This window comes from Lycorma delicatula, chromosome 9 (assembly GCF_047948215.1).
Source record: "Lycorma delicatula isolate Av1 chromosome 9, ASM4794821v1, whole genome shotgun sequence".
NCBI lineage: Eukaryota > Metazoa > Arthropoda > Insecta > Hemiptera > Fulgoridae > Lycorma > Lycorma delicatula.
In genome coordinates this window covers 68,999,150-69,071,238 of record NC_134463.1, presented here as the reverse complement: position 1 = coordinate 69,071,238, position 72,089 = coordinate 68,999,150, and positions in this window count along the sequence as shown.

Below are 72,089 nucleotides of genomic sequence, written 5' to 3'. Positions count from 1 at the left end.
TTTTAAACGATGTAATTATTTTCTGTCAACAGTTACGTACTTAGTTCTGTTTTATCGGGTTTTTTAACAAAATAATAAGGCCTCTCTTCTAATGATAAATAAAAGTTACGATCAGTTATAAATGTAATTTAAATCTACATTTGATTTTTTTTACTACATTTATTAATTTTTATTTGAGCTTTTATCCCTATTTATTAAATCTTTAAGTCTCGGTGGGAGGAGGAGTTTTTATACGATTGAATACTTCTCCTGGCGCCAACATGATAGAAGAGTGTTATTTAACGTCTTTTTGTATTTGAATTGAAATCTTCCTTAATTGCCAGTCTCTGGCGAATAGAATAATTATCCAGTAGATTTCAGCAGGGAGCTTAAGACTTCAAAATATCTTCTTCAATCAAGTGTACTTTACCGTATGTATATATATATATATATATAAAATATTTAAAATTTTGTTATACAAAATTACTTTTAGCCAACTATTATTATTAATTTAATTTATAAATAATATTAAATACGCAATAATTCCCCAAAAAAGAAAGTAAAAAATTATTATAAAAATTGGCCAAATTTTAAACCAAAAGTTTCTTATACGTACTTTTAAAAAACTGACCATAATCTCTATAAACTTTATCAGCATTTAAAGACGTTTCAAAGTTTAAATCTTATTCAGTAATTAATTTGGAAGTTAACTCTTTTTACAATAATAAAAGGCTAACGTTATATTGCCTCCAGCTTCTGGGGTTGGAGCTAGTAGTGAACTCACCGGATTGATCTAGTGGTGAATTCGTGATCGCAAATAATCAGCTGATTTCGAAGTAAGATTCAAATCCCAGTATCTGCAATTACTAATTTTTGTACGGATTTGAATGCTAGATCATGGATGCCGGTGTTATTTGAAATATTGACAAATTCTTAAAAACATTCTTACAAAATATGTAAATCAGATACAGTGTGTTCAAAAAGTGACTTAACCGTATGGAAAGAATGATTCCTTCTTTTGTTGCCGGTTTAATTGAAGAACATTGAGGAAAAAAGGATTACAGAATGCAGCAGAGAATATTCAATGCCTCCCAATACATTAGATGTGGTAGTTATGTCCAGATTCATACTACCATCACAGAAAAGTATGGTGCGGGTACCCCAAACAAGTCCTCCATCAGGCGGGTGTACGACAAGTTCCAACAAACAGGAAATGTGGTAGATGCAACCAGAAGTGGTCGACCGAAATTGCTAACACCAGAAAAGTTAATCGACATGAAAACCGCATACTCTATTAGTTCCAAGAAGTCTGTGCGACGCCTATCTAGCCAATTTTGTCTCCTCGTTGGTAGTGTTCACACGGTATTGTGAAGTGTGTAAAGATGCACCCGTACAGAATACGTGTTGTTCATCAGTTGTAAACTGCAGACACTGGAAAACGGTGTAGCTTTCTGTAAGCGGTCCATGTCACCTGTAACACGAGAGGCGAAGACCTCGATGATTGGTTTTGGTCTGACGAGGCATGGTTCCACCTTGATGGATACGTGAATGCACAGAATTTACGCGTTTGGTTTACGGAGTATCACGTCAGCTGCACGAGTCTCCTCTACACCGACAAAAATTAGGTGTTTCGTGTGCAATTTCACTTAGGCGAATCTTCATGACATTCTTTCATGTCACAGTGAACAGTGAGCGCTACATACAAATGGTGCAACGTTTCTAAATACTGTACCTCCAGACCGGCTAAAGCACATGTGATTTCAACAGGACAGTGCTACAGCCAACAACATTATGACTTTCTTGGATCAGTGTTTTCGTGGGCAACATTTCGAAGGGGTTGTGTCCCCCCTTTCTGATTTATCTTCTCCTGACTTTTTCTTGTGGGGATACCTTAAGGATATTGCTTACAAAATTCATACACCGTTCCCGAATTGTTGAGCGAAATTGAACGATATGTGTATCGCTCCAATTTCTCAACAAATGTTATAACATATGTTTAAGAGCAGTGATCGCGTAATGGAAGCCACTTTCAACAACTATTGTAACTTGCTCATTTTCGCATAAGGTTGCGTCACATTTTAAACATTCTGTATTTGCAGCAGTTTTTAGAATAAGAGTAAAAAAAAAATTAAATTTTTTGGCAATATTAAAAACATTAAAACCATCAAAACTTAATGTGCTTTATTTTATTTTGTTATTATTAGCGTAAGAATATTATTCTTTACCTATTAATAATAAATCCACGCAATTTTTTCTGACTGTCAGAAAAATAATATCATTATTGAAAGTAATATTTAAAATTTTTCCTTCTTATTAACTTCATCTAAAATTTCTGTTTCAATCGCATTATTTCTTAAACTAGACAAATATTGAAAAGCAATACCTCAGATTAAAATTCTTCTTTCTCTACTTTTCGAATTAAAATTTGTCTTTCTTCACCTTTGTACTTCTGTTACTATTATCTAGTAAAATTTTATCTGTTCTGATAAAAATAGAATTTTTATAAATGGAGGATGCCTTTTTCTGGCTTTTTTATAATTATTCAATATCTCTTCTAATGTAATTTATTGTGATATGTTATTTGTGTTAGCTATAAAATTATGTCCAGTATCCTTCTGTGTAGTGTCTTTTAACATCATAATATCTTCTTACCACAAAAACTGATTTAAAAAAAGAACGGAAACGATTTTTACAATACCGTGTTTATACAGATAAGCAAGTAGACAAAATTGCATCATTGGACGTGGATATTCTATTTTATTTGTAGGTTGCAGATTTCCATATATAAATATATATATAACCTTTGTATATGTTTACAAATATTACCTTCATTAATCACCTGGGTTAACCAATAAACTATACAAACTTATAAATTAAAATCACTACGTTTCACTTAGAATTCTCTAAGCTTCTTCAGGTGACAATACACATTCACACACACACACACACACACACACACACACACACACACACACACACACACACACACACACACACACACAATATATATGTGTATATTGTGTGTGTGCGTTTTCGTGTGCGCGTGTGTATATTCAGTTACCGTTATTAACATACGTTTTCTTATGTGCGAAAATAATTTTTAACCTTTTGTGGAAATTAAGACTTGTTTCGTGATTATTTTATTTTTATTTATCTTTTTCATACAAATCTGGTAATATACTGTTAGTAAGTTCATAGATCGTGGATACCGGTGTTCTTTGGTGGTTGGGTTTCAATTAACCACTTCATTTACACTCATTACATATCATCCTCATTCATCCTCTGAAGTATTATCTAAACGGTAGTTACCGGAGGCTAAACAGGAAAAAGAAAGTTCATAGATTTCAATGATATTTTCTAATATACTGGGTATCAGGGAATTATCTGAACAACTTTGTCTTATTAGAAAAAGGAATAATAGTCCAATTAATGAATGATTGGAATCTGTGTAACAGGTAACTCATAAAGTTTCCCTCGGCAAGTACTAGATAGTGTTCTAATTGCATACGTTACCGCGTATGTCTCATTCACCATGAATCCACAGATGAAAGAACAATGCGTAGAGCGGTTTAAGACACATAAGTACGACGCAATATTTAAAAATCTGTATAATTTAGAGCCATCCTTTACAACAAGCATTCATTCACGTTATAAATTTAAAGAAACTGACAGTGTTGAATGAAGGAATTGAAAACGATGATTGTTACCTTAAAAAAGTTACGTTCTCAGATGTGGCTACATTTTATTTATCTGGAAAAGTGCTCAGAACGTTCGAATATGGCGATCAGAAAACCCACATGTTACACTTGACCGTATTATAGAGATAGCCCAAAAATTAATGTTTGGTGCGTAGTACTTCATGATTTTAGGAAACGACAGTTACCGCGAAAATCTATCTAGATTTGTTAGAAGGGTTTGTTTATTCTTAACTTGAAAGTTAAGCCTGAAATCATATTCCAACACAATGGAGCGCCACCTCACTGAGTTTATTAACACGTGAATCCCTCAACACAGTCCCAAATCGGTGGATTAGACGTGATGGATTGATCGCTTAGCCACCTCGATCACGTAATAACTCCATATGATTTTTTTGTATGGATTTTATCAAAATAATGTATACAATATTAGTTTAGTAAATATTGTGATGACCTTAAGGACAGGAGATTAACACATTCAATGAACATGGCGTGAAATTGATTACCGGTTGGATATTTTGCGAATTACTAATGGTGCCTACATTTAATGTCTTTGATTACAGTTAAAAAAAAATCTGATGTGGACACAACATAACTTCCTTGTACGTCTATTAAATTACATATACACATTTCTTTTTTTAAATGAAAAATACATAAAATTCTATTTCATTAATAACTTCTGATTTTTTTTTATTGTTGTTATTGAATTATTATTTATTGTAATTTTTTTACAATCAGAGGTTAATAATTATTAATAAATCAATATATTTATTTTTTAAAAAATATGTAAAGTCGGATTCGAACCGATTTTTCTTCCCCTTGTAAGATTTCATTACTTAAAATTTTATTTGGTTATAATAAATTTATAAGTAACCATGAAAATAATGGAACCAATGAAAATAATTACCTCTATAACTTATCGTTGAAAAGCTCTCAATTAGTGCTTATTACTGCAGTTAAGAAAAAGTCCAATATCCAAATTTGTTTTTTGATTTTGGGCTTTTTTGGATACTTTTGGTCCAGGTGATTGCAATAGAAGGAGAAGTTACTAATTGTTACAACAGTCCTAAATCCAAAATTTCAATTTTCTACTGCTAATTGTTTTTGAGTTATACGAGATACGTACGTACAGACGTTACGCCGATAGTCAAAATAGATTCAGGGATGGTCAAAACGGATATTTCCATTGAACTCTGAAAACAGAAGTTTTTCGCAATCACAATACTTCGTACAAGGAAGTCGAAATTTCAGTTTTAATGTTTCTAAATTGATAAAACCCGTTTATCTTGCTTAATAAATAAACTATTACTCAAAATTAAAATTTTTCAGATAATTCTTGGACACGTGGTACATTAAACATATGAACTCCATATGCATAAGATTTTATTACATAAGATTTTTTCTTTTATTTATTTGCTATTGTAATGGGTGTGAATTGTTTTGCTATACAAAAAATAGATTATGGTTCAGTTTAATTTAAACAAATCCACTTTATTATTATTATAATTTATAGTCTACTACCCCAGCCGGAAAAGTAAATGTTGGAAAAAGGAATTAATTTTTTGGCAAGAAAAACAAAATTTTCTTCATTGTGTTAGAGATCGGCTAGTTGTTAGCCAATTGGATAGGACTGTAAAAACATTAGTTGATTTAAAAGGATGACACCCACCCTATTACAAATCATATTCTCAGCGTTAATAAATTTTTGTTAAAAACGTGTTTTTTTTTTTGGTTTTTTTTATATAATTCTTTTTTTTTTAAATATAAAATTAATTATTTTTTAAAATAATGTAATTATTATTTAGATCATACTTTTTTAAATGACACTTTAAAATCAGATTTTTTTTTTAAATAGAAAAAAATTCACCTTTCAACATAAGTTCATTAAATTTTTTGATAATTAAAACAATTCAATTATCTAATAATAAAGTTACAACCTTCTGCATCGCGTTATTGTTTGATAGATGCTTAATTATTTTTGACGTCCAACGTTGGTGAGACAATCTATTAAAGAAGAACAACGAAGTTACAAGACTGGTAAATTAATACAAGAATATTTTATTAATATTAATAAGTAAAATTAATATCACAAATTACTATTATTTTTTTTTAAAAGCTAATCCTTTTAATTCTAATAAAAATTTTATTATCCAATATAATTGAATGACAAAAACAGAATTTCGTTATTTAACAACAGTTTCTTTGAGAAGAAATTACGTTTATATTCAATTATATATTAAGTAACAAAGTAAATAACTTCAGGTGTTGTGTATTAAATTAAATATTAGCTACGTAACAATGAAACAAAGCAGTTTGTGTCAGCGAGATTTGTCACATTATTCCTGAGCGATACAAATCCCCTGGGGAAAGTTGTCTCCAAGAAATTGTTAAATCTCTCGGGGATTTCAACCATATTTATGTATGAAAACACACACTCTATCGCTCTCTCACACACACGCACACACACACACACACACACACACACACACACACACACATTCGCTCACATAGCATGTGTATATAGTGTTGGATGTGTTTGTGTATTGGTATGGAATGAGTTTGTATGTTATGTGTCTTAACTCCCTTTCTCGGCCAAATAAGCACACAGTTGCATAAGAACACAAAAGCAAGGTAAACTGGCAAGAAGCTACCTAACTAAATTGGCTCTTGTTACAAAACTTCCCATTCCATGTTATAAAAAGTTCATTACACTTCACCACTTCATATCACTTGGTATCATTAAATATCATGTATTTAACTTTACCTCAGTCGTATATTTCAATATTCTACTAATTTTTTTTTTTTCAGTTTTAATCAAAGTTTATAACAAGTATATAATTTTAAAAGCCCTTTTGTTATTATTTTATTTAGGTAAATATAAATTTAAAAAATGTTAAACTCTGCTTTAATTGGAATAAATATATATTATAATTTTATGTTCCTAATGCCTCAGTCTGTTGAACTAGTGAACAAGAAGCAACCCTTCCCCCTCGGATCAATGAGATGAGTATTATATGTATGAAATGTAAACGATATGTAGTTCACTACACTTCTGTATCATGAACAGACTCAGACTGACCATTCCTACAGTATTACCAAAATATACCGGTATCCACTGCCTAGTATTTTTATATTTTATGAAACTTTTATAAGTATGTAAATCTGAAGAGATCTTTACGTTGTCAGTTTTGGATTTATGCACATTGTGTCACTTTTTTTTTATATAAAAGATTAGCATAATGTGCTTAATAAATCCATTATGTGATTGAGATTGGTTAGGCTTATTCTCCCTTCCTTGTTTCCTTGGTTCCTAGTTACACAATTTCTGATGGGTTCTAAGAATCAAAAAAATAAGATTTTTATTATTATAAGAAAACAAATTATCATAAATTTTGTAATTTTGTCTAGCCAGTAGTATAATTTTTATTTTTACGTAGTTATTTTACTACTATTTAAAGAGACGTCTTTGTCGTTTGTTCCTGATAACTGCGATAACTATTGACCAGTCATTATGAAATTCTAATTATAGCTTTCTTATAACACAGTTCAAACTACACCAATTTTCTTATATAAACTTCTTTTTTTATTTATAATGTCACTGTTATATCGATTATTTTTTATGTCAGTATCGATTTCTTCAGACAGTTATTATGTGCTGTTCTAAATGTAATATAATTTTTTATAAAATATCAATTTGTATTACTGTCGTACATCCAAATACATCCCTTATTCATCCAAATTAATCAGATAAGTTGTGAATAACGAAAACTTTTTAAGAGTAACACACCACAAATAATTACTAAAAAAAATTCTTTCCAATGTTTGAAGTTCTCTATTTACTTCGCGCGGGCGAAGCCTCGACAGGGGATGCTATTCGTAAATGTAATTAATACCAAAATATTTTAGGTTAATATAAACCTAAAATATTTGATCGTGGTTAAGGAAGCACGACAAATGAAATATACTAGAATGTATTTAAACATTTCTTACAATGAATATAAAGCCTTTTTATTTTAACTACCACAGTTTTACTTAATCCGCACCAAAACATATTAACAGATTTTATGTATTCCCTTATAAGGTTATCACAGAAATTGTAAAAAAATTATTTTAGAATTATTTTATTATCTTTTTATAAAATATAAAAAGGAAACAAATTGTTTCCCTTTGCCCCCCAAACATAACCACACAGTCATAATGATCCTCAAAGAAGGTTGCTACCTTAACAAGCCGAGCAATATTATTAACAATAGATAACGCAGTTAAAGAAATGTCAACGTTCCAATTTCAGCATCTAAACGAGCCACGCCTTGCCCTGCTGAAAGTTTTTTGACATTAAATTATGTATAACTCAAGAACGACTCGACCAATCTTCATAAAAATTTCACATGCACAACCTCAAATACACTACTACAGCATATCTAGATTTTAATGAAATTGATCTTGTAGTTTTGGAGATTTTCGAGCCTCAAGGTGTTATACATAGGTCTATATATGTATGAATGGAAATCCGATTTTAAGTAAATGGTATTTTTGTTCTCCTCATACCTCAAAAAGTAAAGAAAATTTATTTTAACCCCCCCCCTCCATCATACCACGCGATCGACAGTAATATCGTACTTTCTTCGAAAAGTAGATGAGCTAAGTTAGATTCAAGGACAAAGTGAAATGTAAATTAAGTAAATTGTACTTTCACTTGTACAACTGTCTCAACCGTTTACGTTTATGTTAATAATTAACTGAATTAGTTTAGATTAATGCACGGGTAAGCAAAAATGTAGTTTTTATCTAGTTCAGATTAAAAAAAGAGAGTATTAGGAAGTTGAAGTGGGAATAGTTGATAGAGTGGGGGAAAACTACAATCGATATCTTTAACTGAATCTGGATTACATTATTCGTAATAAATTTGAACGATAAGTTTGGAATCGAATGAAGTGTTGATCTTATATCACTTTGCTACTAATATAATTTTATAATAAAAAGTTTACCACTAAATTATTGTTGAACGAAAATAAATACTGAAGTTTTCCTTTCTTAAATGATTTTTTATAAAAACAACACGATTTTACACTTTAGAAATAGAAAAAAAAAATTCTAAAAAATGTAATATATATGTTTACTTTTCCGGCTACAGCAAATTGTACTGTTATAGCAGTGGTTGTAACGGGTAAATAAATAAATCGCAAAGTACATAAATCAGTCGGAAGAAATTTAAAAAAAAAAGATTAAATCTAAGAAAAAATAGATTAAATAAATTATAAATAATATGAAAAAACATTATTTATTCCAATGCTCCCAAGTACAAAAAATCTAATTTTGTCAGGCAGACGTATATGTGTATGTTGGCCTGAATTTGGTCTTACAACTTTGGATCCTTGACCGATTTTCATTCCACTTTGTATAAAGATACTGTCTTCGGGAATAAACAGTGTAATAAATATTTTTATAAAAAAAAAAAAAAAACGGGGGTAGAAGATTGTTTTGGCCAAAATAAAATTAAAATTTTTATTGGGATACTTTAGCAAAACGTTTTTCTTACAAAAACTGAAGTTTCTTTATAAAGATATAATAGCCCACCGAGCTGATCTAATGGTTACACTCGTTGTCATAAATGGGTTGTTTAATAGCTGATTTTCGAAGTCTGCAATTCTGAGGTTCAAATCCTAGTAGAAGTCGTTTGCTCATATACGGATTTTAATGGTAGACAGTCGGTGTACTTTGGTGGTTGGGATTTAATTAACCAAACTTCTCGTTATATATATCATTCTCACCTCATTAGGGGGAGGTTGCTTATTGTTCACTAAGTAAACAAATTGCAAAATACAAACTAGAAATAAAAAAAAGATCACAAATTACTAAAACTTTTTATTTAGTATTCATCCCTTCGCCAAAATATGACTATATATATTGTCGCGTCTTAGCGGCTCGTTCAGGATATTGAGAGATTAACAATTTAGAATGTTTAGATAATTACAGTTTATTGGTTTAAAGTTTTCATAATTACAACAAGACATAATGACAATCGTGATAAATGCAATGATGATAATAAGTGACAATAATAAGTACACAAATATTAATCATAGTAATTACAACCACAATAATAATCAGGATAGTAATAATACTAACAATAGTAGTAAACGATAATAATATTACATATCAATAACAATAAATCAAACAATTAATACTAACACAATGAAAATAGTAAACATGACATGATCCCTAAAAAATAATCCCTAATTTTCTGAAAAATTAATTTCACCCGAATGCTTCCCTTGGATTACTGGAACCACAAACTGAAAAAAAAAAATTTGGCAATTCCAAATTTGTAATGCTCAAAACGTATTTCCGCTAAACAACAAAGCCTACTAGAATAACCTAATACCCCTTCCTCATGGTTAAAATGTTTTTAAAAATTGAAAAATAATTTTTTTTTAAATCAGAACTTTTAATTTATTTAAATCAATTATAATGAATATTTTAGTCATAAATAAAAACCCACTGATTCATGAGCCCCAAATTTTCAAAAAGTCGAAAACATATTTTTTACAATTAAAATCAAAAGATTTAAATATAATTGAATTAATAATTTTATAATTAATAAGAAAAAACATCAAAATTTATTACAATACGTGAGAAATAACCAGATCTGGTTAATTGAATATTTTTAGTTGATATTTTGTATCACTTTCGTACGTTGTAAAAATAATCTATAATTTTGGTTTTTGTTTTTCAATAAAAATGAATTATTTTATCATAAAGATACAAATAGACCTTAAAATAATCGAACTGAAAATATCTGCCAATAATAAATTGCCGGGTTTTTTATTCTTCTCCAATTTTTACATTTTTACTTCCTTGTACGAAGTAAAGGAAGTATTGTGATCGCGAAAAATTTCGGTTTCAGATTTCAACGGAAATATTTTGACCGTCTCTGAATTCATTTTGACTAGTTTAGGTGTGGCGTCTATCACACCTCGCATAACTCAAAAACGATTAGCCGTAGAATGTTGAAATTTTGGGTTTAGGACTGTTGTAAAATCTAGTTGTGTACCTCCTCATTTGATTGCAATCGCCTGGTCCAAAAGTGTCTAAAAAATCCCACAATTAAAAATATTTGGGTTTTGGAATTTTTCTTAACTGTAGTAATAAGCCTCATTGAGAGCTTTTCAACGATGTATCATAAGTGGTACTTATTTTCATTATTTCTATAGTCAAATGAAATATTAATTAATGAAATATTTGGATCGTACAAGGGGAAGGCACATTGGTTCGAATCCAACTTCATTTATTTATTTATTTTTTTTTATTTTTACTTTTTTATTTAAATATATTTATTTATTATTCAGTAATTACATTAACTTCTGATTGTAAACAAATTTTTTAAACTTTTTTAACTAATTTTTTTTACTTTCTTTTAATTTAGAAATATTGGATCTTTTCCGGAATTCCCTCCCAAAATAACCACTTAATTTTTTATAAACAATGGGCCAAAAATCTCGATATATTTTTAGTGTCCAATAACAATTAGGTGGGAATATGCTTGTTTCAAACTAGCTGGAAATATTGATATTAACAATAACCAGGTTGAAGAAAAACTCAATAACCCGATAAAACACAAACAGACTGTTTTATACCGGTCATTTTAAACATTCTCCATATTAGCATTTTAAAAATATAAGCATTATTGTTTATAATCATAGATATAAATTATAAATATAATTTAAACAAACTTAACCTTCGCTTCAATAATTAACTGAATTTTTAAAAATTTATTAATCTAACCAAACTTAACCTATGCTCGCTTTGCTCGCTAACTTCGACTAATTAATAGTAATGTTTTGATCATTTAAATCATAAATAATTCCAATAATTACTGAATTTATTATTTAAATATTCAAAACATTACAGTATTGAATCTATACGTTTTGAGTAAGGTTAACGAGCGAAGCGAGCATAGGTTAAGTTTGATTAGATTATGTTTATAAGATAAATAAATATAAATGATTATATCTGGTTATCAGGTTATTTCTCCAACCTGGTAATTGTTAATATCAATATTTCTTGCTATTTTCAATTATATCCAGGTGAAAAACTACCAATTTGATTTTTTTTTTGAAAAATGAATATTCCTACCTAATTCTTGTTGGATATTAAAAATACGTCGATTTTTGGCCCATTGATTAAAAATTTTTTTTTGGGAGGGAATTCCGAAAAAGATTTAAAGATTTATCAATAATTAACCTCTGATTGTAAAAAAAAAAAAAAAAAAAAACATGTATATGTAATTTAATCGGCGTACAAGAAAGTCATGTGGTGTCCACATCAGATTTTTAAATAAAAGTATTCCTAACATTAGGTTATCCTTTTTTTCCTCATCCTTTACTTTTAAGACAAAATAATTAAATTCATCTTCTTATATAAAAATAAATACAATAAATGAAAATTATTATAACATTATTACAGAAATATTCATCTTTCAAAACAAGTAGATACATTTTAATTAAATATTTTATATGGAAAATATTTCCATATGAAACCATTTTACGCTTACTCCCTTTTACAAACGCAAACAAACAAACAAACAAACGAACAAAGGACAAACCGGGAAATAAATGATAAGATAATCAATTATTCTTGTAACGAATCCTGTAATGCAATCAATAATCCTCTGCGTGTGTGTGTTTTTGCGCGTATAAATATACACCATGTCGTGTGATTAATTGAACAGAAATTTGATGTTATGAAATCAACCAGACTGGAGTAGTATCTCATATTCTATGTAATGTTTTAGTACTAACAAGGATTTTATTAATAGTTTATACACTGAACCACTAATAGTATATGTTCCTATAAAATCGATCTGTAATAGAACTCAAATTGGTGAGAATATGAAGCTATTTTACTTTCTTAACTTCAAAAGTATCCTACTAAGTGTTGATTGAAGTTATGCTGGTTTAAATACTAGACAGTGGATACCGGAGATTTTTGGTGGTTTAAGTTTAATTTACAACACATCTCAGGAATAGTCGGCCTGAGTCTGTACAAGACTATACTTCATTTAGATGTCATACATCATTCTGACCTCATTTGTCAGCTTGTGGGGGGGAGGGGTTGCTTATGTTTCTCTGACAGATTGCAACGTACGTATTAGGAAACAAACAAAAGTAAAAGACACTTAAAAAGTAGGATATTACCAGTTCAATCGATACATGTACAGTCATCTTACAATCCTACCAAATAAACGTTTTTTTTTTGTTTTTTTTATAAATCTCGATACTTACTGATGATTCCGTCACAATTTTTTCCGTATAATTTTGAAGAAAGATTGTCAGATATATATATATATATATGTGTGTGTTACGGTAAAACCCCGAATACCGATAAATCTTAAGTTTTACCGGTAAATTCTAACATTTACCAAGTCACTTGGTAAAAATCCGAAAAAAATCTTGAAAACACATTTATTTCGGACTTTTACCAAATAGTTTTGGTCATTATTAACATTTACCAAAGACTGTTGGTAAAAGTTGACAATTCTGTAATGAAATCACTCAAAAGTATGAATTTAAAAATGCTGTTCACAATTTCGGAATTTCAGTGCACTGCGGGTGAAAAATGAAACAGGTTTTTTTTTTCAAAAGATTACAAATTATTTTGATATGTAATACTAAGACATTCAAAAACTTTACAGTTATTATATTAATTCATATACACTAATATTTCAATAAATAATAAATAAAATAAAATAAAAATAATAATAAATAAAAATCAATCAAATTTTCTTAGCAGTATGTTTTTTAATCATGGTGTTTTGTAAAAGGAAAGGAGAATTTTACGATAAACAGAAAACTGGAAGGCTATATTTTAAATAACAGAATTTTTAGTTTCATTTTTTAGATTTTTTATATCTTTCCTTAAGTTTTAGAGTGGTTTGAACGAACAAGATGACTGTATTTAATGAAAAACGTCCAGTTGGGATTCAAAACTCTTTTACCCGCAGCAAAGATTGAAATTAAATTGGGTTAAAAAACAATCTGGGTGTTAGACCCATACTGTGTATTTAAGAGTTAACTATTAATTGATTATTCTCACGTTTGAAAATGTTAATGCAATTTTTGAACTGAAATCCCGAAATTGAGAAGAGCATTTTTAAATTCATGCTCTTTCCTATCTTGAAGTGATTTTGTTACAGAATTGTCAACTTTTACCAACAGAATATGGTAATTGTCAACAATGACCAAAACCATTTGGTAAAAGTCCGAATTAAATTTTTCAAGATTTTTTCGGACTTTTACCAAGTAACTTGGTAATTGTTAGAATTACCGGTAAAACTTAAGATTTACCGGTATTGGAGGTTTTACAGTAACATATATATATATATATACATATATATATATATATACATATATATATATACATATATATATATATATATATATATATTTGTATATATATATATATATACGAAGAAACCGCTTTGAAGAAAAATCATTTTCAGTCAGTCTAATTTTAACGTTTATTATTAACATCAATATTTCATTTGTTTAATTTTCTGTTTTCTTTAATTTAAACAAGTTTTTAAATAAATATGATTTATTAGTGTATTATTGAATTTGGCTACTTTCAATCTTTAATCTCAGAAAATAAGGAAAAATAGATTAACTTCAAACTAAGTCAAATTTTAATGTGAAAATTTATTTCATTTTTAACATTTTTATAAAGTTGAAGTTGTAATTCTTTCCAAAAAATTTATGAGTAGTTTTTGGGAGTCCCTATATATTTATCATAATTATTATTCTTAAATCAACACTTAAATTAACACTCTGCCTTAATGATTTTTTTTTTAATTTATTTAATTATTAATAAAATATATATTTTTTAAAATTATATATGTGAATATATATATATATCTTTTATATAACGACGAAATTTTGTCTGGCTGTGTCTGTCTGTTTGTTCGTTTGACGCGAGAACCAACTGACCGATTGCTTTCAAATTTGCAGGGTACATTCAGGTACATCCCAGGAAAGGTGTTAAGCCATAGAATAAGGCTTTAGCCAATTTGAGGGTAAAATTGTGAAATAATAATATTCATTAAAGAAAAAAAGTATTAATATATTTACTTCATTATTTTATTTTTGTCACCATGGCCATAGAAATAAGTAGTGAATTTTTTATCGTCAAAGGTGTGTACTTTATATACTATAGTTACTATACTTTTCTGTATTTGTAATTTAGTTTTTTTCAGGTTTCTATAAGGCATGAATACTTTAATTATTATTTATAATTATTATTCTCATAACCACGAACGTAATATACTAGAATAATATATGTCATAACCATGAGGGGAAAAAACACTGCGGGGTACTATGATGCTCATCCCTCTGGCTAGACAGGAACAGCGAACGAAGCGAGCTCTTCGGCTATGAGGTAGGCTCCATGTTTCTGGGGAGCTCCTGTGTCAGCTCCAGTGTTTGCCTTAGCAGATCTGGGCCCTAGGAAACCAGGGTTCTGTTTCAACAGAACAGGGTAATCGTTTATATATACTTCTCACTTTGAGGTAGTTTTAGCTTACAAAATTTAATTTTCAGTGGATGATTTTAAATGGTTATAAAGGAAAATGTAGCCATAAAAAATTATTATTTTTTTTTTTTTAAGAAAAAAGAAATTACAAATAAATAATAGTAAAAGTTCGTAAGATTATTATAATTTAACTCTTAGGAAGGATTAAACTTTTAGTATTTTACGTTTCGCATCGTAATTGCGTGTGTTTTTTTTCTTCAGATTAAATTATTAATTTCCTTAGCTTTAAAATGATGAATTGAAGTGTTTTTGATGTAATAGATTTCAGCCTATCGTATTATAATTTTCTTCCGACCACTTAACCTAATTAGTTATGAAAACAAATAGGATGAGGTAACTTCTTATATTTAATATAGGCCATAATTTATCAAGCTAATTATATCTTAAAATCCTTTGAAATTTCCTGTCGTTTGAGTTAGAGTAATGAACAAGAGAATGATGGGCGAAGTTATTTCTGTTATAACTTGTTTTATTTTTACAGTTTAATACTGACTATTGAACAACCTTCTCTCACTGTTTTATTTTATACTAGCTGATTATCCGGCGTTGTCCGGGTATTTATTTATGCCAATTTTCTGTTTGGCTGGAAAAATAATCAAACCTATCTCTAGTTAAAATCAAAGTAATTTTGTTACAGATTTTAAAAAGTATAAGAACAGTATACATATTTATAAAGTAAAATCTCTTACAGCTTCATAAAATTAACACAAAACATGATTGTAAACCACATTATTAGTTTTCCCCTCCAGGAGCAAGAAGAAATAAATTCTTGGGTAAATCCACCCTTACAGAGTTCTATTCATTTTTAAAAATTTCCAGAAGGTTCTATTCGACTAAACTTTGACTTACATGTTATCGGTAACTGTCACCAATGAGCCTAGCGACCCCGAAAACGATGAATTCGACATTAATATCGATCTTTTTCGATAATTTTTACGTGACATCCCTTCTTCCCTTCAACACCACCCCAAAGGGGTGCTAGAAGTGTCTTACCACCGCAGTATTTTTTCCAGAAAGTAAATCATATGTGTACCAAGTTTGGTTGAAATTGCTCAAGGTGTTTCAGTGTTATGCTACAACTAAATACATCCGTTTTTATTTATAAATACATCATTTTAATTATTTTTTTTTAGAATTGAAAATGAAAATAAATTATGAAAATTGTGTAATATTTTGCGGCGTCCTTGTGAGGAAATTGCTGCTTCTCAGGACGCCGAGAGCACACTTCGGAAACCACTGGCTTAGGAGAAAAAGTTTTCTTTTGATTTAAATAAATATACATCAACTTAAACAACGATACAAAACAAAGATAAAGTGAATTTTATACATAAGCTACAGTCTATTTTAACATTTATCTTAGTAGTAAATTTAATTAAACTGGTAAAAAAGATTCCTTTAGAAAAAAAAAAACTGCTTTGATCTCATTTTAACTCGTCTTTGATTATTTACATTTAAGTTAAATTTAGTTGCGGTAATAATGTTAACCGAAATATAAATATTTTCTCTTGGTGAGAGAGAATTCAAATATTTAGTTAACAAAATGTTGGAAAATATGTAAATATAAAAGAATTATTTTATATTTGCTAAACATATTTCTTTCTGTATCTTTAGTTCATAGCAGAAAAATCTTGCTTAGTTTTAAAAAGTCAACTCTCAAGTCAACCTAGCTAGTTACTTCTTTACTTTAAAAAAAAATAAATGAAAGTAAATGTTTTTCTATATTTCTTACTTTATATTTTACTTTTTAACTTACATCTATCTCTTTTTTTTCATCTTTGCGTATATATACTTTTATAAGTTCATTTTACGGTGTTATTTTATAAATAAGATTTTTATTTATATCTAAAATTTTCTTTATTAATTCTATTTTACATTGTTACATTTCCCCCGTACACATCTACTTCTAACTTTAATAGAGTCTTTTTTACTTTATACAAAATTAGAAACTTTTATTCCAATTTCTTAATTTAATTTTTGCTAACAAAATTTAAATTTGTATTAGCAAAGTTCAAATTAAATTTGAATTAGTAATTTTTATAAAAATTCTTTATTTAGTTAACTTTCTTCGTTCATACGTAAAACATAATTATTTTACCAAAAGTAAAAAGTACTATTAGACGAAATCAAATTAACAAAATTTATTAGGATTTCTTTCTATTGTTCCTAAGCTGTGTGATATAAGTCACGAGGTAGGTAATTCACAACTTAAGTCTTGAATCCCCATGCATTTTCTTTTCTTATTACATTAATTGGAACAACATGTCAACTTTAATTGATCTATTATTATTAAGATAATTCCATACAAATAAAGTGCTGATAAAACGTTTCCATTTTTTTTATATTTAGTACTTGAACACCATTTATAAATTTTGTGTACGGTCATAGACTCGGAAGTTCTGATAAGTTAATATTTAACTAATTTATCCATGATCTGGTCAGAAGTTGTAGAGTATTTGAGTGCCTAACAAGGTTCTATCGGTGGTCGGGACTCGTATATAAATTCTGTCAGAGAGCTATGATAGCACAAGAATTTAACAGAATACGGTTATTAAGGCAAGTTAACAAGTTTTCCATCATATGCAAATGATTAAAATCTCAATTCATGATATCACTTCCAGTTTATGAGAAGTTGCCGTCATGCCACTAGAATATCAATACTTACACAACTTTTAATTTATTTCTCGGCCTATAAAACGGTGGTACGATTCTGTTAATAAGTGTATTGTTATCCTTAATTAAATTTGATTCGTGAAAAACAATGGTCCAAAAAAGAATAAGTACATTTAAACACCACATTTGTCAGCCAGTGTCATTGTCAACTAACATTTGGGTAACTGTGTAGATGGCATTGTGATGCGATTCAATGATCGTAAATCTAGATTTATTAGATTACCAGCTGACCCGACAATGCTTAGCCATTTCTAGAATTGAGTATACCTATAGATTAAATGAACATAAATGAAAGTTTTATATAACATTAAAAAACTGAACATTACGGAAAAAAATTTAACCTTTCCCTTTTTCCTTTCTCGAATCTTCCCTTCTTCTCATTTTCCCTTTTCCCCTTCTTCCTCTTTTTCCCTCTTTTCCCCTTTTCCTCTATCCCTTCATCTCCTTTTCCTTTTTCCCCTTCATCCCTTCTTAACTTCTTCTTTTCTTCCGTTTTCCCATGTCTCCCTATTTTCCTGTTTCCAGTTCTCGCAAAAATATTTCTTTTCACGTAACTAATATTTTGAATATGAGCCAAATCGGACCATAAATACAATTTTTCGAAATATCTCGATCCCAGCTCAACCTAGCGGTTGCAACCTAAACTAACTCAGAACCCTTCGCGGGCTTGCGCACAACAACTCACGAAAGTTTTATCGTAATCGGATTAATGGTATAGTAACGCGTACGAGATAAACAGGCAAACATATTTACAGGGTGATTCAGGAGGATAGGGCAATGCTTTGACACTCATTCTAGCGGCTAAAAATAAGAAAAAAGTACATATAAATATAGGTCCGAAAACGCTTCGTTAGCGAGTTATACAGGGTGAAAGATTTCGCCCGAGTTTCAGTTCCTCCGGGTAAATTAAGGCTTTCTGATATTCTGGAAAGGTCAATTAAGGGGCAAATTCAATTTTTTCTTATGGTTTTTGAGCTGGGAAATCGAAAAAATAGGTCCCAGAACTGTATCACTCTTAGTTTCTAAGATATCCCATGTAAAACGCGAAAAATTGAGTAAAAAAACACATTTTTTACGTTTTACGTACCATTGTACGTTGTTAAATTGGCAATAAATCATACATTTTTTAAACATAAATTGTAGAGAATTTAATTATAAGAAGATTGATATAAATAATGTCAACAGAAAACAAAATTTTATCGGATAAAAAATCCATCTTAAAATGGTTTAAATTGTTCATTTTTAATTATATCTAATTTGATCAAGGGCTAAAAATGTATTGAATGAATGGATTTTTATTGATTCATTTAGATTAACAGTCGGATTGAGATGCTGAGGTGCTAAGTTGCATTTTGGGACTGGTTTAGTGTTGGAATTCCATATAGAGAATAATAATTTATAAACATTTCCAGCGGATCGAACACTTTTGGTTTATTTAGAAAATACAGTTTAAAAAATCACTTGTTAGCTGTATTTTTTTTTAATGTTACAAAAATTATAAACAATTTTAATATTATAAATAAAAAAACTCATTTACGAAATCGATGTTTTACTTTATCAAAGATAGGTTAGATTTGATTTCATACACCTATTCAAGCTTGAAAGATTAGTCCTCTGCACCAGACCTACATAAAAATAAATAAATAATAGGAATATAATATGAAATTTTAAGTCAACGATAATAGTCAAACAAAATATGTGATTAGTAATCATCAAAGTAATATGATTAAAATTTTAAATATTTTGAAGTAAAGAAGTAGTTAATTATAAAGAAAACAAAGAATGGTTAATAAGTTTTATCAACTTATTTACACCTTATATCAACTTATTTACATCTTATAATTAGAGAATTAATTAATTAAACGAAATATTTTTAAATTATAATTCATAAATAAATAATTACTTCTCAACCTCATTTACATCTACTACACTTCAATACAGTTAAAAAATTAACGCAGACACTAACAGTCATCCTACAACAGTCAGATTTTAAGTACCATGCAAACCTGAGTACTTTAATAATTATTTTTATTCACCTAGTATAAAATCCTATAACTGGCTCTCTACTGTTTGATCTTCTTTTCCCTTTATAAAATTTATTTACAACTATTTAATAAATAAGTAAATATGATTGTAGGTGGATTTAAACGAAATGAAAAACTTAGTGGGAAAACCGTTATTGTACATCTAAAAAAACAGTTATGCAAGGGTTTATTTAAAAACAATATTAGAAAGAAATAAACGATATTTTTAAATACTTTTTATTTATGCCATGTCTGAAATTCGCCATCGATTCTTACATTTTCAGGGTTGCTTTTTTAGTACAATAAGTAGAGATCTCTTGGGTAACTTGCGAGTTTTCGAAAAAAATTCCGAGGTTTTTAAATTAAAGTTTCTTTATTACATTTAGAATTAAAATTTATAGGTTTTATTACATAAATATACAAATTCTAAAGGTTTTTTTTCTTCTTAATGTAACTGAATTTGAGCACTGCAGACATCAAAACAATAATGCAGCTCATTCCACATTCTCGCGAGCATGTCTACGGGAATTGCTTCCACGACTGCTGTTATTCTTTGAAACGGGTGGTCAAGTGACTGGAGTTTTTCTCAGTATATGATATCATTTCCCTAGCCCCAAAAAAGAATTCCATCGGCATCAAATCGGGGCTTCGCAGTGCCCAAAGAATAATTTTATCTTCTTATCCGGCCTTCTGGTAATTTATGGTTGATGACGATACTCCGCACATTGTATGACGTGGAGGAGCTACGTCCTGTTAGAAAATTAAGGCCCTCCATTTTTAATTTTGTCGAAAACACAAAGATCTCTAACATATCCTGGTACACTATGTCCGTAGTAATCTGCTCATGGAAAAAAAAAATAGCAGAAAAATTCGATTATGTAAGATATCATACGAGACAATCACTCAAGGGCAAATTACTCGATTCATGTGGATTTTCTGAGCCCCATACTCGACAATTATGGCGATTTACGAATCCAAAAACATTAAAATTTCATCACAGAATAAAATGCATGGCAGGTAGTTTTATACCAAAAATGAAGACTTAACATAGTCGTTACAAATTGAAATCTTTTTGACTTATGGTTAAATTTTATTTTTTTGAGCAAGTAAATTTATAATTAGGAAGTTTCAATGGCTAGCGAACAACATTATGGACAGTGCTTTTAGAGAAATTTAGTTGACGAATAATAATGTGAAGTGATCATTTTGGACATCCTTAAAAAAATAGTCAAATTCTTTCTGTGTTTTCAGCATTTGTTTTCTCTCTTTTTTCTATTTATCCTCCGGAACCACCGTAAGGTATTATTTAAGAGGATTTATGAAGATGATATTATGAATATACATATCGCCGGTCTACGATCTGGTATTCAGATCCGTATAAAATTAACTGCCTTTACTAGGATTAGAGCTTAGAACTTTCAACATCGAAATCAGCTGATTTGCGATGACCACTAGACCAACCCGGTGAGTCAGCATTTATTTTAGGCGCATGTAAGTGTCCTTTTAAAACGCTTTCGGTTTCCAGAAACTATCCAACTTGTTATGTATGCTTTCATACTTGGATAATTTCTATGATAGATTGGCGTGTAGTTTCTTTTTAACGACAGTCATTGATTTTATTTCCGTATACCACTACAGGCATTGTGTTTTCTTTTGCAATGCCATAGTACTGAAGCCCGGGTTTATAACAACTTGACCAGTACAACAGTTTAACGCTATTCTAAACAAAATGTGTAAGTTAAAACTTAATTGTTGTGGTTTGTTGACTGAGTTCATGTATTACACTTAATAAAATACTATTAATTTCTGAAAAATAAAAATTACATTCGTTCTTGAAACCAAGGAATTTTTTTCGGAGATCTGATACAGAGTTATTATTTCATTCCACTCTATTTTTACTTCATTATACGAAGTAAAGGAAGTATTGTGATGGCAAAAAATTTCGGTTTTCAGATTTAAACGGAAATATCCATTTTGATTATCCCTGAATCCATTTTGAATATTCAAAATGACATTCAAAATGATATTTTTGAATATTCGGCGTGACAACTGTACCTACGTATGTATCTCTCTTAAATCAAAAACGATTAGCCGTAGGATGTTGAAATTCTGGATTTAGAACTGTTGTAACATCTAGTTGTGCACCTTTCCTTTCAATTGCAATCGACTGAACTAAGTGTCAAAAAAAGCCCCAAATTAAAAAAAAAATTGGATCTTGAATTTTTTCTTAATCGCAGTAGTAAGAACCCTCATTGAGAGCTTTTCAACGATATATCATAAGTGGTACTTATTTTCATTGGTTCCACAGTTACAGCCAAATAAAAGTTTTATTAATGAAATCGAGTATTTGGATCTTACAAGGGGAAGGCACGTTGATTCGAATTCGACTTCATCTCCTTTTTTTTAACTTTTTTTTATTTAAATATATTTTGATTTATTAATAATTATTAACCTCTGATTGTAAAAAAAAATACAATAAATAATAATTCAATAAAAAAAAATATCAGTGGTTATTAATGAAATAAAATTTTATATATATCTTTAAAAAAAATGTGTATATGTAATTTAATAGGCATACAAGGAAGTCATTGGTGTTCAAATAAAATCTTTAAATTTATTGAAAATTTATAAAAAGATGACAAATATACATGAAAAGATTTATTACATATAATAGTCATTCTTCATAATAATAAACAGCCTTTTATTTTTGTCATTATCTCCTGCAGTAAAAATAAATTTATTAAATATTTAATATTGTATGATATATGTTTTGGTAAATTTATAAAAAAGCACAGTTCCCTTTTTAAAGAATGGAAATGTCGTTTAAGATTGAAAATAATATGAATGTAGCAGTTCTTAGTTAGATGCAACCTCTCCGACAGCTCCGAATTAATTTTACTTAGACCCATGGCACAATAATTAAAATAGGAAAAAATAAGAGCTTTTACTAATATCACTTTAGCTTTTTTTATAGGGAGGATAAATCAACGACAGAAAAATTGGAAAGAGGGAGTGGGTGTATGTTGGGCTAAAATGGAAAGAGGTATATGAAGAAGCTTTTCTACCAAGAAAGGAGTACTGGGTAGTCACCCTGGTAGATCTGGTTTCCTATTTTTATTCCAATTTCTCATAAAGACACAGTTCAAAACTTTGAAAGCGTTCCTCATCGTACTTAAGTACTTTGATATCAGTTGGCAACCCCCTTCTTACTCTACGTTTGTTGCATCAACCCTCTTTATTCCATTCTATCCTTCAGTTTATTTTTATTTTTCTTCCACAATATTTCTTCCATTATCTTACCCTTCTCTGTTTATTTCAAAGAGTAGAACTGAGTAGAATAATAATTCTCTTTTAAATTTGTATCATTAGAGATATATCTTTGCCTATTCAGTTAATAAAAAGACTTGTAACAAGTTTATTTAAGCGTCTTAATTCGATTCTCTCTAAACTGACTGTTTATAATTAAGATTGTTATTTAAATGATATAATCTTTGAAAAAAAAACTTAATGACTAAGATATTTGGTAGATAATCTTTTCAGTAATTATGTTTAATTAATTTATTTAATTATGACTTAAAATTGTTGTTTTTAACTTTCAACCTAATTTATGTATATAATTAATATAAAATTCTTATTTTATATCCTTTTAAATAAATTGTGATTTCTTCTTTTTTTTTAAATTTATTGTTCTTTATTTATTTGAGAAGCTTAAAGTGTAATTTTAAACAACTTGAGTAATTTAGTATATCATTAAAATAAATACTTAATACTTTGCAATTCAAAATTATAATAAATTAAAAGTAGGATTTATTTTTAAATTAAAAACATTTTAAAAAGCAGAAGCTGTGTACGCAGCAGAAACGTTATTACTTACAGCAAAGGAGAATTTGGAAAATTAGAAAAGAAAAATAACTGCTCCGTTCCTAGTTTGAGCCAGCTAGTGCTGCCCTCTAGTTTTCTATTAGTGCTAGCCTGAGAGTTGTTCATACAATTCATCGAGTTGAGAATCCCGTCTGGCGCGGTCATATATTTCTTCGTCTAATGTGACTTATGTGGTTTAGTTATCTAGTATGTTATTTAGTATCTTTTACAAATTAAATTCAACTATCCTAGAAGAATATTGTTTCATTCGTTCTTCCAACAATCAATACAGTCCATCTTAGCTCTAAAAACTAAACAATAACCAAAAAAATACTCAGGTCAAAATTTCAAAACGACGAAAGAAAAATTGATACCAAACAAAGAACTAAAAAAGGAAAATCAAAGAAATTCTGATACGATGAGGGAAAAAATAATCAGCTTCTACTGTTACATCAAAAGGATGAACCAGTACATACTGGCTAAACAGATTTTCGACCTTTTTGAATAGAAAAACCAAAGACAAACTGGTTCAAACACGCTTAAAAAGACATGAAAGAACTAAAGATTCATAAAAAGAAAACACAAAAATAACAACATGGATATTTTTGTAAGAGGTAAACAGTTTTGACATTAGAATGTGACAATCGCTAATTAAATCACCTTGTTTTGGTAGACAAATTAATCCAAATTTCAGTATAAAATTATTTTAAATTACTTATCTTATCATCTAAATTTTGTCATACAATAACGATATGAAGAACAAGAATATAAAACTAAACTTTTAAACTTTTTTTTTGTTTGTTTTACCTCCGGGCCCTCAGTCAAGCAATTCATTCCGCAGAGGATGAGATGAATGTTTTGTAGCGTGTGTGAAAAAATGTCATACCTGACCGGAATTCGAGCCCAGGACCTCCGGGTGACAGGCCGAGACGCTACCATTCGTGCCACGGAGGCCGGCAAACTTATTAATCTGGATAATAAATATAGAAGATAAATTTGAGTTTAATCAATCTTTTTAAAGTCACCAAATATTCAGTTTCTTAAATCATTTAATTCGTTCGTTAATCTGCTGTTCTAAAATATTTTTTTAGTTTTTCAATAGAATAAATTTGTTATTGTTTAATGCAAACAAATTTACTTAAATATTCAACTCTCATCTCCAAATGGAAGCTGTGAATGCAAACTTTATTGCCCACTTAGATATTTTTATATATCTATTCTGGGATAAATGAGATTGATATTTTAGGAGCCCTACGCTAGGTTTTTGGTATCTTTTAATTCTAAAATCAATTTTTCCTGTGTATATTTAAAATCTTATCGATGCAGAACTGTTGCTTTATGGGTACTACTCTCATCAATAAAGTAATTTCCTTATTTTCGAACATGTATGTCTTATATTACTGCATTTTGTACATTGCTAGATCGTTTCTTTTTAAAACAGTTTCCTTAACTATGATTACTCATCTTGGTTCTTTAGGTATAGATCTGATATTTTTCAAGTCTCCTCTAAAATTGCTAACTCAGAAATATTTTAACTATGATTTAACTATGTTGTCGAACATCTTACGATTTCTTAAGGCGGTACATCTGGATTCAAAAATTTGATTATTCATACAATATTTTTCTTCTTTTTATGCCATTTGGCGTACGCCAAATGGTATTTTTGTTCTTTTAAGTTAAAATTTATTTATTGTTTTTAATTGTAGTTTTAATTTATTTTTAGACTATGACATAGGCATTTTCCATCTATACTGTGTTCAGATCTAATCAGATGTGATCTGATTACTATGCTGTGTTCATATCCCCAGTATATTACTTTTTTTAATTTTTAGGTTAATCTTTAAAATTTTTTTTTATATAAATGTTGAGTTCGGGCGCTGATGACGGTCCTTCCGTCCAGGAAATAGCATTTTTAGATTTTAGATCACATTAAACTGGTTTTTTAGATCACACTTAGAATAATGATTCTAAGTGTGATCTGATAGGAAACTGCTTTTATACTGACTGGATTATGCTATTTCATATACGATGACTACAATAAGCCTAAAATTTAATGCCTATATCGGATCAGTCCTGTTCTTCTAACGCGTTCTTAATTACAAGTACGAGAGGTGGATCAAAAAATAAGTTACACCTTTGCCGTGTTCTTGAACTGAAAGGGATATATTAATGTCTTGTGGTGGTAGCACTGGTTGTGTTGTTTTCTTCACGCTCCCCCAGCAGCAATTCTGTACGACATTCAGTACGTGTGTAGTGTCGTTATCAATATGGCATGTCTTCGGGAGGTTTCGTCCAGCATTGAAGAGCGTTCAGTAGTCCGATTTTTGTGGGAAAAAGATTACAACTGTGAAATTCATCGCCAAATTGTTGAGGTATACGGTGAGAATGCACTGTCACGCTCCATGAATACAAAATGGTGCCAAATGTTCAGAAACGGAAGAACAAATGTGAGTGACGAATTGCGTGCTGGGCATCCTTCAACGGCAAGCACGACGAGTAACGCGGAACACGTGAATGAAATGATCTTGACAACCGGCGCATTAAAATTAGAGAAATTGCAAGTGAATCTTAACATCAGTTTTGGTAGTGTGTTTGTGGTTATTCACAATCAGCTTGGTTACCGTAAGATTTGTACACGACGGTTTCTACATTTCTTGACCGACAACCACAAACATCAACGTTTTGCATCTGCTCTTTCTTTTCTTCTACGTTATTTCAGGACTGATCCACAGTTTTTGAAACAAATCATCACAGAGGAAGCTTCATTACACCTTTGAGACTAAACGAGCATCATATGAATGAAGAAACAAAAATTCGCCGCAGCCAAAAAAACTGAAAACATCCCCACGTATTTGAAAGGTTATGCTGACAGTAATTTTCGATTCTGAGGGATTTTTTTACACTGAATTTAAGCCCCGAGAAACAACAATCAATACCGAATCTTACTGTGAGACTTTAAAAAAATCACGTAAAGCCATTAAAGATCGAAGACCCGGGAAGATTGATGGGGTCGTTTTTCTTCGCGACAACGCTACTTCACGTGACAAAAGAATTACTGCAAAAATATAAGTTAGAAGTGTGATCTCATCCGCCTTACAGCCCTGACCTAGCACCCTGCGACTACCACTTTTATCCTCTCAAGCGAGACCTGGGAAGGGAGCGTTTCGCTAATGTTGATGAACTGAAGGAAGAGGTCCTTAAATAGTTGAAGAAAATTGGACGAGATTTTTAGGTCAGTGGAATTGAAAAGCTTGCCACAAGGTATGAAAAGTGTTTAGAAAAACTTGAGGTTTTGTCGAAAAATAGATTAAAATATGTAGTTTTTTGTTCAATAAAAAAAAATTGTCTTATAAATATTTGTTTGTTTCATAGAGGGAGTGTAACTTACTTTCTGATCGTATCTCTAATTAGAAATCCTGACAAATTTATTTCTGAATCTCCAATCGTTACACTGCTAATATCTGGTTAGAAAATATTTTTTACAACAGTAATTTAACATAAAAGAATTATAATTAATATAATAAAAATTCTAAAAAATGAATAAAAAAAGGTTAAATATGAAAAATTATTATTTAATTTAATGAATAATTTCAACATATTGTCATGTTAATTAAAAAAAAAAAATTTTTTGGCTAATAATTTTTGTAAAATAATTAAATGAATTGATTTAAATATAATGTAAAATTATGCAAGTGAAGGAAGATGCATGAAACTTGGATGAAATTTAACAACCAAAAAAATCTCTTAATGAAATAAATTTCAAACTTTGGATCTGTTAATATTGATACATTGCTTTTTTCTGATCTATTTCTTGCAATTCTCTGAAGAGTTTATATAAAACTGTATAATCAATTGAACGAAAAATACAAAAAAAAAGTAAAACATGGAAGACTGGTCATACAATGAACTTAAAAATAAATATTATGAGGCCAAGGAAGTTCCTTCATGGATGGCATTTGATTCTTTGACTTGATTTCAAATACTATTTACATAATATAAACCCACACGGATTAAAGTAATTGAAATACTGAATAAAAAGTAACCACTAATTTATATTGAAATACTCAATTATTATTCAAAGCACATTTACACTACTCCTTCTTCCAATCACCTGCCGATTTAAATAAAACGGGGATTAAACACCAATAAGGAATTAATTTAGTTCAAACACATAACCGCCAATCCGTTGTCACTAATAAATTCACTGAATATATCTGTTCCTTTTATCTACAACCAGTCACGAAAGCAGACATGACTGGCTGAATTTTTTTTTTTTCAATCAACCATGAACACAGAAACAAATATATAATGCTTACGTTGCACGTTCTATATAAAATTACATTCAACTTATTCCAAGATTTACTCTTCTACTCATTCCGCATACTATTTTATATGAGGAAAGAAGTAATATCAGATTTAACTTGTATTAGATTTTATTAAAATTCTAAGATAAATAAAAGTAAACTAATCCATAAATATCCTGGGTTATTACTGTACTAATATTTTTGTATTAGAATTATTTTATGCCCAATAGAGAAGCCGTTCTATCCTAAATTTCATATTCTTTCTTCAATTAAATCGAGATCATATTTTATCTTCCAATTTTTAATAATAATATATAAATAATCTCTGGGCTCATATTATTAGCGACTACGATTAAAGGTCTCTTAGGTTTTCCTGATGTATTTCTAATTGATCACTACATTCACGGTAACGTTGCGTTTTTTTTAAAGACTATGTATTTGGTATTTTATTTTTTAATAAAAATTAGAAAATGATTAGATTTTTATCGAAATATATTAGAATATTTTAATTTTTTTATTATTTTAATTCCTATAAGGCATATAAGTTTGCAAAAATGTTATAAAATTCCTTAATAGTTAAATGTTAATTTTTAATAGTATATATTACTTCACTATTCAAATAACATTTTTTTACTTCAGAAAATATCAAAAATATTATACGCAAAAACTTCTTTAAAATATGTTACTATACGATTTACTTCATTTTTAATTAAAAATCTGATGTGGACACCGCATGGCTTCCTTGTACACCTATTAAATTGCATGTACACATTTTTTTAAAATGATAAGTACATAGAATTTTATTCATTAATAACTTCTGGTATTTTTTCATATTTCTTTTCTTTTTATTGTTATTATTGAATTATCGTAATTTTTTTTTATTATCAGAGGTTAATAATTATTAATAAATCGATATATTTAAATTTAAAAAAAAGTTAAAAAAAAAGGAAATGAAGTCTGATTCGAACCGATGTGCCTTACCCTTGTAAAATTCAAATATTTTATTAATTAAAATTTAATTTGGTTATAACTCTGGAAGTAGTAAAAATAAGTACCACTTACGATATATCGTTGAAAAGTTCTCAAGGTGCTTATTACTGCAGTTAAGAAAAAGTTAAAAATTCAAATGTTTGGATTTTGGGCACTTTTGGTTCAGTCGATTGCAGTCAAAAAGGGACATGCCCAACTAGATGTTACAGCAGTCTAAAATCCAAAATTTCAAAATCCTACGGGTAATGGTTTTTTTAGTTATGCAAGATACATATGTACGTACAGACGTCACGCCGAAACTAGTCAGAATGGATTCAGGGAAAATGGATATTTCCGTTGAAATCTGAAAACCGAAATTTTTCGCAATCACAGTTCTTGCTTTACTTCGTACCATGAAGTAAAAATTTATCAAATTTCTTTAAAGATTTATCAGTATAATATTTATTACTTAAGATTTTTTTTTAGTTAGGCTTAACAGGTAGATCAAGTATGCTGTTTTTATATTTTTACAATTTTTTTTATTATTTTCTAATGTTAACATTGCAATTTATTCAGCTAGTAAACAATAAGCCTAATTACAATGCTAGTGACCAACTAACCAACTAACTACAATGCTAGTGAACAATAAGTCTAATTTCATTTGACCCTCTTCACGGTCAAATGAAATTAGGATTGTTAGTATGACATGTAAATGAGATGTAGTCTTGTACAAACTCGGGCCAACCGTTCCAGAGAAGTGTGGTTAATTGATCCCCAGCCATCAAAGTACATCGGTATCCACTGTTAAATTTTCAAATCCGAATAAAATCAATTAACACTTACTAGAATTTTTTTTATCAAAATCGGTTTCGTAGAATAGAAACCATAAGTAACTGTCAGGACAATAATCAAATTATAGGAGTTTCCCTTGAAACACCTTAATTACATTCTGTAAATCAAAGGTAGCATAAGCATTGATAAAGTCCAGCTAGTAATGAACTAGAGATCATAATAATGTCTAATACTACGAATAACTTAAAAATAAAAAATTATAACATTGGAACAAATAACACTAAAAGCGTAAATTATCATAAACATACTTTTATGATTTGAAAATTAAGAAGATAGCCCTCGTTCTGAATATCACTTTTAAGTTCCTCGGTCCAATATATGTACTTAATCGCTTTACATCTTCCCCATTATAACAGCTGGACAGTTTAGATGATTGGTAGAATTTAGAGCTAGTGAGGACTGTATTTTTTAATCAGATGGCAAATGTTGAAATGAAGCAACGCTATGTTCTTCTTGAATCGTTATATTTAATTTCGAGTCCCCTTGGACTGGAATGAAAACACGACCGCACTGTAGATTGTGGATTCTGACGTAGAAAATAACTAACACTAATTGTCCCTCCGGACGAAATGAAAATGCGACCGCACTGAGCAGGACTCTAACGTAGAATACTAGTACGAGCCTCACCTTCCGGTTAGCGCTAGTATCCACTAGATCGCAGCACCGGACGGCTCGACGCGGAACGGAAGAATGATCGTTAAGTCTTATTTTGTACTTGTTTGCAAATCGATCGAATTCCTCTCGAATACACGGTAAACCTTAGTATTCGTGAATTTCGTTGATCCATATGAATCATGGTGCCTGTATATTTCATCTAACAAATTTGTTATGGAAACGCTGAATAATCTCACTATTGCTGGTACTCGCCGTACCCTAGAGTTGGATTCCGTATGTCCAAACCGGTTTAGAATCACTTTTTACAGAAGTCGTTTATTAAGTAAGGCTATTTGCGATTTCCTGCCTAATAACCAGTATAGTTCCTTAAATTGTGTATCTAATTGTTTCCTTTTGTGAACTTTCCAAGTTAAACAACGATCTAGTTAATTACCTAAATACCGTACACTTTCAGCTTGCAGGTTGTAAGCTCCATTTAAATGGATTCCTGGGCAACCATCTCTTCTCATCGCGAATGATATGCGAGTCGATTTCGCTTGATGGACCTTTATTTCCATTTTTTAACCATTCGGCTAAATGAATGTAACTTAGTCGAGGCTTGAGCTGGATCATCATCGACCCCACGATTGTCATATAGTCGGAAAACGATGCGATAGCGGTATGATCTGTGACTGGAAGGTTTGTAGTGAATTGGAATAGAGGATAGGCCTTAAAACTGAGCCCAGAGGAACACCCGTTATTAGGACCTCAGAACCTTTGACTTCGAAAATCAGGATTTAACAGCTGATCTGCGACGAGTTAACCACTAGACCGTGGGCTGAGTCTATTTAAGTACTTCTTCAAATTAAATTATAGTATAATTATTTTAATTAAAAATCGATTTAAAGTTATTGAAAGAATAAGTCAATGTCCCCTTTGCAAAGTTCTTTTTGTGAATTTGACACAGGTGGTGAATCGGGTATCGAGTAAAACATATCTCAGATATTTCACTCCTCTTTTTTACCTTTTAGTTGCTAAAGTCCTAACTAGTTTTTAATTAAATGTAAAGAGAGATAAACAACTCTGTTTTTTTTTTAATTTTAGATAATTACTGTTATATTATTATTTTAAAATAAATATTATTTATTTTACCGAATAATTATTTTGAATTACGAGGGGTTGGTTGACCATTTCATAGTATTTAAATAATGGATGTTTGTCGTATTTTAAATTCGATTTAATTTTAATTCAAATTGAAATTGTACGATATTAATACGAGTATATATAAAAATAGGATTTCATTTTAAAAATCAAGGTAACCGAAAAAAAAAACATTTCCAGTTCTAGTTTTAAAATTGTGCTATTGTAAGATTTTCTCAAGGTTAGTTCATTTTTAGTAATACTACTTCATTATAGTTTTATTGTTTCTTTTGTATCGGCTTAACCTAATCACTGAGAAAGAGATTTCCTAAGTGCTTTGTGTGGAGCGTGGTGTTGTATGGATGGAGACAAGGACAAAAAAAGAAAGAAGAAAAATATTTGGAAAATTTTTGAAGTGCGGCTGTAGGGGAAAGCAGAGAAAATAATATGGAGTGACAAAGTGAGAAATGAGGATGTATTAAGAAGAATTGAAGAGGAAAGGAAGATTTTGGAAACAATAAGGAAGAGGAAGGATTTGTGGAAAGGTCATATTTTGAGAGAGACTATATACAACTTAGGATACTTGAAGGGAAAATAGAAGGAAAACTTGGATAGGATAGAAGAAAGATAGGAATGACAACCGACATAAGAAAGGAAATAAGTTATTGCCAATGAAAAGAGAAGCTCAGGATCGAGAAGAGTAGAAAAACTGTCCAGTGAAACCTGTCGCAAGGCAAATCCATCAAGAAGAAGAACCTAAACATAATTTCTAATTATGAATTTGTAAAATGAATAAAATTATCCTGGAATTAGTGCAGTTAAATGATTAAGACTATTTTAAATAATGAAGAATTAATTATTCTAATTAAAATTCGACTATTTTTGCAAAGTAAATTTTGCAAGAAAATTATTAGCAGACGTTTTATCTTATGAGGCGTTTTATCTTCTATAATATAATATATTATATTACAATTTTCATTTTACAGGGTGGTCGGGAGGTACCCGTAAAGTTAAAACTAAAAATTTGTAACGTTATAAATTTAAAAAAGCGATATAATAATGAATTATTTTCTTTACTCTCTTGATACATAGTATTAATTTTAACGGTCCTGTGGGTCTGTGTGTTCACCCTCGTGTTGTACGCACAATTATATGTATATATTATATAGCTGTATTTAACAGTAGCTACGCAATCAATATTTATGCCAAGGTCGTTAAAATAATGTTGTTTTTACAGCACTTAGTTTCAAAGAATTTTTCTTGTTTCAAATAATTTTCATTTTTTATCAATTTTTGAGAAAAAATGTAATAATTAATCTAACAGAAAATAGAATGCGAAATTAAGTAAGACTAGTCTTAATTCTTTATTGTTATTATAAATTGAAGTTATTAAACTTCAAATTCACTGAAAAAGATATAAAACCCAAAGTTTAATAACAAAAAAAACGAAAACCCTAAATATAATAAAACATTTATAATAATTAGGATTTGTTTTTTGTTTTTATCGAAGTTTTAGGTTAGATTTTCATCTAATTCATCGATTCGGTAAAGTATTCATTCTCTAATAAAAAATTATTTTTATTTATCGACTTTTTTCTTTAAACAAATTAATACCTTAGTCTTCGTTACTTTATTTTTAATAAATCATTATAAAAAATAATAAAGCATTAACATTTCCTTAGTATAAATTTAATTAATACCAATGATTCTTGAATGATCAGATTAAAAACTGTAGAAATGGCTTAACGTTAAACCTTTTATTGTAAGCACAAGAAAAAATATTTTATTTTTAATAAAAGAAAGTAATAAGAACAAAGATAAGTTTAATAAAAATTTCTGGAATTCTTTGTTAGTACTTTTTAATCCTAGAAGTTTCCCATGGTGAGTTATATTTGATAATTATAGCTCTTATTATAACTTTCATATGATTGGACGTATTCGGTATTTTATGAAATTTCGCAATCTTTTTTCCCTCAACTTGGAAAGTATTTTAAGCTTTATTGTACCACTGTAATACTGAATGCAATAAGATGATAAAATAAAGCTATTAAATACAAAAATTAAATGACATGAAAATAAAGCTTCCAGTAATATTTGATAATAATTTGAAAGAAATAAAAGAAAAATTATATTAATTTTTTTTTTTAAATCCGGAAAAAAGTTGCATAATTTTTTGCCCCCATTTCTTTATCAGAGTTTAAATGAGACCAAATACGATCAGAAAATATGTTGGCTAACGAAGGGGCATTAAATATTATGAAAAACTTTACCTTTCCTTTAAGTAAATTTAAGTAAAGCAAAAGAATTATTTGTTAAAATAATTTTCCACGTTAAAAATCCTTTCTTCCGTGTTCAAAACCTTAATTTTTAATAAAAAAATACAGATAACCATAAATAACTAACTGTTAAAAATGAATAGAAAATTATATCGACTGATTATGAAATAACAGCAATAGATAGTGCTGCTTACCTCTTCTTCCGAAATTATTGTATTAACTTTTCTTAAAATTATTTTCTTTGCGATGCGTTTTTAAACAAACACCCAGTACTATTTAGGAATATTGATGAGAAAAATTACAAAATTGTAATGTGTAGAACGAAAGAAAAGATTTATAAATAAATTAGTGTTTAGATAAAAAAAGAAAAATATATATATTCTCGTTCATTCTTTTTTGTTTCAAGAAATTGGATGAAGATATACAAAAAATTTTATAGTTGTCAGTTTTTATTTGTATTATATATACATATGTAAACATGTAACTTAGATGGTATATATTATACATGACATTGGTAGTGTGTGCGGTATACTATTATCCGAATTGGAACGGACGGTTTACCGGGAAATAATACGATTTGTAAGTATAAAAGTAGTGGGGAGGTAGATTTTGGTTTTGTGGTACGGAATGGGGATTAAAACATTAAAGGGTATGGGTTGTGAAAACGGTAAAAAATGGGTGGGAGTTATATAGCTTTTTGGACCATGTAAATCTTTCTAACTAATCCTATCTGCAGACCATTCATTCGTCACTGCTGTCCACTTATCATGGCTTACCACTACTATACCATATCACTGTTAACGTCAACATTAATGTCCCATCTAACACTTCTTGTCAAATTAAAAATTCTAGGGATACAGATTTATAAATCTATTGTATCATAACCAGACAAAAGGAAAAATATTATAAAAACGTCAAATGTGCGTAATATCGATAATTGTTGAAAAAAATACTAACTTTTTTTTGTTAAATCATTTTTATTTTATTTTTACAGTTGAATAAAAATGTTTAATCATTAAACGACGGCTGTTAATTTATGATATCATTTTTAAATTAATTTACAATTTTTTTTTTTTAAATTGTTATAAGATTAATGTAAAAATTTTCATAATAATTCGGTAGCGTTTTGAATTTTAAAATACAACCAAAACTTATTTAAATTTTCATACATATTTATGTACGAATCTTATCACCTCTTTTAAAATTTCTTCATGGACGGGAATAATTCTTTAACTGATTTAATTTGTATGCTGTCTTTATCTTCATATAACTCTTATCTTTCCAACTTAGTCATGTTAATGCATGCCGTGGTGTGCACTCTGGTTTCAGATGTTTTTAAGTTAAATTTGTACTTTACAAATAAATAATTTAATCTACCAGGATAGCATATATCAGAGGAGTAGATAAATCTTGATTACCTCTTTTTCTAGACTTCTATTATTCTGGCACTTTGAACAAAAATTATGTATGTATAATGTATAATTTTACTTAAATTACATTTCATGTATACAAATGTATACAGAATTTATATACCTTTAACTACTTTTTCTTCATTTATTTATTCATTCACCTATATTTCTTACCTTTGCTGTGATAATGATTCGAAATGGCCATCCTTATTTTCGATTGTAATATAATTCTATATTAAAATTTTAAACCATAATCGTGCTTTTCAGTTTGTTACTTACTTAAATAATTTATAAATTTAATTTCACTGAGTATTTACCTGCTGCGCAGTTGGATCTGGGATTTGATTCCCGGTTAATGTACGGAAAATTTATTGGGAATTATTTCTACCTTTTTAATTAATACAATTTTATAAAAATATATATAAATTGACTTCTTTTTTTACTTCAAATTATTACTTTTTAAGTAAGTGAATATAAAATTATAGAAAGTTTAAAGTCCTTATTCTAAAATAAATATGTTAAATTTATTTGAAATTACTTTTATGTATTTTCTTTAATCAGTGAATCTAATAAAAATCACAACAAAGTAATGCTTTACTTTCTTCACTCGTCGTTTGTCAAAACATACCTACATATTCGGAGAAATAATGAAAAAAAAATAACTAGAGATAAATATTAAAAATGAACAAACATAACTGCCAAAAAAATTTGAAAACAGTTGTAAGACTTTAACTGTCCTCCAGCTTTGGGTTGTTTCTGATGCACGGCTTACACACAGAACTTAATAGTTATCATTTTATTTAAAAAATATGTTTTAATTCCATCATTCTAACTAAAGTTCGCATACCCTATTTAATTCGCGCGGGTGTGGCGGTACTATCGGCGACTGTCAGCACTAATTAAACTAATGTAATTTCACAACTTACATAAAACAAAATTTCACTTGTACGGTCGGCAGACCGGTGTAGCCGCAAGCTTAACGCATCAGGTAGGGAGTCAACTGAACGATCAAGTTCGAGACCGAGCTACTTAAAATAATCGATCAAGTTTGATGAAAATCGGTCCAGTAGATCTGGAAATAGAAGGTGATTTAGAGGCCAACACAGAACACACACATAGTGTGTGTTCAACCCAACTTTTTGGTTTTCTGGGATCCTTAGGTATCAAAACGTCAAGATTCGGTGAAAACCGCATATGTCCAAATTGTAACGATTATGGTACTTTTCTTTCTAGAACTTTCTTTGAAGTGTAGTCTTGTACAGTCTCAGTTCAACCAGTTCTGAGATGTGTGGTTAATTGAAAAACCAATCACCAAGGAACACCGCTATCCACGATCTAGTATTCAAATCCGTATAACAATAACTGCCTTTACTAGGACTTGAGCGCTGGAATTTCCGACTTCCAAATCAGCTGGTTTGGGAAGACGCATTCACCACTAGACCAAGCCGGTGGGTTCCTTTCTAGAGCTATAGCTCTGTTACAGCGCTGATCAATGGGAAAGTAAAACATTGCTCTTTAACACAGGATAAATAATGAGCGTGAGGTGATAATTTTTTTTTTTTGTCTTCAGTCATTTGACTGGTTTGATGCAGCTCTCCAAGACTCCCTATATAGTGCTAGTCGTTTCATTTCAGTATACCCTCTACATCCTACATCCCTAACAATTTGTTTTACGTATTCCAAACGTGGCCTGCCTACACAATTTTTTCCTTCTACCTGTCCTTCCAATATTAAAGCGGCTATTCCAGGATGCCTTAGTATGTGGCCTATAAGTCTGTCTCTTCTTTTAACTATATTTTTCCAAATGCTTCTTTCTTCATCTATTTGCCGCAATACCTCTTCATTTGTCACTTTATCCACCCATCTGATTTTTAACATACTCCTATAGCACCACATTTCAAAAGCTTCTAATCTTTTCTTCTCAGGTACTCCGATCGTCCAAGTTTCACTTCCATATAAAGCGACACTCCAAACATACACTTTCAAAAATCTTTTCCTGACATTTAAATTAATTTTTGATGTAAACAAATTATATTTCTTACTGAAGGCTCGTTTAGCTTGTGCTATTCGGCATTTTATATCGCTCCTGCTTTTCCATCTTTAGTAATTTTACTTCCCAAATAACAAAATTCTTCTACCTCCATAATCTTTTCTCCTCCTATTTTCACATTCAGTGGTCCATCTTTGTTATTTCTACTACATTTCATTACTTTTGTTTTGTTCTTGTTTATTTTCATGCGATAGTTCTTGCGTAGGACTTCATCTAAGCCGTTCATTGTTTCTTCTAAATCCTTTTTACTCTCGGCTAGAATTACTATATCATCAGCAAATCGTAGCATCTTTATCTTTTCACCTTGTACTGTTACTCCGAATCTAATTTGTTCTTTAACATCATTAACTGCTAGTTCCATGTAAAGATTAAAAAGTAACGGAGATAGGGAACATCCTTGTCGGACTCCCTTTCTTATTACGGCTTCTTTCTTATGCTCTTCAATTATTACTGTTGCTGTTTGGTTCCTGTACATGTTAGCAGTTCTTCTAGCTCTGTATTTGAACCCTAATTTTTTTTAAAATGCTGAATATGTTATTCAAGTCTACGATATCGAATGCCTTTTCTAGGCCTATAAACGCCAAGTATGTTGGTTTGTTTTTCTTTAATCTTCCTTCTACTATTAATCTGAGGACTAAAATTGCTTCCCTTCTCCCTATACTTTTCCTGAAACCAAATTGTTCTTCTCCAAACACTTCTTCCACTCTCCTCTCAATTCTTCTGTATAGAATTCTAGTTAAGATTTTTGATGTATGACTAGTTAAACTAATTGTTCTGTATTCTTCACATTTATCTGCCCCTGCTTTCTTTGGTATCATGACTATAACACTTTTTTTGAAGTATGACGGAAATTCCCCTTTTTCAAAAATATTACACACCAGTTTGTATAATCTATCAATCGCTTCCTCACCTGCACTGCACAGTAATTCTACAGGTATTCCGTCTATTCCAGGAGCCTATCTGCCATTTAAATCTTTTAATGCTCTCTTAAATTCAGATCTCAGAATTGTTTCTCCCATTTCATCCTCCTCAACTTCCTCTTCTTCCTCTATAACACCATTTTCTAATTCATTTCCTCCGTATAACTCTTCAAAATATTCTACCCATCTATCGACTTTACCTTTCGTGTTATACATGGTGACAATTTAGTGTATAGTATAATTTTTTTTTATTTTTTAAAATTATTTAAAAAAAATTATTATACTCATTATAAAAATTATTAAATTATTATTATACTCATATATATATATATATATATATATAAATGTGTGTGTGTGTGTGTGTGTGTGTGTGTGTGTGTGTGTGTGTGTGTGTGTGTGTGTGTGTGTGTGTGTGTGTGTGTGTGTGTGTGTGTGTGTGTGTGTTGTGTGTGTGTGTACTATTTATATAACCTATAACAATCCCGGTAACGTAAGGATTCTAACGCGGGGTCATACATTCACGTGTGTAAATCTGTTCAGTCATTGAGCTGCTACGTTGGAACAATCATACATACACATACACCCTAAATACTTTACACTTCTTTTTGGGCAGTTGTGTAAAACACTAGTAAGACAACTCTACTCGTATGAGATAAGAGGTTTCCGAATCGTTTTAAATAAAGCGTTGAGATGCGAACGAGGATCAACCACTTATACCTGAAAGTAAACGCGTCCGTCGATGAACGGCGAAAGGCGAGGAAATGTAAATCCGTAGACTGCAGTGATCTTCGTTACAGTACCGATAAGGTAACACCGTATTCTGGAATATGAGACAACTATTGTATGTTAATTTTTTTTGTGACGAACGTAACAACAGAAAACCATGAATGATGCCTACCACAGCGACCTCTTACGAGAACACGTGAAACCAGCCTACAGATCGAAACATCGTGATATTCCAGTACGCAGCGTAATCTGCCTTTACGATAATATGCACCCTCACACTGCACATTTAATGTGTGAGACGCCCAAACATCTGATCTGTAGTCCCGATCACAGTCCTTACAATTATCATTTGTTCGCTCGTTCAAGTATGCATTTTATGAACTTTGTTTTGCACCGATGATAAGATTGAACAGTTTATGCGCAATTGGCTCGTAGCACAGCCAAAAGAATTCTACGAAACTGATACTTGAAACCTTCCAAAATGGTGATGAAAGTGTGTGGGTGTTCTTGAAAATTACCGTGAGAAAATTTAATACTTATTTTGTTGGTATTTGTAAATAAATTATTATTACGGACAAATTCTCATTTAAATTTGAGCTACCCTGTAGTAACTTATCGTTGCATCAATCGACTAGTAATTTATTGAAATACAGTTATAATATACTAGTATTAATTAAATTCATACTATATTAAACTGAAACTGATATGAATTGAATATTTGATTCATCTGTTCCTTCATTTAGATGCCATTGAGTACATAGCCTGATATCATAAAATTATACTGTAGCATATATTTATGCTTTACTTCGTACGAGTATATCGGATCGGATTTCTATTTATTTATTGAATCATGAATATTTTTATTGAATTTTACATTGTAACTTTTTCTTACTTATTTATTAAATTATGGTATGTATCTTTTATTCCAGCCAGAGTAATACCTTTTTTTTTATTACTATCATGATATTCAAATTAAAGGGAATTTTATTATTGCAATAAATAAAAAATCATAATCCTACATTTATTCATTTTTTCCCTGTCTTTTACTTTTATAGATTTTGTACCTTTCTTTACATAGAGTAAATTAATTTTATATAGGTGTAAAAGAGGGTTTTAAGGTTGTTTAAATCCGGAGATTACGGCGTTGAAGTTTATAGTTTAATGTAAACGAAGGAAACAGGTAGATTTAGGACGCTCTGTTAATGTTTTCAGTTAATCCCACTGCGGCATAACGGTTGGTATTGTACTAGAATACTGTCATTATTAATGTTTCGGTTACCTTAATTACCGCTAATTACCAGTATATATGTCTCATAGGTTGGCACCCATGACCCTCGACTCCAATAACCGCTTTTCTAACCGGTACATTATAATACACGATCCGTTACTACTCTGTATCCGATCCAAAACCTAAAACCTAAATCTAATGCAGCAGACTATTGTAAACCTTTAATCCAAATATATTTCGAACAATACCGAAAAGTTAATTTATGTATGTAACGTGAATTTAACTAAATCCACGGTTTTAATTGTTTTATATAACTTCCGAGTTCTTTTGTTCTCTTTGTCCACGTCAGTAATTATTTCAAGAAAAATAAAAAAAAGTAGAATCGATTCAGGTAATTTAGTGACACCCATCGGGTTGGTCTAGTGGTTAACGCGTCTTCCCAAATCAGCTGATTTGGAAAGTCGAGAGTTACAGCGTTCAAGTCCTAGTAAAGCCAGTTATTTTTACACGGATTTGAATACTAGATCGTGGATACCGGTGTTCTTTGGTGGTTGGGTTTCAATTAACCACACATCTCAGGAACGGTCGAACTGAGAATGTACAAGACTACACTTCATTTACACTCATACATATCATCCTCATTCATCCTCTGAAGAATTATCTAAACGGTAGTTACCGGAGGCTAAACAGGAAAAAGAGAGAGGTAATTTAGTGAGAACATAAATTATTAAGTCTGTAAGTATGATGCAGTCTAAAATTTTATGAAATATAATCAGATATATTTAAATTTGTGATTTTGATGTATTAAATTAGAGAAAAAAAAAGCTGATAACTGCGGGTTGTTTCTGATGCACGGCTTACACACACAACTTATTTAAAAATTTTATTACTTAGTAATATTATTAAATATAATATTTTTTCGTTTATTTAATTCAATGATTCTAGGTAAAACGCGCGCGCATACCGTATTTAATTCGCGAGGGTGTGGCGGCACTAACTAAACTAATGTAATTTCACGACTTATTTGGAATTACATTTACTCGTGTAGCCGCGAGGCTTAACACACCATGTACCGAGTCAATCGGGCGATCGAGTTTGAAACCTAGCCAGGCCGAGTTACTTTTTTATACTTTAAATATTATTCATTTATTTAATTTTACCGCTCACCTGTAAAGTTACATCATAGCAGTAGTTTAGAGCATTTTTTGAGGTGGGGGTGCGATTTTTCAAAAATATTTTTTGTAGTTTTCAAGATTGATGGTATTTTTTAATTTTTTCATAGGTGTAGAGAATTTATAATTGTATAGAGAGTGTATAGAGAATTTATAATTCATTAATATTATAATTTTTTTCTTGAATTTTCCAGTAAGTTACATTTAACTAATGGAAAATATTTAACTAATCATTAATTAATGAAGAATTGAATTTTAATTTTTTTCTGATTATATAAAAAACAAAAGGTTTTTCTTATTAAACTTTAGGCTCCTTACAGTTTCAAAAAAAAAAATTCAGAAAGTTTTTTTATATAAATTTTTTGTAAAGTGATAATTTTATGTTATATGGTTTTTACACTTGATTTAACTACAAAAAAGGTAAATTATAGAAAGAATATTGTACTTTTTACTTTCTTTACAACTACATATCTTTTTTAAGTATTTTAGTATGAAATACATTTATATAAAAAGACAATGAGAGAGATAGTATAAGCGAAAGATAACAAACGTGTGCGTTTTTTGCACGCAAGTGTATGGGCGTGTAAAACTGCTTTGAAATAGTTTCTCTAAGGCTTACGCACTTTGTGAAGTCTTGTGTATACAACCAACTCGTCTAAAAAGTCTGGTAGTTTATTTTAAAGTTTATTATGCAGGCTGTGTTCTTCATAACTGTACTGTTAGACAGGCAACATGCAGAGTATTATATTGTTGAGCTTTTTAGAATATATTAAGTTTAGATTTTACGTATATTAACCTGCTAACTAAAACATTGTTCTGTCTTTTATACGTTCTTTAACGTGTGCCATATATAATTACTGTTTTAATATTACATAACACTTAATTCATTACAGTCTCTAGTTATTATTTTTAAATACTCTTCTTTTGTCTTTATTTTATAACGATATTAAAAATGAACTTTAATTTTTCATGTTTCTGTTTATCTCTCTCATTTAATCGTTAAATTGCGTATTTTTTATATATGATCATAAGACTAAAAAATAAAACTCATTTCATAAAAACGTTCTAAAGGGTAAAAAAACACATATATATATATATATATATAAATATGTGTGTGTGTGTGTGTGTGTGTGTGTGTGTGTGTGTGTGTGTGTGTGTGTGTGTGTGTGTGTGTGTGTGTGTGTGTGTGTGTGTGATATATATATATATGTGAAGATGGACCACTGAATGTAAAAAATAGTAAGAGAAAAGAGTATGGAGTTAGAAGAATTTTGTTATTTGGGAAGTAGTACTAAAGATGGACGAAGCAGGAGCGATATAAAATGTCGAATAGCAAAGGCAAAACGAGCCTTCATTCAGAAATATAATTTGTTTATAAAAAATTATTTTAAACGTCAGGAAAAGATTTTTGAAATATTTGGAGCGTAGCTTTATATGGAAGTGAAACTTCGACGATCGGAGTACCTAAGAAGAAAAGATTAGAAGCTTTTGAAATGTTGTGCTATAGGAGAATGTTAAAAATCAAATGGATGGATAAAGTGACAAATGAAGAGGTGTTGCATCAGATTGATGAAGAAAGAAGCATTTGGAAAAATATAGTTAAGACAGACTTATAGGCCACATATTAAGGCATCCTGGAACAGTCGCTTTAATATCGGAGAGACAGGTAGAAGGGAAATATTGTGCAGGCAGACAGCGTTTGGAATATATTAAACAAATTGTTAGGGATCTAGGATGTAAGGCGTATACCGAAATGAAACGACTGATAAGGAATCTTGGAGAACTGCATCAAACCAGTCAAATGATTGAAGACAAAAACAATTTATTAAAACAGTATTTATCGTATTTCATTTTTAATATTTTTATCATAATTTAATTTTATAGCACGCAAGAAAAAAAATAATGCGTCTTCGGTTAACGTCCTACAACACAATATAAATGTTTTATAACTCTAAAGAAATGTCGTTTATCTCATTCATTTACAATAAAATATTAAGGTAAAATTACATGGTAGAGTATACGTTGATAGATCCCGTACCATTCCATTTGTAACGATTATCTGGTAATCATACTATATCTTAATTATCACTACACAGATTTATATGTAATACATTATACAGTAATGCAGTAGTGACAGTTTATTTTTATCAGTTTTGATTTTCTATTAAATTGCATTTACTCATTATTGCATTATTGCATTTATTTACTCATTATTAAATACTATGTTTTTGAAAAATTATATTAAAATCCTAACGTTTTTAGAAATGGATTTTTTTTTGCTATGTAATATAATAAATTACAATTAAGAAATTATTACAGGAATTATTAGTGCTCTAGAAAGTTCTTATGATTTCTCTAATTGGCGTAGTTAATAATAGATGGAAAGTGCAAAAATTATTTCACAAGAAAAAAAAAGTTAATTTTTTTTCTAATTAAGATTCTTTTCTAATAAGATTTATTATTATTATTATTATATTACTTTCTAATTAAGATTTTATTGGTTTGGCCTTACTTATTTTTTCGTACATTCTTCAACTGTTATTCATTGTTACAATACAGAATAATAATCTGCCTCATGTAAATAATTTGAGGTAGTCAATACCGGTGTGAAAACCTTTAATATCGATATCCTAAATAATCCGTTATTTTAGTAAAACATCATCAGATGAAAATAACAAAAAGGAAATAAATTACATAGTTATAGAATAAAAAATCATACGCAGTTCTGCGCAAGAAGACCAACCTTGCGTTAATTTAATTTGGTTTAACATTGCTAAAAATAGACACAGCAAATAAAGAAACGTCAACGTTCCATCTATTTTTTTTTTCATCTCCTCCCCCGAGCCGAAAACGTGAAGCATAAACACAGACCGGGGGAGTGTCCATTACTCTTAACGAGCCTACCCGCCTACCGGCTGTAAGTCCGGCAAACAGGCAGATCCGCCGGTAGGATCTTGATTTCCTTCCACTGCCTCCAACCACCAGTGCAAAGCCACCAGGTCTAATAAAGTCGTGTCCAACAACCCCACCCTGGGAGCTGGGAATCGGTCTTGCATTGCCTGTCTCAAACGGAAGCAACCCGAAGGTCACCTCCTCCGGGACTGGGTCCTTCAAGCGCCTACATCAAACAAGCGCGATCCACAGGTCGCACCTGCCGGGACTCGGTTTATCAGCTTTGGGGCACCAGAATTCCCGTGGTTTATCATCAACGGCCACTCACTCAACCAGGCAAAGACAGACACCGACTCTACAAGGGGCTGTCCAGCATCCCGTTGCTACCCCACCATTCACGGTACTGAAATAAACCTGTACGCCCGCTCGCCCCCATGTAGGAGAAACTGATAAGCCTGATACTTTCACCTTCCACAAAGCCTTCAGCCTCCTTCCAAACCAAAATCTTCCACAACCACCTTCCACAAAGCCTGTAAACAGCAGAACAGCAACTCATCTGTCCGTGAGCAGCATACTCATCTGTCCGGTGATCCGTTTTCCCGCAAATAATAAGAATGACTAAACCAATCTTCATAAAATGTTCACATGTTCAACTTAGATCGTATCTAACTTTCATTGAAATTGATCTGGTAGTTTTGGAGATTTTCGAGCCAAAAAATGTTATACATAGTATATATATAAACTATGTATAACCAAAATTTAAGCGAACGATATTTTCGTACTCATAGTTCCTCGAAACTTATAGGAAATTCATTTTCATCCCCACTCCCACCATGCAACTGAAAGTACTTTTCTTCGAAAAGTCAGTAAAAACAAGAAAATAAAAAATCAATTGGCTCTTTTTACGTTAAATATATATTTTTTTACTTATTTTTATGTTCTGTATTACATATTAATATTTTTAATAAGTTTTTAAGTCTGTAAAACAACACCCATAATTTTATTTATTCATAAAAATGTAAAAAAAAAAATTTCAATAAGAACTTAAACTAAAATAATGGATTATTGTTGGTTGTGTAATTTTCATATCTTATTTATTAAATTATTAAGCCGAAAAGAAGGGATTAAAATTTTATTTTTATAAAAAAAAAATTTTAATTTATGTATTCTTTTTATAATTTAAGGTTTTTTCGGAAAATTTTCAGGTTCCCTTATGTTTTTACAACCTGAATGGTTACTTATTTAATTTTAAAATATATCAGGTTTTCTAAAAAGTATTGAGATTTCGAAGGCCAAAATTCAGATTAAATTTATTGTTATTGGAAAACAGCATTGTGAGACCAAATATGCATCATTTTTTCGATGACCTTCTGTCATTTTTTCCCACACCATAATCCCGTCACTATAGAACTGTGGTTTCTGGTCCAAAAATTGTGACACGTGCCTCTTTTAAAACTAAATTAACATCATTTAGGGAGTTCTGCAGAGACCGAAACAATGACAGGCTGACGATGCCAGGTCCGGGCTATACGGTGGATGCGTTAAAACTCTCAGTCAAGTTTTATGGATTTCTGATCGGTCATTTGATATGTATGTGGTCTGGCATTGTCAGCATGATATACCACACTCTTTCCATGATGACCAATTCAAAATGTTTCTTTTGAATTGCTAGGTGCAATCGCGATAATTGTCTATAGTACTGGACAGACTATTGTTCTGTTTGACGGCAGCAGATCGTGATGCACAATACCCTTCCAATATCACCAAACGCACAGCAAAACCTTCCTGGGCGTCAGTGCGAGCTTTGCCGCAAATCGTGGAGCTTCTCCTTGCTTCGACCTCGATCTTTTTCGCATATTGTAGTCGTAAGTTATATTTTTTCACCACTCTTGATAACCTCTTCAAAAATGGCTCGATTTCGTTACGTTTCAGTAGAGACTCACAGATAGAAATTCGATCGAGCAAATGTTTCTGAGTCAGATCATGTGGCACCCAAACATCGAGTTTCTTTTTGTAGCCAGCTTTCTCCAAACGGTTTAACATTTTTTTATGGTGGATGTTTAAGTCATTGGCGATGTCATGACTTCTTACATGCCATCTTCCTCGAGGTTTGCCAGAATACGCTAACGCTATCTTGTGCTCAAAAGGCTCAATACTTTTTAGGCTACCTATTATTTGACGTACGATATAAATTTAGAAAAGAAACCCTATAAAAATTTACATTTTTTTTTTTTTTAATTTTTATAACTGACGGCGCAGAAAGAGAATAAATAGAGAATAATAGAGTTATTAGGATAAAGTAAACTATATTTAAGATATATATTTTATAAATTAGTTATTATTTATAAATATTTTGATAAAACTGTAAGTTGTTTTTTATCCTGATCAAAAATTATACTTCCCGTAATATTTGAAGCAATTTATATAACACATTATTTTCACAAGTAATCCAAAGAATTGATTACTTTCTTGTTTTACACTATTTTTTCCCGGTTTTTCTTATGACTATAATACATGTAAAGCACCTGAGGATACAAGAGGAATAACTGAAAGTAACTTTCCTTGAAACCAATAATTTTCATGATACAGTCAGCTCCTACGGTAAGCAAAAGGAAGGTCTCGTGAAGAACTAAATATCACCTCCATTTTGGTGAACTATAAAAAATTATACAATTTTTTATCGAACGGTTTTTTAAAACCATTTTTATATGTTTTACCATCAGATTGTAATATCTTTCGTACCCTTTCACAAGTATTGTTTTTACTCTCTCTCTGTTATTAATATTGTTTTTATTCTTCTCTTTTAAATTTTAATTTTAATTTTTATATTTACATTTAATAATTTCCTGTATCTACTGATGATGATGGTTTAACGATCGAAATGCGCACTTAGTTATAGATGTTTATTTATTTTTAATTATTCTTGAGGGTTTAATTTTTTCAGTATATTATCTGAGTAATGTAATATTATAAATATTTTGATTTAAAACAAAAAGTTTTATTACGAACATAATTGATTTATACTTGCTAATGGTTGTAAATAAGCGACATTTGTACATTCGAGAACCGTTTGACACATTAGGGAATACTGACAAGCAATATTATGAACCATTATAAATTACCGTTGGACATGTTACGTCATGTTATAATTGAACCTAATTTGTTGGCAGTACTTTTTCGTCCCTTATTTAAGGTGTTCTCCGCCATAATAAGTTCACATTGCTCGTTAATCTTATATTACAGCATTTTACATAAGTTTTCATTTTATTCGTATATATAAACTTTAAAAAATTGCTCCCAACAAAAAATATAAAGAAAATTCTACAAAAATAAATATTGATATCATAAAATAAAGTAACATATAAGTTAAGGTATGCATAAAAAAATGCGTTTCACTCCTTCCTTATCTACTTCCATACGTACATGCTTCGTTATTTATAGGTTATTGAATTTTTTTTACCACTTCTCAGTAAAATATTTTTAACATAAAAAAAAATTATTCTATGACTATCGAAAGAAAACACCTCGGTTTGAGCTAACATAATTTTGTATTAAGCAGTTATAAATATGTATAATATTAACGGTAACTTCTATACAAAAATATTAAAATCCAAAACTAGTTGTTCATTTTGTTTGTAAAATAATTTTCATTAGTATATATTAAAAAATTTCTTAATAATTATATAATGTGTATTTAAACTAATGTGTATTTAAATTAATATTGTATTAATGAATGATGATGGCTCTTTGAAAATTGAAATGCGCATCACAAGATTTTAAAGTATTTTTAATGGTTATTTACAGATATCTTTTCTTTTTTTTTAACAATGAGTCAGAGAAATACCATTTATTTACAGATATACAAGGTTATCATAAAAGAATGGTGCGGTTTTGAACATGGTTTAAATTAAAACAGAATTAGTTATAGTTTATGTTTTTTTATTTTTCAAATTTGTCGTCTCAAACATCTTTTTACATAATTAATAAATTTCAATATGCGCGTCCTTAGGCCCTCGACAAATGTCCAAACGATACTCAACTTCTCTCCAAACATTAGTTAACATTTCTTCGTTAATGGTTGTCATTGCTTTATTAATCCTGTTTTTTAAGCGGTTTAGGTCTTGAATTTTTTGTGTATAAACAACGCTTTTGATGCACCCCAACAATAAAAAATCGCAAGGTGTCAGGTTGTGGGCTCCTTGGAGGCCAAAGTATGGGTCCTTGCCGGCCTATCCATCGAACTCCAAATTTTTCGTTCAAAGTGTCCGTGACCGATGCATTGAAGTGCGGGGAAGCACCATCTTGTTGGAAATGAAGTCGATGTATATTTTCGAGTTCATCCGGCTGAGGAAAGCAATAATCGGTTAACATGTCAAGATACACAACTCCATTAATTGTTTTTTCTACAAAGAAGAAAGGCCCTATTACACTATTTTTCATTACATCACACCAAACATTAACTTTAGGCGAATCGGGTTGTTTCTCAATAATTGCGTGTGGGTTTTCAGAGCCCCGTATTCGTGAATTGTGTCTGTTAACACATCCATTCACATGGAATGTAGCTTCGTCAGTAAAAATTATATCATCTAAAGATGATTCGTTTTCACTTATTCTGTCCAACACTTCAACAGCGAAATTGTAACGTTTTACATCACCAACGGGTTTCAATTCCTGCAGTATCTGGATTTTATAAGCGTGTAATTTCAGTTTTTTATGTAAAACTTTGTGAACTATTGATTTTGGAATACCTAATTCGACGCTTCGACGGGTGATGGACTTCCCAGGACTTCTAATTGCCGATCGTCTAATTAGTTCAACCGTTTCGTCTGGTACACTTGGTCTGCCGGTTCATTTCTGTTTCATAACCGATCCGGTTTCTTCGAATCGTTTGAACCAACGTGTTATGTTATTTTTGTGTGGTGGATCTCTTCCGAATTCACGTCGAAACGCACGTTGAACTAAAATTACGGATTTTAATTCGGCCATCAATAAAACATCCTTTGCTTTGTCTTTATCCGAGAACATAGTAACTTAACTAAACTCACCGCAACAGTAATTCAAGAACTGACGTTGTGGTTACAACTGCTGATAAACAAACTTTTGGGTTGGAGGCTTTCAGGGATACCAATATAACATCTAGAAATTTCCCTACACTCTTCCTATGAATTACTGAAACCGCACCATTCTTTTATGATAACCCTGTATTAGTTGTACTTTTTCAATACCTGTTTATCATAGATTTATCTTTAAAAGGATAATTCAGTTTAAAAATAAATATAAAGTAAAACAAAAATTTTTAAATATGACAGAAGGAATAATAAAGAATTTAATATGATGGTAGATAAAGTAATATACCAGAACTTTTATTTGGGGGGGGGGGAGCAGAATTAGATAGGTTGGACGAAGTAACATAAAGATTAAAAAGAGACTACTACAAGCACGCTAATATATGAAATATTTTAGGTAACAATACATTGATATTGTCTAATGTCTTACGATTTCTTAAGGCCGTGCGTGTGAATTCAAATATTTTATTAAAATTGTAATAAGTTTTTATATTTTGACGTTCAGAAATTTTATTGTTCTATGCTAAATTTTTAATATTATTTTAATTTTGGTTTCATTTCGCATAGGCGTGTTTTACATCGTTTTAATATTCAAGGTAAATTTTAATTTTTAATCATTTACTATAGTAATTTTGTGTCCGGACTTTGATAATGACACCTCGTTGTGCGCCCAGGAAAAAAGAAGCTAAAAGTACGGGTAGCTTTTTGCAGAAAAAGTCTACTAATTTGTAATATAAATAAAAAAATGAAAAAAAAGTCTTAAAAATATTTGAAATGAATGTAGTAGCACTTTATGATACGACAGTAGCAAAAGCAGAGAACCCACCGGGTTGGTCTAGTGGTTAACGCGTCTTCCCAAATCAGCTGATTTGGAAGTCGAGAGTTACAGCGTTCAAGTCCTAGTAAAGCCAGATATTTTTACATGGATTTGAATACTAGATCGTAGATACCGGTGTTCTTTGGTGGTTGGGTTTCAATTAACCACACATCTCAGGAATGGTCGAACTGAGAATGTACAAGACTACACTTCATTTACACTCATACATATCATCCTCATTCATCCTCTGAAGAATTATCTAAACGGTAGTTACCGGAGGCTAAACAGGAAAAAGAAAGAAAAGTAGCAAAAGCAGAAAGAGGAAAAAAACAGGTTTTTGAAATGTTGTATCATAGGAAGATGTTTAAAATTATTTTGGTTGAAAGAAATTGGTAGTAGAATCTTTTTTTTTAAAAAAAAAGACTGGTTGATAATAAACTAAGATATCCATGATTAAAGTTAACTTGATTGTGAAAGAAAGTTTAAAAGGTAAAGACTGTACAAGATGTCAATAATAGAGGTTTAAAAACAGATAAATAAAGTTATAAAATGTTAATAAATATGTGCAAAGAATATAATAAAAGTTAAAAATAATAAAATAAAAGAATATAATAAAGGTTAAAAGAATAATACCACAAAATAGAAACAAATAGAGAATTACATTAAACCAGTAAATTACTTATGATACAAAAAAATAAGTATCGTTCAGCCTCGATACCTTTGTGCAATACAAAATTCGAATTATTCCTTTGTTCCCAGTTATTATGTCAAGCTGAATTTAAAAAAAAGAAATAAAACAAGTATAGTAAAAATTACCTATATCGGATATGGCTCGGGAACAACAATCTGTCCGTTATTTAGAGGCGGCTGCTATTCAGAAAAAATTTGAATACAGTATTTATTCGATTGTTGTAAAAAAAAACAAAAAAACACAGTGAATAGAAAAACAGTATTGTGTATTAATTTCATTTAAATTAAAATTAAAAAAAAAATTAGTTGATAATTCATACGACTTTGTAAAATTTAAGTTTTAAAAAAAAATGTTTTAACACTATCCTCAATGTTCAAATTTGATTAAAAATAATAATACTGTACTACTGTAATCGACTAATGAAATAAGAATAAAATTATTGTACTTTATTAAAATGGAATAAAAACAACGTATAAACAATAAAAACATATTAACCAAAGAAGCTGCAGTATACAAGAATATTAATCAGAATACATGTACAAAAACATCCCTTTTGGTACGTCGGAAGGCGGAGGTAGATAACACCGGTACTAAGTAGGGGATAAAAAAGATTTTCACCTTAAAGTTAAGAAAAACTTCATTTTTACTCAATACAGCAATGATTGCATGTGAAAAAAAGTTTCACATGTTTAGCATAAGACAATCCCATCTTCTTACAATTCCAGCAAAATTTTGGTCATCCCTTATCGTAAGGGTTGGTCATATCAAAACTTGTTACAGATGAAAGTTTTAGGTAATATTTAGAGATAATATTTAGATTTAAAAACCACTTTAAACTGATTCGATACTGTACCTATTAAGGGAGGTATGATTGATTTTTCGAAACCCCATTTTTTCTACCCTCTGGGCCAATGATTAGTGATATCAAAAATTTTTACTTATATAAGTTTTAGGTCCTTATCCAAATAATAGTAGGAACTTTAAACGAATTCAATATTTTACTTAATAGGAAAGTTATAGCGATATTTTTTTTTTTTTGTTTTTTTTTTTTTTTTAAAAAGCCATAAAGGCATTTCTACCTTCATGGTCTGATTTTGCCCATTAATAAATTCGCGTGAGATTTTGGGTCGGTATATGTTATGTATCAATTTGAAAGTGATTGGCGCAAAATTACGGCAGTTATCGTGTCCACAAGAAAGTGAAATATATATATAAACTTATGAACTTACGGTGTTCTTGGGGTCTGGGAGATGCGAAACGCGAAGATATGTCGAAATTTTTCGGAAGTCGAATCATGGTATCCATTACAATAGGTAGCTTTCTTATGAAATATACCTAAAAGTAATGTAAAATTCACAATAAAAACCAAGTAAAGATAAATAAAATTTATTTACACGTAGATGGTTTAAAATAGCTGTCTATTTTTGTTTGAACTATGTCGTGATATATATTTTTTCAATAAACGACTACACTTCTGATATTAAAATAACGCCTTCTGGTAAACCTTTTTGTAAGAAATATTGCTTTAAATTTCTAACCTCTACTCTTGCTTCCTTATTCATGATGGTAAATTCGTGTTCATTGTCATTTACATCATCATCATTCGTTTTGGACGTAATCAAATCTGAGCAGGAACAAGATCACTAAAAAATAGTCGTCTTTATTAGATCCGAGCTGAAGATACCAGGAGCTTTAAAACTAATCTATCCTTAGTGTAATCTGGTTGAAGGAGTTTCTTATAGATGGATCTGTTTTTCTTCTGTGCATATTAGGCTTAATAGTTGAAGTACGTAGTGAGTACTTTCAAAAATGTATTATAATTCCTTCAAATATACAATCACTTAAAGTTAATATTTAAGAGTGAATTACTAAGTACTTTATCATTACCATAATCATCATCATAAATTTCCGTTCTCCTCTATTTTCACTACTAACTGCTTTTAGATCGTATATAATCTTTACTTTATTCAGGCTTCTCTAGTTTTCTTCTTCTATTAACCCTTCTGACACAGTTTAATCATCAACCCTACTCCTTATGTTAACTAAATATTTGTGAAGTTTTACTTTTTCAAATTTTTTGTAGATATTTATTGACTTACTGTTTTTTACCTTTTACTTTACTTTCCCAAATATTAATTTTTATTTCACATTCTGCCTTATTCTTCTAATTTGAAATCCTTTGTTGAATATCTTGTTACTTCTCCTTACAATAATCAATTCATCTATAAATATTGTACAGTTTAAAAGTAGAAATGAAAATTAAGTAAAAATGGTAATTTTCACAGTTATATTTTGTCAAAGAATTTATAATACTTAGGAAAACTGTATGGTGTTATTTTTCATTTATTTTCGAATTTGTTTTTAGTATTCCAAGGAATTACATTGATTAAGTTAAATAATCCAGTTTATATAGTTGGATATAATATTGAATTAATATGAATTTTCTTTTTGATAAAACGGTTACAATTTTCTTACGAAAATAGGAGAATGAGTGTGGATTAATTCAGTATTAATTCAGTTTATTTTTCATTTATTTTCGAATTTGTTTTTAGTATTCCAAGGAATTACATTGATTAAGTTAAATAATCCAGTTTATATAGTTGGATATAATATTGAATTAATATGAATTTTCTTTTTGATAAAACGGTTACAATTTTCTTACGAAAATAGGAGAATGAGTGTGGATTAATTCAGTATGCATCCTGTTTCAGTGTCTTTTTTTATTCTCTTCCATTTACCAGTTCTAAAAACATAAATTAATTTTAAATTGCATTAGAAATTTTTAACGCTCGCGAGTTTGTTTTATTTTATTCCAGTATTATTTGCTTACAAAATAACTACTTTACAGCTTTGTTAAAATTTTAATTATGAGATATTTTTTTATGTGATGGGTAATTGCTCATGAATACATTTCTCTAATCCATCCTTCGTGACGTCATCAGTTTTAATTTCATCCGTAGAATTAAAATATTTGTTATTTATGAAAGTCATCCCTATAGCTTACCATTAAAAAACTAGATAACGTTTTGTTTGTTTAATATTTATTTATTTACGTTGTTATTTTTTTTAAATTAATTAAAACTCCACTTGGCTGATCATGGATAATTGCAAAAATATCAGTAAACGTTTTTTCCCTTGTCAGGAGTTACAATTGTCAAACAAAATTAAAAAATTAACTTAAGTTAATGTTCTAGCGCTTCGTGTTAAAATGGCACGTGAAGTTAATGTTTTACCCTAAATCATAAAATGGAATGATGAATTTTATCTTTAATAATGTAGAATGTATTTTCATATTAAAAGTTTTTAAAGGCATTGTTTTACACTGGAAGGACAGGGATTAATAAAGGATTTTACATGAGATAATAAGAAGTAAATTGATGAGGAAATAATGAAACAAAAGAAATATTCATTAGAAGTGAAATAAGACAAGGATATCTTACGCCACCATGTTTAATTGTATCCCAACATCTGTTCTTAGACAGGTCCCTTGCATTTGATTAATTCTTAGAATATGACTGCTGAAATGTTTTACGACTTCCATCTAACATTTCTACTCTATCAAAACGCAGAAATATAGTTTGATTTCACAGAAATCGTCTTACCTATCGATTAAGATAAAATTATCAGGTGATGATTGTTTTCTTAACTCAAAGTAGTGTCGATGAATGGTTCTGACAAAACGATGTGACAAGTGGGATAGAGATATTCTTACGCAGTCTTTAAAGGTTAAATTACTTCTAAGAGATTTTATCCCCCCTTGATTACCAGATTTGAGCATACCAAATTACTTTCTATAGGACTTAAAGCACGTCAAAACTGATCAAACTAAAAAAAAGTTATCTAAAATAAAATATTATTTTAAATCAATTGATTAAAGTGTTACGAAATAAACCGTATCATACATAGGACAGTATACATCCGTCCGAGATAATTTTCTTCTGTTGGCTTTTATAATTTTTTCTGCTAATTTCAAATCTCTAATAACTACGAGTAACAGAAGAAATTCTAATGTACACTGGAACGAACGAGAGAAAGAAATATCGTTTAATCGACAGGTGCTTTCTATTTTCTTTTCCTGTTTAATCTCCGATAACTACCGTTCAGATAATACTTCAAAGGATGAATGAGGATGATATGTATGAGTGTAAATGAAGTGTAGTCTTGTACATTCTCACAGTTTGACCATTCCTGAGATGTGTGGTTAATTGAAACCCAACCACCAAAGAACACCGGTATCCAAGAACTAGTATTCAAATCCGTGTAAAAATAACTGGCTTTACTAGGACTTGAACGCTAGAACTCTCGATTTCCAAACTAGCTGATTTGGGAATACGCGTTCACCACTAGACCAACCCGGTGGGTTAATCGAGGTGCCATCTTTTAGTTTCACTCTAAAACTTTGACCTACGTCCTCTCATTTTCTATCAGTCGCCATTGTTATAGAAATAAGTTCGTTTGCTACGTCAACCAAGCTAAACCAACGGTGCATTGATTGAATTTTAACTTCAGAAAAGATGTTAGATAGTAACATTCATCATCGTCTAAAAGCCGTTTATAGTGATGAAACTGTTGTACTGTGAGTAGTGAGCAATAAAATTTCGTGGTCAAAAACTGGTAAAGCGGTTATTGAGGATGAACTTTGCAGTGGTCCACCGGTTTTTATAAGCGATGAAAAGCACAAATGGAGTTGGATGATGAATTGATTCCAAAATGAGTGTCAAATCACCCAACAATGCATTTCCATTCAAGTAGATATACTGAAAGAACAAATAGACACATTATTGTACAACTGAGCTACCATAAAATCTGTTCGCAAAACCACAGAAAAGAACAAACAACAAAAGGAATGTTGTGAACAGCTTTTGAAACATTATCATGACTATGGAAATTACTTCCTTTTCAATATGACAGGAGACGAAACTCGGGTGTGTCATTACAGATTAGAAAAAAAACAGTAGTGCATGGAATACCAGGACTATGGATCACCACAATAAAAAAATCCAAAACAACCTCTGCAAAAAAATATATTCTTTTGACATTGATCCAAGATTCTCAACACTTGTACGAGACTGACTACTTGGAAGCCGGATTGATTGTAAACTCTGAAGAATAAAAACGTTAAAACTTCTTAGAAGACGTTTTGTCTTGAACAATCCACGAAGCTTATAATTCTACACCGACAATGCTTGGTGATACACATCACGTGCAATTAAGGAAGATCTTGTGAATGAGATTTGAACCTAATCCATATTCTTCATACTTCCTAGATTTGCTACCTTGGGATTTTCATTTCTTTCTGCAAATTAAGAGGGAAATAAGGAAATTCATTTCACCAAGATAATGAACTGAAGGATGCAGTAAGGTCGTGGATCGAGGAAAGACCGCTAGCATCTTCAGTCCAGTTACACTGGTGTTTCTCACTTACAGATACACATTTCCACGTGTTGCTGTAAATTGTTTCTCTACATGGAAAAATAAAATAAATAAATTTTTGGTAGCAAATAAAATTAAATTTTATACCATATAAGTTTCATATGATTATCACTTTTCATTTGCGAGTTGTGAATAACTGTACATTACATTTCAGCTACCTCTCGTAAAATTAATCTGTAAATCAATCTATCAATTTAAGTGCAGGTGATTATCTGCAGGAACTATATCATCTTTATTCACCTATATGTATAAATAATTTTACAGACTTTACTGATATCAATGTAGTAACTTCTTGACCCGATTTCATAATCGATTCAACCCGATATTTTTATTTTTAAGCTAAAAACATTATTTATATTTTCAACAGAAATTATACAGGATAATTATTATTAATTAATTAAAAAATTTATTTTCTCTTTCTTTGGACACTTATCTCTTAATTCATTAAAATCTTAAAAACACCAGTTGCAGTTATTGTTTTTAAACGTGGCATATCCTATTTCTGAGTTGAAAGTTACATTTTAAATGAGAGCAATTTCTCACTGATTTTTTTTTTTTAATTTGATGATTTTTGAAATCTGAAGTATACTGTCAAAAAGTAGACTATTAAAGCTTTATTATTTTTTATTCCTCTCTCTAAGCCTCTTGGTTGCAAAGTTAAAGTAGGCTGAATACGATAATTTTTATCATAAAATATACGTGTCCTTTTAATTTTTCGTACTAATGTAATGTAGTTTGTATTTAATTTTAGTTAGAAATATCAGGAAAACATAATTTCTACCTTTATTTAATCAGCCATCGCCTTCCTACACCGCCAGAACGCCCCCAATTTTTTGTGGGCCTTCTAACGCTCCTCTGAAGGCCTCTGAAGTGCACACAAGGGGGCGTTATCGCCCACTTTGATAACGAATCCTCATGAGATTCTTGACTATAAGGTGCAGACATATGAATTTCTGATCATAAAATCAAGGTTTCTATATCTTTTTAATGATTCATTCACAGTAATCCAAGTGGGTTGCACGTGAAAATAATTAATTAATAATTTTAAAACCTTCAAGCCCGAAGATACTCGAAATATTCCGAATGAGAAACTGATTCTGACACTTTGCTACATGCGTCATAAAATTATTTTTTTAGTTAATGATTTTTTTTAAATTAATTTCAAGAGTTTTTCATGTATATTACAATTATCTTACAAAAGATAACTTTGACTTTTTCCATATCAATTGTTTTTTACTAAAAAAAAAAAATATTCCCTGAATCAGATAAGATGGCTGATGATTAATGAATATGAATCGTGTTATCATAAAGGCAGAACTGTGATGGAGATTTTTTTTAATTTTGTTTTTTTTTTTCATTATAATTAATAAAGTTGAGTATTCAGAGTTTTTCTTAGTTATTGATTCCACACGAACTATTTCACATTTTAGATAATATATTTTGATATATGGTGTTTTTATTGTTTATATATAATTTTAAATATATTTCGTTCATGAAGCTTTGAATGATTGAATACAGTTTTACAGGTGGGTGGGTACGTATATCTATATATGTTAGCAGAGAAAAGTTTTGATGGGCTGAACGGGTATCGATGGGTGGTGAAGGATAAAGTATGAACGGGTGTAGTTGACTGGCGTTATGGATTATACAGCAGCTGGGGTTCACACATAATTTAACTCTTGCTTTTGTTCTACTTGCTGAATGTGCACGAAGTCTATCTGTTACTCTTCTGTCACACTACTTCGTATGTACGCCCATGACTCAGTTTATATATAACTAACAATAACACCTTTTAATTAATTCTATTTTATTCATTGTTCTTCAATTTGATATATTTATTATAAATTTTCCATCTTAATTTCAATATTCAAAAGTGTGGTGAATCTATATATATATAAAAATGAATTGTTTGTCCCGTGTGCGTTCCTATACCATTTATCCGATTGCGATGAAACCTTAGTGAGTTGTTGTGCGCACGCCCGCGAAGGTTTCTGAATTAGTTTAGACTCGCTAGGTGACGCTGGGGTCGAGATATTTCGAAAAATTGCATTTATGGTCCGATTTGGCTCATATTCAGAAATTGAATATATATATATATATTAGTTACGTGAAAAGAAAAATTTTTGCAAAAACTATACTCGCTAGGTGGCGCCGATGTCAAGTTATTTACGAAATAAACAAACAAATATTACAAACAAGCTTTTTTCTCCTATATGTATAAAGGCAATGTTCATTTTTGTGTGTCTGCTACAGACTAAAAAACTATCGGAGCGATTTACCCGCGGGTTTTTGCAAAATGTTCCGCGTTGTCCGGAGAAGGTTTAAAGCTATTGAAATCTTTGGTCTGACCAGTAGAAAGAAACTTAGGGGGAATTTTGAACCGACTACTGTGTTTAGAGAGTAGTTTGAATTAAATTCGATAGTTTTGACAATTGGATTTTATTTATATTCTGACTTTTTTTATAAACTGAAAGGTTAAATTTTGTGAAGTTCCGTAATGTTTTGTAAGTTTCTTAATGTTCGGTATTAATTGTGATGATTTTACTGCCACATTTCTTCTCGTTAAATAGTTATTTTCCACCGACTACTGTGTTTAGAGAGTGATTTGAATTAAATCCGATAGATAGTGCTGTTGTTTTGCCAAAAGTTAAATTTTGAGAATCACGTAATGTTCATTTTTTAACGTTTTATCAAACTATTAATTGTGTTCATTTAATCTATATGTATACTCAAATCTAGCAATAGCGAAGCATTGCCGGGTTTGCTAATAAATGATATAAATATTTCAATAAAATTTGAATTTTGGAAAAATGTTTATTGCGTACCCTAATGAATCACTTTCTTCAAATTAGCTTTTCAGTATAGGGAAAAGAAATTTTCATTATTTATTTGTTTATAAAATATTGTCAATATCAGATTAAGAATAATCGTTTGATATATATATTATATGAAACTTTTGTAACCATTCTACAGTTACATCCTGCATAATCCTACAGATAAACAGTTGTATATACAAAGTAATTAACGTATTAATTTCTTATCACAAAATGATATTAACATTTTTTATATCAACGTAACAGTGACATATATTTTCTATAAAATAATTACATCATTTTGTAACTGAAAGAAAGGCCAACGGAGGTATTTAGGCGTAAGTAATACCCCAGAATAGAATTTACTAATCCAGACTACGGATTAACATTAATACTTCTAATATATTAATACTTTTTTCATTAAGCACAGAATATATAAAGTGGTGAGCTACGTTCAAGAGAACAGTGTAAAGAATTATATTCGCGTTTGTCTTTTGTATTACAATCTTTTACTTTCCCGTCTATATAGCAGTATAGCAGAGTTCTAGAAAGGAAAGTATTGTAATCGGTCCAATTCGGGCATATCCGGTTTTCACCGGGGATCTTTACGTTTTGACACCTAACGAACCCAACGAATCGGATCGAAATTTTCGATCGAAATGATGTTAATGTTCGTATGTATTCAAGAACCCATTTATAAAAAATTAAAAACATAAATACATGCCCATTTTCATTGTTAAATAATCATTGCCAGTAATAACCGAGGAATTAGTGAAAAAATGAATATATATATTCGGAAAAAAAGAATCTCTTTCTTTGACCATCTCATAAGGACACCGGAAACAAGACTGTCAAGAAATATCATTGGAAAGCTCTGGTTCCAAAAACTAGAAGTAAGATGGATCAAAGAAATTAGAGAAGATATGAAAGAATTGGGAATTTCCCTGACTGACCTACAGAATAAAACTGGAAAAATTACAAAGCTAAAAGACAAACCATTAGATTTAAACAAAAGGCAGACAAACGACAAAATACAACGAAGAAGGTATTTACAGATGAAGAAAAGAAAGCAAGATCTGAACGGATGAAGAAATACTGGGCAGCTCGGAAGAGTAAAATAACACGCTTTTCTCAGAAAAGATCTAACTAAAATTGACTTAAGTGGTCCCATGTTGGCCGAAAAAGCATAATAATAAATATATATATATATATATAAATAAGAATTATTGTAAAGTAAATTGTAATTAAAAATAAGTAATTACAAATTTAAAAAATTATCTCACTATCATAACATTAGTTTATTATTCAAACTACTCCAACCAGTAGTTGTAAAACGTATAAATGTTTACTGATAAATAAGAAGAGATCTATTTCGACTGTCTAAATACACCTTTCGTTGTGTTTCACAACATTTTTATATAAATATATATTTATACTTTATCGTCCAGATACAATACTTCTTGAACTACTATTGTAATGTGTCCAGTTTGGGCATATGCGGTATTCACCGGAATCTTGACGTTTTGACACCTAAGGAACCCAAAAAACCAGATGGAAATTTTCCGGAAGTTAATTTTCTTGTGTATGTATGTATGATCGGTGTTAGTCTCTTAATCACCTTATATATCCGGAACTACTGGACCGATTTTGACAAAACTTGGTCACATTACCTCTATATATGGCGTCACTGATGCCGTTAAATTTTCAACTTAAAATATCAAAGGGTTGAAGCTATAGAGCAAGATTGCACTTATTATCACTAGATTTCGACTAATTAAGGTATTATTCTTTGTAGGCACATTTGTTGACAAAAAATAAAAAAAATTGCAAAATCACACCCCCACACCAAAAAATGTTCTAAACTAGTGATTAAGTGGGCGTACTGTGTCCATAATACCCCATATCACCACGAGGAGCGCTAGTGTAGCACTGACGTACAGCTATTGTAGCCGTCTGCTATGTTGTAACGTCATAGATGAGTGATAGAATAAAATAAATGAATAATATTTAAAGTAAAAAAAAGTAACTCCGTCGGGCTGGATCTCGAACTCGATCGCCCGGTCGACTCGGCACCTGGTGCGTTAAGCCTCGCGGATAAACAAGTCTGCCGACCGTACATGCGAAATTTGTTATATATAAGTTGTGAAATTAGATTAGTTTAGTTAGTGTGAATCGTCGCTGCTAATACCGACACACCCGCGGAAATTAAATATGGTATGCGCGCGCGCTTTACTTAAAATCATTGAATTAAATAAACGAAAAAATATTAATTACATTTAAATAAAGTGATAAATATTTTAAATTATGTAAGCCGCGTATCAGAAAAAATCACAGTTGTCAGATTTTTTGAATTTGTTAGATCAAATTTAAAAACCGTTTTTGTTTTTAATTTTTTTTTTTTAATTGTTATTTTCAGGGAATAATACTAATCTCACGACAAAAAGAAATGTATTAATTTGTAGCTTTACATTATCTGCTCCAGTCTTTCTTATGACGATAATACTTTTAAAACACTATAGGCGAAAGGAACGCAAGAATGGTGGGAGTTTCAATATTTCCCCCTACAGATCGCAGAGCCTGGACAATGTTCCTTGCTGCTGTATCTTTCTATTATCGGGCAGATTTTATCGGTTATTTAGTGCCGGTTATAAATTTTAAGTTTTATTTATGAACGGATTTGGTAATTTGCGTTCCTATCCGTATGAACCATTACTGGTTCTGACCGTGATAGACTAAGCTTTTGAGCCTAGTAATCCCGGCGTGATTCCCCTTCAGTCCATCCGCTGAAGTACCCTCGGTACCAGCACCTATGGGCTAGCAGGAGTGCGCCTACCGGAGCTCTAGTTATTTGGAGTGAGAAATGCGAAATGCGCCCCGTTCTCCGGAGGGAGTCGCATATGCTGACTAAATGAAATTGTGGTCTCTTCGTGGGACGGTGTGGGGTGATGTCTAACTTTTTATAATTTTAACAAAATTTAATTGCGATAAAGGTCACTTTCGCGGCCGGAATTTTTGTTCGGTTTGTAGGTTACGCAATATAGAGGCTCCTAAGCCTGGTTTATCATTTTTTGACTCTCGTACCGCCTCTTCACGGTGGTTCGTTTAATATGGCATGAGGCCGTTTTCTTATACCCTATGGAGTACGGTCCTCTCGGCAGATGTCTCGGAGATGGCAACCACTATAGGCACCAATCATAGTTGTTCATTCTGAAAGTGATGATGTTTCTTACACAGCCTGTCCCTCTACTGCAATGAAAATCTCAGTTGCAGGTTAATATCAACTACATTTCGGTGGGTTATATTCATATGCTAACAGTATTTTTGGCTGAATGAAAAAGGCATCGAGGATCACTTCACTACACAAATTTCGTAGTAAGTCGGGTATGAGATGTTTGTTATTTTTATGGATGGCTCTGTCACTTTCAGGACTCATTTCAGGTGACCAGCAACCGTTACATTTATGTCATTTACCATATTATACTACTATATATATCGATATAATCCAAAATTGGATTAATCGTTATCCGCACGAACTAAAATAAACGAAAATAATTCACTGATCCTATTTGAGCAGTATTGTGGATTAATCCTTAGTGAAAAAAATATCCTGAAGTTAACTTTCATATTTATCGACTTAACATTTAATGCTTTATGTTTTTGCGTAAGTATCCGGAAAATGTGAATATGAAAGTATCGTTATATGAAAATAAAAATTTGTTTGACAGTAAACGAATACAAACTACAAAAATTGAATATATGTTATACACTTATTCACTAACACTTATTTACATAACATACACTATAGGTTATATTGTATAAACTGTTATTTAAGTACGTTACATTAATTACATTATATTTTTGTAGGTCAACTATTTAATAGTACTCCGGGGAAAAAAATAAACGTGAAAATTAACTTTAAATGTAACAATATTTGTATAAGAATGATTGAATTAACGAATTCCCACTACTGGATAAAAAAAGTCAAAGCTAAAATATACTTACAACTTAGTCAACACGTACGTAACACATTCATTCTAATTTTAATTCCATTAAATAAATAACAGACTAGCTTGAAACTCAATTCTGTTTTTATACAAATATATTTTTTTAATTTAGCAGTGAAATGTGTTGTTGCACATTACATTCTAATACAAATTCATTTGTTAAAATGAAAAAGTCAGAAATAAAAACTTTTGGAGAGAAATACGTTACCAATCGATGAAAGCAAAATGCGGAGCAGTGTGTTATGACAAATCGTTTCACTAAATTGAGTACTTTATAAGCAAAATTCTTTATTGATTACAGGGATATATATTTTTTTTATTATGCACTTCGACTGTAATGAATTCATTTATTACTTTCGAAACTGATCTATTAACTATTTAATCCTTTTTTTCTTTTTCAACGATGGATTTATCCATTTATATATTTGTTGTTTTCACATTCAAAACCTCCCACTTTTGATTAATTAGTACATGTGCCAATGAAAAAAATAAAAATAAACTACACTGTAAAACTAGTCACTCGTATTTTTTATAATATAAAAACACACGCACACACAAATACGTTACTTCATGTCACAACAGATTTTTCGTAAAGTTTTTCCATTCGTTGGCAACGACCATATATAATTTCAACAAACGCCAAAAAAAATCATCAAAATTTATCCGTTTAAGCACTCCGGTTTTTATTGATTTTTTTTTAGATTGCAGATGCTTTCATTTAATCTTTTTTATAAAATAAAATATTAAAAGTAATATATATAAGTGAAAGAAGAAATCATAAATTTTTATTTTTTTAGATTTTTTCGGATATTATCATATTCTACAAATGTCTGTCTTCCAGTTTTCATAACAAGAGAATTTTTTTGAGTATCTGCTTGTTATAGTAAATTATCTTTCCAAATTTACAGGAATCGCAATCGATTGATTTTCATATTTTTTCTTTAATGAATTTTAAATAAAATTTATAAATGGCCTACATTGGAATCCCTATCAATATTTAAACTTTTAATCTTACACTACAGAACTCTTTTTTTTATATTTATAGCGATAAAAAATAACTTCCTGTTATTTGTCATTGATGTTTAAAATCCACGAAAATTAACGTTCAAAATATGTAATTACAATACAAAATTAATGTCATTAATTGAATATTTATTACGGTATCTCGTAGTACAATTTAATTTACTAATTAATGCTCACAATTTTAATAAACAATTATTGACTAAAGAAAACGTTCAATATTTTGAAAAGAAGTACATTATTTTATTGCAAAGTGTAGCAAGAAAACTGCATGTGGTTCTGACGACACAGATATATAATGTATCGGTTGCCTGCAATTCTATCCATCTTTTCGACACAAAACTGCAGCCGAGCAACATCTGTAATGCAACATCTGCTTTGTCAACATCTGTAATGTGTTGAACAAGGTTAGTTTATACGGCTTCAAATGCAATCGTTAACGTAATAACGCTCCAAACAGTCGTTTGTGTACCGCCCAGTGTCACGTGATGCATGTCGAGTTGATTTCTTTGGAATACTGCGAAGCTTATTGTGTTACACAGCAGCTTCAGGGACGCATAGTTGTCCTGGTGATTTTGTATGTTTAACAGAACAACCTGTCTCAACGAAGGTTATGTGCCAAGAGTAAATTGTTTGCCTACTAGGAGACTCCCTACCGTACTCTCTAAAAAATTACGTTGAACTGCAGTTGTTGACTGCAAATCGTAAAACGAAAACACAGCGTCCACGTTCCACAACAGTAAGTATATCCATTTTTAACTACACTGGTGACCGAATTGGGTGATCGAGTCAAAACGTGATGTGTTTCTCTGTGAAATGAGACCTTAACTGAATCTTTCAGTTATCTAAATTAATTTTCATACGCTTTCAAACTTGAGTAGTCCTTTTGGAATCTCCTATATTTTCTTATCCAGTCTAATTTATACTAGAAATAAAGATTTATAATTCTGGTCGTTTTTCACACCAATACAATTGTAGATATATAAAATATTAATTAATTTATAATAATGGAAAATAATTTATGATTGTGTAAAACGAAACATTTTATAAAAATTTACTTGTAAACTATTATATGGGCTATTGTATCTTAGTGCAGTTTTTTACTTCCTTGTACGAAGCAAAGGAAGAATTGTAATCGCGAAAAATTTTGATTTCCGGATGTCAACGGAAATATCCATTTTGACCATCCCTGAATCCATTTTGACTAGTTTCGGCGTGACGTATATACATACATATGTATCTCGCATAACTTTAAAAAGATTAACCGTAGAATGTTGAAATGTTTTATTCAGGACTGTTTGTATATAGGAGTTGTGCACCTTCCCTTTTGATTGCAATCGACTGTGCCAAAAATAAGTATGCAGTCAGACTTCTAAATAAAGCGGGATTTTAGTTTTGAAACATTTGGATTTTGGATTTTTTCTTAACTGCAGGAATCAGCCCTCATTTAGAGCTTTTCAACGATGTATCATAAGTGGTATTTATTTTCACTGGTTCCAGAGTTATAGCCAAATAAAAATTTAATTAATGAAATATTTGGATCTTACAAGGGGAAGGCACATTGGTTCGAATACGAGTTCATCTCCTTTTTTAACTTCTTTTTTTAAATATATTGATTTATTAATAATTATTAACCTCTGATTGTAAAAATAGTTTCACAGTAAATAATAATAATTCAATAGTAACAATAAAAAAAGTATGTGAAAAAAAAATAGAAGTTATTAGTGAATAAAATTTTATGTACTTTTCATTTAATTCAAAAATGTTTATATTTAAATATATTTACTTATTTTTTTATAAAATTAATATATTAAAAAAGAAAAAAAAGTTAAATAAAAATATATGTATATGAACGGATTCGAACCGATATGTCCATGATTACGGATCCGACACTACTTGAGCGACTTGAAACAAAATTAATACATTAACTAATATAAAATGCTGATACGAACACCACAAAAAATGTGATGCAATGTGGTATCCAACACAATGCAATTGTGTAACTATCTGTTTTATTAAAAAATTGGAGGATCGTATCTCACTTTCAAATGAAATAAGTTTAAATGATGTGCAGCAAAAAATGTGTATATGTAATTTAATCGGCGTACAAGGAAGTCATGTGGTGTCCATGTCAGATTTTTTAATAAATCTTCGTAAAAGGTTAGCATAGAACACCCATCTCTTTTAAAAAATAAATTTAATGCAATTCTAGGTGTTTTATAAGTATAAAATTCTAAACTTATTATCGTTTTTTTTTTTTTTTTGTATATTATTACGTAGTTGTATTATTATATATTATCGTTTTGTCATTAACGAGACAATGTGTTACTGTATGTTTAAACTTAGTCAATAAGAACTTTTAGACCAAGCCCAAATTTTTATACTTATTTTAATCATAATGTATTATTTTAATTAGATTCAAAATTACATATAAATGTGATAAAGATAATGGAGATTTTGTAGCATAGAATATTATAGAAGTTTGTTTCCATCTAATATAATTGAGAATTTTGAAACTGAAACGCAGAATCAAACGGAAACGAAATAAAAGGAGAGAAAATAAGAGAAAAGTTTATTTTATCAGTTTTATAGATGGTAGTGCTTATAGGAGAACAAGCTTGTGATTGAGGGTGCGCGTGTGATGAAATTTCGATAGTGAAATTTCATTCGTGTGTTTGTTTTCAGTTCGGTTTAATTACATTCTAGCTCATATTTTTCTCTTCTCTATTTTTTCTTTACTTTTTTATATTTCCTTTATTTTTTTCTCTCGATTATTTAACTACTCATTTTCTTTTTTTTTGCAGTAAAGTATGAAAAGTAAATTGACATTAATATTTACAAAAGGATCGGCTCTTTTGATTAACAGACGAAGCAAGCGCGTATTAGAAATCTGATTATTTTGTTTTTATAAAGGATTTTCAAAATTATGATTTGTTTTATTCTGTACTAATTTTCTCTTAACTACTTTGTTTCATACGATTTCCTTTTTCATCACAAAAGAAATTTATCCTAAAGCAATGAATATATTCAATAAATAATTACTATTAAATAAGTCAACCGTATTATTTTTAATAGGAAGAATGTACAACTGAATTCGCTAATAAGAAATTCGGTTTTAATGAATATTTTGATAACTACTATAAAAAGAGAAAATATAGTCTTTTTTGTATCGTATTTATTTAAGTTTCTTTGAATTTATCATACTAATATGTATTACAGCAATATTAATTTAATAATTGTTCGATTTTTTTTTACACATATATTAAGGATGAAATTGAAGTTTTAAAAAAAAATCAAGTTGGTCATAATAGGTTGGCTATCATGACATAAATTTACTTTTCGTATGTCAGGTAATTATATAATAATTCATTTTTATCAGTAAACTTACTCCTAAATAGTCAGCACTCAGTTGTAGCATATTAGTCCCTCAAGTCGCGTCAAAAGCGAGTTAATAGTTATTTTTAACCTTCTACAAAAATATTTAATATTTATACTGCTGTACAAAAAAAAAAAAAATAGAACCATTTAATATTGTTTAGAAAATCTGTTTCAAAAACTTTAAAATATTTAGTTACCATTTTACTTTCTTGTAGAAGTAATGGAAGTAATATGATATAATATGAAATATCCATTTTGACCATCCCTGAAATCATTTTTTCTAGTTTCCGCGTGACGTTTGTATGTACGTATCTCGCATAACTCAAAAACAATTAGCCGTAGGATGTTAAAATGTTGGATTTAGAACTGTTGTAACATCTAGTTGTGCACCTCCCCTTTTGACTGCAATCGACTGAACCAAAGGTGTCAAAAAAGCCCAAAATCCAAAACAAATTTGGATATTGGCCTTTTTTTAACACCAGTAATAAGTCTCATTGAAAGCTTTACAACGATATATCTAAGTGGTACTTATTTTCATTGTTTCCAGAGTTATAGCCTATTAATATTTTAATTAATGATATATTTAGATCTTACAAGGGGAAGGCACATTGTTTCAAATCAGACTTCATCTCCTTTTTTTTTAACTTTCTTTTAATTTAAATATATTGATTTATTAATTAACCTGTGATAAAAAAAATTACAATAAATAATAATTCAATAATAATAAAAAAATATCAGAAGTTTTTTTTTTGTCTTCAGTGATTTGACTGGTTTGATGTAGCTCTCCAAGATTCCCCAGCTAGTGTTAATCGTTTCATTTCGGTATACCCGCTATATCCTACATCCCTAATAATTTACATATTCCAAACGTTGTCTGCCTGCACAATTTATTATTAGTTTCTGGAGGTAAAAGAATTTTGTTATTTGGGAAGTAGAATTTCTAAAGATGGACGGAGCAGGAGTAATATAAAATGCCGAATAGCATAAGCTAAACGAGCTTTCAGTCAAAAATGTAAACAAATTATATTTTAACATCAAAAATTAATTTAAACAACAGGAAAAGATTTTTTAAAGTATATGTTTGGAAGTATTTTTTATACGGAACTGAAACTTGGATGATCGGAGTACTTGAGAAGAAAAGATTAGAAGCTTTTGAAATGAGAGAAAGTTAAAAATCAGATGGGTGGATAAAGTGACAAATGAATTACGGAAAATTGATGAAGAAAGAAGCATTTGAAAAATATAGTTAAAAGAAGAGACAGACTTGCCACATATTAAGGCATCCTGGAATAGTCGCTTTGATATTGCAGGGACAGGTAGATAGATGAGAAAAATTGTACAGAAGTTATTAATGAAATAAAATTTTATGCACTTTTCATTTAAAAAAAAAAAAATGTGTTATGTAATTTAATAGGCGTACAAGGAAGTCATGTGATGTCCATATCAGATTTTTTTGTAACAAATAATTAAATTCCTGATGTTTTCATTTAAAAAGTCTTAACAAAAAAATGGGTTTTAAAATAAGTTTAAGAAATAATGGTACTTTTCATTAACGGGACGTCAGTCTAATTCTACCGTGTCACTCTAAATTGCCACTCTAATTCTACCATGTAATAATTTATATTGATGTTTTGCATTTCATAATTGTGATACAGATAACTGAGAATAATTACTTATGTTAATGTTGTATTTATGGCAGCCAGACATTTTTTATTCCTACAAGAATCTCATTAAAGACATAACTAGTTATGTCTGACGCCACTGAAATTCAGTCAGATACGACACTGAAGTGGTATGCTTTTTATTTTGCTATTTCGAATCCCTTGCAAACTTTTAATGGTTTATGTGTTTACCTGCTGACTGGATCCATAAAGCAACATTTTTTTATTAATTTTTAAATGTAAGAAATCGTTAGCTTCTTGAGACGTGGTGCAATACGAACCCCAAACATTTAATGATAGATCCCTCCTCGGTGTTTTTTAATTGCGCATTCATAATTGTGAGAGGGACAAGTCGGGGTCTACCAGATGAAATGATTCACAGCTCAGGACTCCTAATATCCATTTTGGAGAAGTACGCGTCTTGCGTTATTTTTACATCTAGTAACCATTCTTTTATCTATTTCTACTACCAGCTCTTTGCTTCTGATTTTAACTGACGGGCATCGGACTAACATTTCAACGCATACCCTCTTTTATTGCTTTTCCGCGAGACATCTCTAGTTGTCTTTTGCATCAATAAATGGAGGTTATCTCTTCACTCTAACTGTAAATCTAAAAAGATGTATAGGAAGGTATGAGCGAGTTATTAAATTATCTACGCGCATGTTCATCATACTGTGGCAAGATCTACGGTTATAACGCCATTGAATTCTATATCTGAAATACAGCGTAATTTCGTACCCGTTTTTTGTATATCCGAAAATTAGTTAGAATTCCACGGTCTTGTAAAAAGGCGACCGAACTTTCTTCTTAGTTAATAAATGTTGAAGTTTCATAACTGATATTAGAAAATATAAAAAGTTGAATTCAAGCGATTACAAACCATGCAGTATTGCACACAGAGATTGCTTAAACCAGACTAAACTGATATAACCCACCGGGTTGGTGTAATGGTGAACGCGTCTTCCCAAATCAGCTGGTTTGGAAGTCGAGAGTTCCAGCATTCAAGTCCTAGTAAAGGCAAATTTAATTTAAAGGCAAGTTTAATATCACATTTGGAAACAGATAACTTTATTATTGTCTTTTTATATGGATTTGTGAATAATAGTTCGTGTAATCCAGTGTTCTCTGTTGGTTGGGTTTCAATTGACTACACATTTCAGGAATGGTCGAACTGAGAATGTGCAAAACTACGCTTCATTTACACTCATATATATATCATCCTTATTCTTCCTGTGAAGTAATACCTGAACGGTAATTCCCGGAGGCTAAAGAAAGAAGACTGAACTGATATGTTATCGTATTCAGAATATTTTTTTTAATATCACATTTGGAAACAGATAACTTTATTATTAATTGTCTTTACAACTAATTATTTGTCTTGTCATTATGAGACCATCACCACTGAGACCACCTTAATGACAACACGAATTACGTATAACTTAATTTTAATAATTTTGATGATCAATTGTTATATTTATACAAGCACTATTATTTTATTTATATAATTTAATTAATATGTGAAGTAAATGTTATTATATACATAACTAACTGCTGTACGTTCCTGAAGATGGGAATAATTTTCTGAAAGCGCTAGAACGTACGTATATTACAACTGATAATTGCTGGTAAGCGGTTTTATAAATTATAATTATAATATTATATATCTTTATTTTATTGAAATATATAAATTAAATCAACTGAAAACAAATATTTATAAACTCTTCGAAATTTAGTATAATGATACTTTTGTGAATAAATCATTAAATAAAGAAACACGAGAAAATTAAATAGCAAACATAGTTGCATTAATACAATACGAAAGTAGTAATATGACAGTGAAGCCCCGTTAATGAAAAAATATCGAAATAACTCACCTAATGATATCATAAGAATAATTTACTTGAATCCAACAAATTCATTTAATAATTGGTTTATTAGAAAATATCTAAATTAAACATTATTTCTGCAGCAAATTACATACTTAGTTGAATAAAAATTATTTGCAATCGCAGAATAAATTATATAATGTGAAAAACTTATACTTAGGAAACTTATTTTTTTTTTATTAGTTTAGAAAATTTATTTGATCTAATTACGTTATTTTAATAGGTAGAAAGTGAGTTTCCTGTGTAGTAAATTTAATACAGTAGAGGAAAATACATTAATGGTGGAAATCTTAATTATACAACTATAGAATATAGAATTTTACAATTAATTAATTTTTATGCTGTTTACAGCTTGGAATTTTTCTTTTAAATCATACGTTAAAAGCGTGTAATTTTATTCTTATATTTGCATGTATTTCTTTTCCTATTTCTAACCTAATTATTTTACGTTTTTGGTTTCTCTCCTCCTCTAACTTCCTTGTAGTTGTTTTGTTTTTCAGACTTTCCTTTTTCCTCTTTGTTATTCACGCTTGTTTTAAAAATTTTTCTCTCTTTTTTGTAATCTTTCTTTAATAAGTTATGCAAAGTTGATCGTAATTTGTAAGTACCTCATACTCTACTAATTTTAAATTTTACATATATTTTTTCATTATTTTTTTATAGTTGCATCAAAGATAAGAGTAATTAGTAACTTAAATAAAAAGTGTTCATAAGTAATTAGGCAATAAATAGCAAACACTGGATTACAAATATCGAAACAGGAACATGACTGCTAGACTATTTACACTACGCGCACCGTACTCCGTAAAGAATCTCACATAAGGAAAACAGCTAAATTGAGTTTTTATCCCTCTATCACAGAGAAACCCATCTTTTCATGCATTTTTTCCGGTTGAATAAATCGATCATATCTGAACCCAGGTTTAATTGACGACAAATATTGGACAATCTAAGAGTAAGTAGTTTACGAATC